At 40.0% G+C, this 72089-nt stretch overlaps 1 protein-coding gene and 1 long non-coding RNA gene across 2 annotated transcripts; both read left to right on the forward strand.

Annotated features, from left to right (window-relative positions):
- Window positions 1-6379: 6379 nt before the first annotated feature.
- On the forward strand, window positions 6380-42861 carry LOC134537449 (uncharacterized). Its single transcript, XM_063377941.1, has 6 exons — window positions 6380-6438; window positions 7847-7948; window positions 8050-8131; window positions 8373-10475; window positions 23532-23862; window positions 42759-42861. Exons 1-6 carry the CDS (start codon window positions 6382-6384, stop codon window positions 42859-42861), a joined length of 2778 nt encoding a protein of 925 aa, XP_063234011.1. The 5' UTR covers window positions 6380-6381.
- Window positions 42862-65879: 23018 nt separating this feature from the next.
- LOC134529561 (uncharacterized) lies at window positions 65880-69006 on the forward strand. Its single transcript, XR_010074628.1, has 2 exons — window positions 65880-66046; window positions 68646-69006. It is a non-coding gene; the product is annotated as an uncharacterized LOC134529561 (long non-coding RNA).
- Window positions 69007-72089: the final 3083 nt, after the last annotated feature.

Consider the following 72089-nt stretch of genomic DNA (forward strand, 5'->3'; position numbering starts at 1 on the left):
ACACGAAATGTACTTCCTTCGAACCAAGGACCCATTTACTACCTCGTTTATGCACGCCATACGTCGCGTCGCTGTTTCGAGGTACAGAGGAGGCCAGATACTCGCTAGCGAGAGGACCGACTTCGAAACCTTTTTTATTTCGAGGTTTCTTCCTAAGAGTTCGACCGACACGAACTTCGTCTTCGCTAGTAGATACGTTGGAATCGTCTGTTAATTGTGGACTTCGCTTTCGTTTGCCCGTGGACGTAGTTTGCGGCTCTTCTTTTACTTCGATTTTAGTCGGTTTCTCGTTTTCGACGTCCCCTCGCCTGGCTATGAAACTATCCAGACGGGCACTCAAGGGCTTCAATTTTTCCTCTCTTCGAACCTCGTCGCTTAATCTGTGTTGCTTGGCGAGCAAGTACTTTGTTCGTATGGCCTCGATGACATCGTGCAGTTGCTTAGCCAAATCGGTGTTAACATCCATACTGTTTATTTCGAAGCACCTTTAGACACCAGACGTGAATTAAGTTTTGACAGAAGCGACTTTAGGTCGTCACGCCTTTGTGCATTCGAAACTTCGATCATGTCACGAATTCGAGAATCCGAAGCTTCCACGCGCTGGTCTATGGCTACGAGGTACACTATTATTTCATCTTTTGCGCGTTTTATTTCTTGGCCAAGTAGCGAAATGTATTTACGTATTTCATCATCGTGTTTCACGGTGCATAGTTCGGTACGCGGAGCTCGACTGCTGCGTCCAAATTTAGAAATGCTATGATTCATGTTTGACGATAAACTGATCGAAACCCTGTCTGTACCTGCCCTTATATAGCGGCCAGTCCTTTACGATGACTAGGAATCCGTGTTCATCTTTCCAACATAAGGAGCACATGTCTTTAAATTCCTGAAACGTCATGTCGGTGTTTACGTGATCGTCGTAAGCGTGGCGTAAATTAAGTTCGTCCATGCGAAACAAAACTATGACATTCGCATTATCACGCAGCAAATGTTTGGGTATTCTACCGTACGTCTGACACAGGTATACGCAGTCTACCTTGGCGTGTCTGCCCATGGAAAAGTACTCTTGTATTATGCCTTGTTTCTCACAAGCCACATCATCGAACACAAACACGGAATTAGGCTTTGCTTCGTCGGTAGACACCACATCGGTATTATCGCTAAACGGAAAATACTCCAGACCATCCACCGAGCGTAGAACGGCGGCCAAGCGCTGGTACTTTGGCTGTTGCAACGACTTGGAATACAAGTAAACGTTCTCGAACCGAAGACCGTTTGGCTCCTCCAGTAAACTCAGTAAAACACACGTCTTGCCGCAGTTTGACGGTCCCGCTATGATGCAACGTACGGTGGACGGTAATAATACGCCATGTCGTGATTCACGACTGATAGTTTCATCGTCTTGCGTAATGCACACTGGCAAACAAATGTCTTGCTTGACTACCTCCATCGTACTGACGAAAATTCTATAAGAGCAATCGTATTTATTGATTTTAGGTCAGTTGCATGTAATGTCTCGAAGAGGTAAGAACAAAAAACACATCGGCGCGGGACTCGTAAACTCGCTGATAAACAACCTACCATTCGAGCTACACATTCCCGGCTACAGATTTTGCGGCCCCGGGACTAAACTAGCGAAAAGGTTAGCCCGCGGTGACGTGGGAATTAATTCTCTGGACGAAAAGTGCAAGCAGCACGATATCGCATATTCATTAAGCAAGGATCTGGAATCTAGGCACAGAGCAGATCAGATATTGGCACAGGAAGCCGAAGATATAAGCAAATCGCCGGACGCGGGACTAGGAGAGAAAATCGCGGCCTGGAGCGTATCTAAAATCATGAAGGCAAAGACGAAATTAGGAATGGGTGCTCGTCGCCGGACCAGGTCTCGCAAGCGCAAGACACAAAGATCTAATAAGAAAAAGGGCGGATTTCTACCGCTGCTGGTGCCTGCTATAGGTGCACTAGGCGGGATCGCAGCAGCCGCGGCAAATATTGCTAGAGCGGTCAACACTTCGAAGAACCAGAAAAATCAATTAAAGGAAGCACAGCGACACAATGCAAGCATGGAAGCCATTGCCATCGGTAAAAAAAACGGCGCAGGACTGTACTTACGGCCTCACAAGGCAGGCCGAGGCATGAAAAAGAAACGAGTAAAGAGAAAATCCTAAGTTCCCTGCCGAAACGACCGCTCACCAACGTAGATTTAATAAAGTACGCACGCAAACTTAAAATACCAAATTTCCGCGGTGTGTTTATGCGAGACACTTTGCCCAGCAAGCCAAAGACACGTGAGTGCGCCATAATTAATTTAGACACGTCATCGGGTCGCGGCACGCACTGGGTGGCCTATGTAAAGACGGAAAAAAAAGCTACTTACTACGACAGTTTCGGTAATTTACGGCCTCCGACAGAACTGCGACGGTACCTGGGTCGGACCACTACGATGTTTTACAATTACGAAACGGAACAGAGGCCTAATCAAACAAATTGCGGACACTTGTGCTTGAGATTTCTGGCCAAATATGAAGTATATAAAATAAACGTACAGTAGCGAAAATCAATCAGTCATGTCCGTAACACTCATAATGACAGGTCGTAGCTCGCAGCTACGAGCCACATTCTACCCGCCTCTGGATTTAGTCGGAGAATGGAGCATCGGACTCGTAGATTTTCAAACTTATAATGCCATACCGAACATTTACGAAGAAAACTGCAAAATGTGCTTCTTGAAAAGTGATGGAACAACAGCTCGGGAAGTTTCCATACCTACCGGCGCATACGAGTTGAGCGATATTACAAAGTACATCAAGCAAGCCCTGTCTCCAAACACAATTTTCGAATTGCGAGATAATCCAAACACGCTACAGTGCGAACTTTACTGCAGTGAAAATGTCGACTTTACGAAACCTGGCACCATAGGTACCATGCTCGGATTCGAACCGGAAATATACGCAGCCAAGACCTTGCACGTCTCCACGCGACCTGTAAATATCATGTCGACAAATGTAATACGCATAAACTGTAATTTGGCAAGTGGAACTTACCTCAACGGACAACTAAACAACATGGTACACGAGTTTTCACCAACGGTCCCGCCAGGATATAAACTGGCCGAAGTACCGCAAAGTATCATTTACGCCCCTGTGCTCGCCAAAACAGTACACGAAGTGGTAGTGGACATTGTCGATCAAAACGATAAACTAGTAAATTTTAGAAACGAAGAAATTACATTACGTCTGCACTTGAAGCGATGGGACTGATTTTCAAGACCTATAAATCAAAGAAGCGACACGAACCCAGAACCAGTCTGTTGCGAGGCCGCGGCGCGTTAACACCTCTTAACGTGAAGTATCTCCGCAGTTTAGGCTACAAAGTTCACAAGCATGGAAGATTATTTAAACGTGTCAGAAAAAGCTCAGTTTAGCGACGATGTAAATAAATTTGAATATCACTGCTACGCACCCTACCTCCAAGGGCCGTACATGCCCGGTAGGGAAATACGCATCCCGGTACAGAAACAAGACGTTTATACTCTACCCTGCCAGTCGTTTATTCGTATAAGAGGCACGCTGACAAAGGCGGACGGATCACATCCTACAACTGCATACTTCGGTCGAAACGGAATATTGCATTTATTCGAACGAGTTATTTTCGAATTGAATAATATTGCGATCGATGAATCGTGGGACTTGGGCATTACTGCCACGATGAAAAATTACCTGTCTCTAACACCGAACGACCTGAGCGCAACCAAAATCGCAGGTTTTGGAATGGAACCCGATTTCAAAATTCCCATCTACGAATCTGGAAAATTCGAAGTTAGCATACCGCTGTCGATGCTTCTCGGCTTCGCGGAGGATTACAAGAAAATATTAATTCAAGCCCGCCAAGAACTCGTGTTAATTCTAGCGACATCGCACCTGAATGCCGTCGTGGGAGCACCCGGGAACGACCCCCAGCCGGTTGCAGTTACCGTCACGAGCACCGAGTGGTTTGTTCCGCACATAACCGTCAGCACGAAGGAAAGAGTCAGACTTTTAAGTTACGTCAAAAAGGACAAGACGGTCGAAATTGCGTTCAGGAGCTGGAATCTCGTAACGTGCCCCTTACTGGCCCAGAATAGACGCAATCACTGGGTCGTCAAGACGTCGAGCAGTACGGAAAAACCTAGATATATAATATTAGCTTTGCAGACAGACAGACAAATGAACCTCAAGACCGACAGGTCGGTGTTTGACCACTGTTTTATGGAAAATGTAAAATTATTTTTAAACAGCGAAAGTTACCCGTACGTGGACATGAACATTGATTTTGAAAATGGCGGTATTTCCTTGCCGTATCACATGTACACGCAGTTCCAATCTTCGTACCACGGACGAGAATCGCACCCGATCCTGAGTCCAGACACCTATAAAACATTAGCTCCGCTAATCGTATTTGACGTGAGCAAACAAGACGAATCGATTCGCAGTTCTATGATTGATTGTCGATTGGAAATTTCCACGAAAGATGACGTACCGCCACTCACAACGGCGTTCTGTCTAATCCTACACGACAGAGTAATTAATTACGACGCGTTTTCGGGTCTCGTGAAAATATTGAACTAGATAAAAATACGTCTGCATGTATCATCCCATCATCAGTTGGTTTCAGAATGTACTGCAACCTGCAAGGTTTCCAGAGCCAAAACGGATTCGTGCTCAAGGAAATTGCCGTCACTCACGACGGCCGGACTCGAACCCGCAGCTTCCGACCCCAGTATCCGTGGAAACTACTAGACGAAAAAAGTAAACGGTCGAACGAATGGCTATGTAAATACTATCACGGACTAGAGTGGGACGAAGGAAAAATTCCGTACCACCAAGTGAAAAACACACTTCAAAATTTACTACTGCAAAACGAAATAATCTACGTCGCCGGACCTGAACAGAAGAAATGGCTACGAGAACTGCGTGACGACGGAGCAGCTGAAATCGTAGATATACAGACCGACTACGGCTGTCCTGCCCTGCGCAAACTCTGTGCAATGTACGAAGCCAAGCATCCAAACGACAAGTTTGAACGTGTCTGTGCCTGTACAAACTCGCAGCTAATGCAGAAATGGCACGTGCAGCAGTGCGAATAAATTTTTTGAAATATTGGCAAACCCGATTTTTTTTGCCAAATATTGGCACACCTGAATTGTAATTTTAGTATAAATAGCTCGAAAATTGAGCACTATCAATCAGTTTACGTTCGGACACGATGACGCCATTCCAGCCGGAAACCGAGTACCTGAGTGCGAAACCAGACTACAGCTGTATTGAATACAGTTTCCTGGACGAAGAAGAAAATTTACGCACATATACGGAAATATGTTACGGCGGAGTCTTGCATTTCCTAATGGCTCATTCGCCACGCAGTTATGAGCCATCCCAACAACAAATAAACTGTTGCGGAGCGGAAAAGTGCGTCGTGTCTAACCTCAGACCAACAACCGTTCTTCCATGCACCAAGGAAGAAATTCTCGGTACAACTCTACACGCATCCGACTGCACGTCAGAAGACTGTAGCGGTATCGACCCCGGCACCCCGGGCTGCAGTGAGCAGTCCAAACCCGTGTCTACGAGACGCAGCGACCTGTCCAAACTCGTCGCTACGAAGCGCAGCGACATGTCCAGACCTGAACTCAAGACTAGGACTCGTCGTCGGCCCTCTCCCAGACTCGAACAGGCAACTCGGCGCCGAAGCATCAAGAAACGTGGATTGAGCGTCGATACGCCGCAGATCTACAGTGATAATGCTACGGACTGTTACGAATTTGATTCTGTAAAAACCATTCGCACCGCCCTGTGTTCTGTACTCTCTGCCTTGTTAGATGTTTTGAAGTAATAAAAAAAATTAAAAACTATTGCTATGACTTTTTATTTCCCCTTCCGTTTATAAATTAATAATTTGGGATTGAAAAAGTAATCATAAAATTAAATACAAATGATATTTTTCAGTAAATTATTTAAATATGAAAGTGATGAAAATAACCTAATCTATAAAGTGTCATAATATATAAATTTTCAATAAGTTGGTAATTATTTCGTCTGGAGCATGGCGATTCACGTGGCAACTCTTCCAGCTGCCAGGAGCTGAATGATTCTGATTGGCTAGTGAGTATCCCCTCCACCAAACAGTCAACATTTCCTGCCCCCCCCCCCTCCTGATTCCCGCAACATTCGCTCCTCCCACTTTTCCCTCATCCCTCCCATTAATTCAAAATAGTGCTGACCATGCTGCAGTTTTCGCGGTTTCTGATTGGCTAGAGTCTGTGACCAAGGGGGGAATTTACCTATAAATTGGCGTGTGAGACGCCGGAGGCTTCACTTTTGGTCTTGCCGCCGTCGCCGTATGATCGCGTTCGAGTTCTCCAGCTTTACTTCCCGTCTCTACAACTCCAGCAGCTTGGTAAGTACAACTTCTCCGTAAATTTTAACTTTGTAAATTTTGACGTAAATTTTAACTTTGAAATTTTTTCGTAAATTTTAACTTTGAAATTTTTCCGAACGTTTTTAACTTTGAAATTTTTCCGAACGTTTTTAACTTTGAAATTTTTCCGAACGTTTTTAACTTTGAAATTTTTTCGTAAATTTTAACTTTGAAATTTTTCCGAACGTTTTCGACTTTGAAATTTTTTCGTAAATTTTCAACTTTGAAATTTTTCCGAACGTTTTTAACTTTGAAATTTTTTCGTAAATTTTAACTTTGAAATTTTTCCGAACGTTTTCGACTTTGAAATTTTTTCGTAAATTTTAACTTTGAAATTGTTTTGAACTGTAATTTTTTTTTATTTTAACAATATGGTTTCGCGTGTGTGTATGCCTTCGCTGCGTCCTTCACTCAGTCAGCAAGCCTAACAGCTGGCCACTGGGTGAAGGCCGCTGCTGAGCCAGCTAGTACGTGACGTGGTGATAACACCCGAGCGAGCGCGCACGGCTGACGAACCGCCCGCCGGCTCCCCGGCCAGCCGGTCGGCAGAGAGAGCGTAGGAAAATAAAAGTACGCAATAGGCATAGTAATCGTCTGTTTTCCAAAAATTTTTAAGAAATTTGTGAGTGTGTTTATTTATTTTTTTTCACGTCTAAGATTGGTACTGCCTAGATCATTTGTGCGAGTGGAACTGTTTAGAGCCTGCGTTAGGTTCAGTATTAATATTTTACAGTTGTGATTATTACAATTTTTTTTCTAGTCGAAATTATTAGTGCTATCAGTTGCAGTATATTTCATCTTGTAATAATTTGTTTTTCCCCTGGCATACATGTTAGTTATTATTCATGCATGATCGACTTAGCTCGAAACAAGATGGATGCCGTGCACACCCATGTCCTACCGACGGGCAGCGCGCGCAGAGCGTGTCCTCCCCCCTCCCTGCTTCAGCCCCCACCCGTGGAGCGCTCCCCTCCCTCCACCTGGATGGACTCTCCCCCCCCCCCCCCCCTCATCAGCGCCGCGTGAGGACCCTACCGACCCCCCCGCGCTCCCTGCCGGCCCCGTGCACGGAGCGATGTTTCCGCCGCGCCCTGCAGCTTACGTCTGACTAGTTACCGCGCACCGCCGCATGGAGCGCCCAAGTCGGCCTGCCTGCCCCCTCGCCAGGCCCAAAAAAAAAAAAATAAATAACTGATGCACGCGCACTTGCTATCATAACCAAATAGAAAAAAAATAAATTTGTTTCATAAAAAAAATAGAAATTTTTTTGTACTTAATAAAATACAGAATATCTAATCACAACTAAATACAAAAATATACCAAAAAAAAAAATACGAGTAACTTACTATTGTAGTATATTTCGTAAAAAATATTGTATGTGTTGCAGGTATTCAGTGCTTCTCCTTGCGTCGAGCTACTCCCCAGTGTGATCCGCTTGGAGAACGCCTGTCTGCCCTCTGGAGTCCTGCACCGTTCCTCTTCGATTCCGGTCAGTACATAAAACATAAAATTTTGACATCAGTGTCTTTGCGCTGTCTTGAAAAAAAAATTCCAAGTGCTAAGCCAGGTGGTCCCTTTTCTATGTTACAGGTTCCTGTGTGCTGTACGACGTTCCAGCCCTCCTCGTTGTGCGTGCGTGCAGTACACACAGAGTCGTTCCTGTGTTCTTCTGGTAAGTGGAATTTAATTTTTTTAATGCGTGTGAAGTTGTTTCTGCGTGCGTGTAGCTGTCTTTATGCAAGTGTATTTTGTTTGTGTGTAGGTGTGGTTGTATTTATGCACGTGTGTGTGTGGTTGTATTTATGCATGTGTATTTGTGTGTGTGGTTGTATTTATGCACGTTTATTTGTTTGTGTGTGTGTGTGTGATAATTATGATGTTCTTGTTGCTATAATTTTCCGCCCGTGTTACAGACTTCATCATGAAGAGGACCGCGTCTGGTGTTCCCGTGGCAGCCGGCCAGCCCTCAGCATCGGGAGCCCTCCAGCCCTCGACATCGGGAGCCTGCCAGCCCTCGACGTCGGGAGCCTGCCAGCTTGTGTCATCTCAGGTATGTGCACCGTCACCAGGGAATGGGTGTGCGTACTGTGGCAAATTGTTTTCCGCTAGCCGTAGTGCCAGACGGCATGAGCGCATCTGCGCAGCTAATCCTGGCTGTAATACAACAAGCCAATGTCATATCTGCGGTATGACAATAATCCGCAAGGACAGTTTGGCCCGCCATATGAGAACGTGTGAGGGCACCGTCGAGCACAGCACAGGCTCGAGGTGCATTCACTGCGGGCAGCAATTCAAATATAGCCATGATGCCAGACGCCACGAGAAGAGCCAGTGCTCATTCAACCCTGAGCGCATTGCATTTACATGCACTACATGCCAGGGCGAGTTTACCCGCAAAGACAATCTATTGACGCACATCAAGACGTGCAAGGGTCTGGCTCCCAAGAGACGGTGCGTAGACGTGACCTCCGGCCTGCAACAGCCCGGCCCCAGCACTCGTCCGCAATACGTGGCGAGTGTGCCCGACCAGGCACAGCGAGACTTGAAGGCGCAAGCGCCTGACCAGGCTCAGGTTGACTTGGAGGCAGGCGGTACCGGGTTCGTTGAGGCGGAGAGTGCGTTCCGCAGAAATTTAAAGACCTTAGTGGCAGTCAACAATGGTGCGACCAAAGACATTTGCACGTACCTGGGTGAAATGAAAAATAACTTGATCAATCGCATTTCCCAGGAAGTACGTGAAAACGGCCCAGTGAAGTTCAATGTATGGCTTGAATGCGATTATGCCAAGCCCGCTCCCTTCGATGAAGGTGTAGACAAGAGGGCTTTCAAGACGAAGAATGTACCCATCTACGAAGAGAGCGACATTGAAGAGGCAGTAACAGAATGCATTGAGAAAATATGTAGGGAGGAAGACGAATACGTCAGCAAAGGATCCGGGTGGACTCTGTCTGCAGTAAAGAAAATTCAGCTCCGCTTCAACAAGTTAGTACCACTGCGAGTCTCCTCCTACATTGATCTGCCTGCCGCCATCAAGAACCGTGAGGCGTGCATAAACCCTAAGAACCTGGAAGACAACGAGTGCTTCAAGTGGGCCATACTGGCGCGGTACGTGGAGGGGGTACATGCTGAACGTGTGGACAAGAGGTACCACGACCTGGAGGGAAAATTTGATTTTTCAGGATTGGAGTTCCCTACCCCCCTCCACCAAATCAAAGTGTTTGAGCGAAACAACAAAGAAGTGTCTGTCAACGTCTACAACATTGACGAGAACGACAAGATCGCGCCAGTGCGTGTGGGGAAGGAGGAAAAGCAACATCATTTCGACCTCCTGCTTCTGTCGAACGAAGATAGTAACTCTCATTTCTGCTATATTAAGAACTTCTCAAGACTCGTCAGGCCTCAGATCACCGCCCACACAGAAAAAATCCATGTCTGCAAGAGATGCTTCACGTACTACGATGACCAGCACCGAGTTTCAGGGCTGACAGGGCAGCAGTGTCTCGACGCGCACAGAAAGTTCTGCAACACCCATGCTCCCGTACACGTCGAGATGCCTAAAGCTGACCAGAATGGCAAGCCACCTGTCATGGAGTTTCAAAATTACCACCACATGACAAAGATGCCCATCGTCGTTTATGCAGATTTTGAAGCCCTGCTAGTACCCATCTCATCATGCCAGCTGGACCCCCAGCAATCAGGCACCTATGCATATCAAAAACATGAAGCATACAGTTATTGCATATATGTAAAGGTCAACAATAGCGTGATCCCAGCCACGCCCACCGCCTCGCTGCCACAAGAGCCGATGCTATACAGGGGGCCCGATGCTGAGGCAAAATTCGTGGAGGATATAGTCGATATTGGGAATCAGGTGAAGGAAATATACCAGACCAGCCTGCCCATGACGCCGCTGACGGCTCAAGAGAATGCCAGATTCGCCGCAGCCCAACAGTGCTGCTACTGTAATACAGTATTTACGACTGATAACTATAAAGTCAAGGACCACGACCACTTCAGTGGAAAGTACCTTGGTGCCGCATGCAACAGCTGCAATCTTCTGCGCAGGCGGCCCAAGAAGCTTGTTGTGTACTTCCACAACCTCAGCAGTAGTATGTAAATGGGGCTCCGGAAACAGGATTCAGGATGTGGAGCCGGAGCCGATGTCCGCCATCTTGGATTTGTGACGTCACGACGGCAAAAATTCCTCAAAATTCCTCAAAAATGACTCAAAATGACTCAAAATTTCCCGTTTTGAGGAAAAATTCCCCGTTTTCGAGGGAAAAATTCCCGTTTCGAGGGAAAATTTCCCGTTTTATTCCTTAAAAATCCCAGCGGCTGAAAATTCCTAAAACTGGCTTAAGCATCCTTAACTCAAGCCAACGTTAAGCCATTTATAGGATTATGACGTCACCGCTGCAGTTTCTGTTACGCCCGCCATCTTTAAATTTACTATCCAATTTTAATGAAATAGAAAATTTTTTTAAATTTATAAAAAATTCAATTAATAAAATTTTAATAAAAATTTTTAAAAAACATACGTTAACGACACGGAGCTCAAAGTCCTCGGTTCGAACCCGGTGAGGGCGAAAAAAAATAAAAATGGCGACCGATCCTTCCACCACGGAAGTCACCTACAGACTAACCTACCACCACCAATAACAAGGTCAACTAGTATGATGTCATGTCCGCCATCTTGTCTTCGTCTGCTGGTAGCCATCATCATCTTGTTATCGTCGGCGAGAGTGCGCTGACGCCATGTTAGTTTAATTCTTATCCGCTAGAGTGCAGTAATCATTTATTATTGCTGTGTCACCCGCCATCTTGTCATTTGGCCGCCATCTTGAAAATCCATAATTATTTAGCTAGAAATTCGGGAAAAATTCCAAAATTCATTAAATAAATCACTCATTAATTTACAGATTGATTCGATCAGTTCCAGTCCTTGGTTCGATACCCGATCGATGCAATAATGTTTAATTTGATGTAAAAAAATAATAATTTCATTATTCCATGTTCAACATTCTTAAAGAGACATTAAAACCTCTACTGTCATCATCATCCTATAAGCCATCAAGACCAACATATTGGTAATTCGTAATTGTAATGCTAGAAAAGCGGGAAAAAGTTCAAAATTCATTAAATAAATTGGCATTAAAGTAATGATTGATTAGATCGATTCCCGTCCTTGGTTCGACCCCTGACCGATACCAAACAACTTTAATTTTAAAAAATACCACAAAAGCGACAGGTTTGAGAGAATAAAAACACATCAAGTTCTTTTAAAAAATACTTTTATTACATAATATATATTCTACTACAGGATCACTTACGAAAGCCAGCAATCTTATAATCATTTAGTTCCGCAGCGGTGTGAAATGACTAATTCTTAGCTCCAATCGGTTTATACTAGACAGAGTCCAGCCAGAACCTTTACAGACATAGTCCACCTCTTCTTGACAGAGTTTCTGGATACCGTATTTAACAGTTTGCTTCACATCGTTAGAACTGTAAATTACTGCAGCCGATGTCTTGAATGCACACTTCTTCACTTTGTCATCGAACGGATATGGCTTTCCATATATACAGTCCAACCACAAGTTATATTTCAAAGGTCCGTTTGTTGCTACATCATCAGTAAGCTGATTGATTATCTTCTGTCTGATATCATCAAGAAAATTACAAATGTCCTTTGACTCACCGAACGTATTTAGATAATAGTAGTCTTTCAACGTTCCACGAAATGCAGACTGCGCCAAGTAGAAGCCATTATCGTTCACTTGTAATGCTCCGAACACAGTCTTAGGTTTAGTTCCATGTTCAGACGTCATAACAATCGGTTGCTGGGCATCGGTTTTCTTGCTTGTACGCTTTCGTGTCTCCAATCTAAAGCGAGGAGTCGAAATGTCGGCAGGTAGTTCAGCAGTAGGAGCACAGACTCCACCTTTACATTTTTTCGCATGATGTCGCAAACTGTCAATTCGAGTAAACCATTTAAGGCACTCATCACATCGAAACTTCATGCGAGATGGATTCTTCGTGCATTTGCTCCGCTCATGTCTTCGTGCATCATGGGAAAATGCGAACGACGTATCACAGTAGCTGCAAGGATACCGTGGTGATGAAGACGATCCTTTCAGACCCGATCCAGATACAGGCGTTGCAACAGTAGTACCATCTCCAGGCATACTCTTATGCACATCGACGCATCGTTGTTGTGACGAAACCTTTACTTTCTGCCGCACAGCAGGACCTTTGCATGCCTTCATGTGCGTTTTCATATTATCTTTTCTGGCAAACTGCTTATGACATTTCTCACAAACAAACATTTTACGATATAGGTTCTTGGCACATTCTCTATTCTCATGTCGTCGAGCATTGCTGTTGTTTGAGAAAATCTTGTTGCAGTAACAGCACCGATGTTCGTTAGTTGTTGTCGATTCGGCATCCATTGAAGTCTCCATTGATGGTGAACCAGCGTTCGCCGAGTTTCCCTGCACATCCAGCTCAGTAGTCATTAAGCTATCTTCTGCTGGTGGTATCACATCTGTTGAAATCTCCTCCAATGTTGACGCCGTCGTTGCCAACGGGATCTGCACCTTCTCCATCGTAGCTGTCGTCAAGGTTCCCGTAGACGATGGTACAACCTCCGAGTTCGACGTTAAAGACGGTAAAGATGCCATCGAGGTCTCAAGAACAGGTAATTACGCGACTTATACACCAGAAGAAATAATCTAGGTGATCCTTACACCGACGACGTCAGTAACAAACTAAGCATCCTGTCGTCTAGAGCTCGCTTATATATACATGCACCATATGGAACAATACGCTAGTCAAATCAAGAACCATTTACAATAATACTAGAGTCAAAACAACATTAAAAATAGAAGGACCAAAAACGAAAAGGCAGCACATTTGGAAGAACCGACAACGAAAAGGCAGAACATTTGGAAGCACCGACAACGTAAAGGCAGCACATTTGGAAGCACCGACAACGAAAAGGCAGCACATTTGGAAGCACCAACAACGAAAAGGCAGCACATTTGGAAGCACCGACAACGTAAAGGCAGCACATTTAGAAGCACCGACAAGGTAAAGGCAGCACATTTGGAAGCACCGACAACGAAAAGGCAGCACATTTGGAAGCACCGACAACGAAAAGGCAGCACATTTGGAAGCACCGACAACGAAAAGGCAGCACATTTGGAAGCACCGACAACGAAAAGGCAGCACATTTGGAAGCACCGACAACGAAAAGGCAGCACATTTGGAAGCACTGACAACGAAAAGGCAGCACATTTGGAAGCACCGACAACGTAAAGGCAGCACATTTGGAAGCACCGACAACGAAAAGGCAGCACATTTGGAAGCACCGACTACGAAAAGGCAGCACATTTGGAAGCACCGACAACGAAAAGGCAGCACATTTGGAAGCACCGACAACGTAAAGGCAGCACATTTGGAAGCACCGACAACGTAAAGGCAGCACATTTGGAAGCACCGACAACGTAAAGGCAGCACATTTGGAAGCACCGACAACATAAAGGCAGCACATTTGGAAGCACCGACAACGTAAAGGCAGCACATTTGGAAGCACCGACAACGAAAAGGCAGCACATTTGGAAGCACCGACAACGAAAAGGCAGCACATTTGGAAGCACCGACAACGTAAAGGCAGCACATTTAGAAGCACCGACAACGTAAAGGCAGCACATTTGGAAGCACCGACAACGTAAAGGCAGCACATTTGGAAGCACCGACAACGAAAAGGCAGCACATTTGGAAGCACCGACAACGAAAAGGCAGCACATTTGGAAGCACCGACAACGTAAAGACAGCACATTTGGGAGCACCGACAACGAATAGGCAGCACATTTGGAAGCACCGACTACGAAAAGGCAGCACATTTGGAAGCACCGACATCGAAAAGGCAGCACATTTGGAAGCACCGACAACGTGAAGGCAGCACATTTGGAAGCACCGACAACGAAAAGGCAGCACATTTGGAAGCACCGACAACGAAAAGGCAGCACATTTTGGATGCATCATCGAATAAGGAAGCACATTTGGAAGCTCCATCAACTAAAAAAGGCAAAAAGGAAGCACAAGTTACGAGATCTAAGTCTTAGTAAGAAATCATAATACAAGAAATAAAAACATTACATTCTTATAATTTAAATTATTTATTTTATTGCTTTACATTATACAAATGCAAGTAAAACAAGTCAATATTGTATGTAGCCTGCATTCCTCAGTTCCTTGAGTATGAAGGATATTTCTTTGATGCACGAATAGTTTCCTGCACAAAGCGAACCATGTAGAAGTCTTAGCCGGTCAACCAATATGTTTGGATCTTTCTATGATGTGTAAGCATTCTCTTCTACCACCATCTTCCTTGCACCTTTATAATAAATATTATGATCTCTGGTGTCTTCCGTTTTACCACCAACCTCAGGGTAACTTTCATGTTTGAGACGGTGATCATCACAAGCTTGATCAGATTTATTTAATATATCACGTCGTTTCCATCGTTTCGGTCTCAGGACACCGCCACATTCTTCGATCTTGGCAGCTTTAGGTGCTTCATCATAGTCTATGTCTTTGTCAACAGCCTCAGAGTCACTGTAACAATCACCGTAAAAGGAATCGTCTTCACCCAATTTACCGTAATAATTCGATGTTGATGATGTTGAAGTGTCTTCATCGTCTTCATGCTTCCTTTTTAGGAGTCCATCATTTTTACAAAGTAGGAAAGATCTACTTGAATTCGGCTGGAATATATTCTCACTTTTCACGTTAAGGATTCTTCCATTGTCTTCATTTTTCCGTAAATCATCAACCTTCTTCAATTTAAGTTCTTTGTCGAGATCGGAAGAGCCAAGAAAATTATTGTCGTAATGCAGATCACTCTTCCTTAGGCTAGTAGATTCATCGTTGTCCTCTAGCTTGTACGCAGGCTTGGCGCTACAAGTTCTGCCATGTCATTTTAGGCTCTCTCTCCGCGTAAACGACTTGCTACATCGAACACAACTTATCATATTGCGCAGTGGATTTTTAACACAGTCATTCTTCTCGTGTTGTCTTTTATTCTTTCTCAAGATAAACTCTTTACTGAAAAACTTACACCTATGTTCTTTCGATACAGCGTCAGATCCCAAATCGGAATTCATATTAGTTACTGAGACTAATGCCAGATACCAATTGAGTGTTTTAAATTAGATTCAATACTTAAATAGAATTTTTTTCATATTTCATCAGCGAGAATTAATATATCTCATGCAAAAGTACTTTATGCATGTAGTTCTGCTTTTCAATAACAGATGTCGCCACATGTTGCTTGCAGGTAAATAATATTTAGTTATTTTATGCGGGATGCGGGATGCTCACTAACGATCGCAAAAGAAGGATGGCTTCGTTAGACTCCAAGGAAAAGGAAGTTCGTCTTGCATGTTGGTGCTCCACAGATGTCTCATGGCGTAATATTAATTTGACTGAGTAATGATATTTGTTAATTCCACCTGATAAAAATATTGCAAGTTTTGATTTAGTAGCAGAAATTATCGAATTAAATGTAACTCCAAATAAAATGACATGTCTCATTAGAACAAAAAAAATCCATGCAGAGAGCGGTTTCTCAGAATAGTCAGAAACACTTGAAGAAACCACAGGAATGATTGCAAGAACACGGGAAAAACCATCAAAATATTGTCAAGAATAATCAGGAGCACACTGAGAAAACCACCATAATATTAACAATAATAATCGGAAGCACACGGAGAAAACCATCATAATATTGACCAGATTAATCGGAAGCACACAGAGAAAACCACCACATGTTTTCTTTGATATCATAAAATTACAAGAAAAAATATTTAAAAATAAAAATAAATTAATAAAAAATTAAAAAAAAATTAAAAAATGCATAAATTTCTGGCTTGTACAAGAACTCTATCTTTGCTCAACAATGATAAGTTTACAAGCTAGCAGAAACTGTTTATGCATTTTTTAATTTTTTTTAATTTTTTATTAATTTATTTTTATTTTTAAATATTTTTTCTTGTAATTTTATGATATCAAAGAAAACATGTGGTGGTTTTCTCTGTGTGCTTCCGATTAATCTGGTCAATATTATGATGGTTTTCTCCGTGTGCTTCCGATTATTATTGTTAATATTATGGTGGTTTTCTCAGTGTGCTCCTGATTATTCTTGACAATATTTTGATGGTTTTTCCCGTGTTCTTGCAATCATTCCTGTGGTTTCTTCAAGTGTTTCTGACTATTCTGAGAAACCGCTCTCTGCATGGATTTTTTTTGTTCTAATGAGACATGTCATTTTATTTGGAGTTACATTTAATTCGATAATTTCTGCTACTAAATCAAAACTTGCAATATTTTTATCAGGTGGAATTAACAAATATCATTACTCAGTCAAATTAATATTACGCCATGAGACATCTGTGGAGCACCAACATGCAAGACGAACTTCCTTTTCCTTGGAGTCTAACGAAGCCATCCTTCTTTTGCGATCGTTAGTGAGCATCCCGCATCCCGCATAAAATAACTAAATATTATTTACCTGCAAGCAACATGTGGCGACATCTGTTATTGAAAAGCAGAACTACATGCATAAAGTACTTTTGCATGAGATATATTAATTCTCGCTGATGAAATATGAAAAAAATTCTATTTAAGTATTGGATCAATTTAAAACACTCAATTGGTATCTGGCATTAGTCTCAGTAACTAATATGAATTCCGATTTGGGATCTGACGCTGTATCGAAAGAACATAGGTGTAAGTTTTTCAGTAAAGAGTTTATCTTGAGAAAGAATAAAAGACAACACGAGAAGAATGACTGTGTTAAAAATCCACTGCGCAATATGATAAGTTGTGTTCGATGTAGCAAGTCGTTTACGCGGAGAGAGAGCCTAAAAAGACATTGCAGAACTTGTAGCGCCAAGCCTGCGTACAAGCTAGAGGACAACGATGAATCTACTAGCCTAAGGAAGAGTGATCTGCATTACGACAATAATTTTCTTGGCTCTTCCGATCTCGACAAAGAACTTAAATTGAAGAAGGTTGATGATTTACGGAAAAATGAAGACAATGGAAGAATCCTTAACGTGAAAAGTGAGAATATATTCCAGCCAAATTAAAGTAGATCTTTCCTACTTTGTAAAAATGATGGACTCCTAAAAAGGAAGCATGAAGACGATGAAGACACTTCAACATCATCAACATCGAATTATTACGGTAAATTGGGTGAAGACGATTCCTTTTACGGTGATTGTTACAGTGACTCTGAGGCTGTTGACAAAGACATAGACTATGATGAAGCACCTAAAGCTGCCAAGATCGTAGAATGTGGCGGTGTCCTGAGACCGAAACGATGGAAACGACGTGATATATTAAATAAATCTGATCAAGCTTGTGATGATCACCGTCTCAAACATGAAAGTTACCCTGAGGTTGGTGGTAAAACGGAAGACACCAGAGATCATAATATTTATTATAAAGGTGCAAGGAAGATGGTGGTAGAAGAGAATGATTACACATCATGGAAAGATCCAAACATATTGGTTGACCGGCTAAGACTTCTACATGGTTCGCTTTGTGCAGGAAACTATTCGTGCATCAAAGAAATATCCTTCATACTCAAGGAACTGAGAAATGCAGGCTACAATACAATATTGACTTGTTTTACTTGCATTTGTATAATGTAAAGCAATAAAATAAATAATTTAAATTATAAGAATGTAATGTTTTTATTTCTTGTATTATTTTTTCTTACTAAGACTTAGATCTCGTAACTTGTACTTCCTTTTTGCCTTTTTTAGTTGATGGAGCTTCCAAATGTGCTTCCTTATTCGATGATGCATCCAAAATGTGCTGCCTTTTCGTTGGCGGTGCTTCCAAATGTGCTGCCTTTTCGTTGTTGGTGCTTCCAAATGTGCTGCCTTTTCGTTGTCGGTGCTTCCAAATGTGCTGCCTTTTCGTTGTCGGTGCTTCCAAATGTGCTGCCTTCACGTTGTCGGTGCTTCCAAATGTGCTGCCTTTTCGTTGTCGGTGCTTCCAAATGTGCTGCCTTTTCGTTGTCGGTGCTTCCAAATGTGCTGCCTTTTCGTAGTCGGTGCTTCCAAATGTGCTGCCTATTCGTTGTCGGTGCTTCCAAATGTGCTGCCTTTACGTTGTCGGTGCTTCCAAATGTGCTGACTTTTCGTTGTCGGTGCTTCCAAATGTGCTGCCTTTTCGTAGTCGGTGCTTCCAAATGTGCTGCTTTTACGTTGTCGGTGCTTCCAAATGTGCTGCCTTTACGTTGTCGGTTCTTCCAAATGTGCTGCCTTTACGTTGTCGGTGCTTCCAAATGTGCTGCCTTTTCGTTGTCGGTGCTTCCAAATGTGCTGCCTTTTCGTTGTCGGTGCTTCCAAATGTGCTTCCTTTAAGTTGTCGGTGCTTCCAAATGTGCTGCCTTTACGTTGTCGGTGCTTCCAAATGTGCTGCCTTTACGTTGTCGGTGCTTCCAAATGTGCTGCCTTTACGTTGTCGGTGCTTCCAAATGTGCTGCCTTTACGTTGTCGGTGCTTCCAAATGTGCTGCCTTTTCGATGACGGTGCTTCCAAATGTGCTGCCTTTTCGTAGTTGGTGCTTCCAAATGTGCTGCCTTTTCGTTGTCGGTGCTTCCAAATGTGCTGCCTTTACGTTGTCGGTGCTTCCAAATGTGCTGCCTTTTCGTTGTCGGTGCTTCCAAATGTGCTGCCTTTTCATTGTCGGTGCTTCCAAATGTGCTGCCTTTTCGTTGTCGGTGCTTCCAAATGTGCTGCCTTTACGTTGTCGGTGCTTCCAAATGTGCTGCCTTTTCGTTGTCGGTGCTTCCAAATGTGCTGCCTTTTCGTTGTCGGTGCTTCCAAATGTGCTGAATTTACGTTGTCGGTGCTTCTAAATGTGCTGCCTTTTCGTTGTCGGTGCTTCCAAATGTGCTGCCTTTTCGTTGTCGGTGCTTCCAAATGTGCTGCCTTTACGTTGTCGGTGCTTCCAAATGTGCTGCCTTTACGTTGTCGGTGCTTCCAAATGTGCTGCCTTTTCGTTGTCGGTGCTTCCAAATGTGCTGCCTTTTCGTTGTCGGTGCTTCCAAATGTGCTGCCTTTACGTTGTCGGTGCTTCCAAATGTGCTGCCTTTACGTTGTCGGTGCTTCCAAATGTGCTGCCTTTACGTTGTCGGTGCTTCCAAATGTGCTGCCTTTATGTTGTCGGTGCTTCCAAATGTGCTGCCTTTACGTTGTCGGTGCTTCCAAATGTGCTGTCTTTTCGATGACGGTGCTTCCAAATGTGCTGCTTTTTCGTAGTCGGTGCTTCCAAATGTGCTGCCTTTTCGTTGTCGGTGCTTCCAAATGTGCTGCCTTTACGTTGTCGGTGCTTCCATTGTGCTGCCTTTTCGTTGTCGGTGCTTCCAAATGTGCTGCCTTTTCGTTGTCGGTGCTTCCAAATGTGCTGCCTTTTCGTTGTCGGTGCTTCCAAATGTGCTGCCTTTACGTTGTCGGTGCTTCCAAATGTGCTGCCTTTTCGTTGTCGGTGCTTCCAAATGTGCTGCCTTTTCGTTGTCGGTGCTTCCAAATGTGCTGCCTTTACCTTGTCGGTGCTTCTAAATGTGCTGCCTTTACGTTGTCGGTGCTTCCAAATGTGCTGCCTTTTCGTTGTCGGTGCTTCCAAATGTGCTGCCTTTTCGTTGTCGGTGCTTCCAAATGTGCTGCCTTTACGTTGTCGGTGCTTCCAAATGTTCTGCCTTTTCGTTGTCGGTGCTTCCAAATGTGCTGCCTTTTCGTTTTTGGTCCTTCTATTTTTAATGTTGTTTTGACTCTAGTATTATTGTAAATGGTTCTTGATTTGACTAGCGTATTGTTCCATATGGTGCATGTATATATAAGCGAGCTCTAGACGACAGGATGCTTAGTTTGTTACTGACGTCGTCGGTGTAAGGATCACCTAGATTATTTCTTCTGGTGTATAAGTCGCGTAATTACCTGTTCTTGAGACCTCGATGGCATCTTTACCGTCTTTAACGTCGAACTCGGAGGTTGTACCATCGTCTACGGGAACCTTGACGACAGCTACGATGGAGAAGGTGCAGATCCCGTTGGCAACGACGGCGTCAACATTGGAGGAGATTTCAACAGATGTGATACCACCAGCAGAAGATAGCTTAATGACTACTGAGCTGGATGTGCAGGGAAACTCGGCGAACGCTGGTTCACCATCAATGGAGACTTCAATGGATGCCGAATCGACAACAACTAACGAACATCGGTGCTGTTACTGCAACAAGATTTTCTCAAACAACAGCAATGCTCGACGACATGAGAATAGAGAATGTGCCAAGAACCTATATCGTAAAATGTTTGTTTGTGAGAAATGTCATAAGCAGTTTGCCAGAAAAGATAATATGAAAACGCACATGAAGGCATGCAAAGGTCCTGCTGTGCGGCAGAAAGTAAAGGTTTCGTCACAACAACGATGCGTCGATGTGCATAAGAGTATGCCTGGAGATGGTACTACTGTTGCAACGCCTGTATCTGGATCGGGTCTGAAAGGATCGTCTTCATCACCACGGTATCCTTGCAGCTACTGTGATACGTCGTTCGCATTTTCCCATGATGCACGAAGACATGAGCGGAGCAAATGCACGAAGAATCCATCTCGCATGAAGTTTCGATGTGATGAGTGCCTTAAATGGTTTACTCGAATTGACAGTTTGCGACATCATGCGAAAAAATGTAAAGGTGGAGTCTGTGCTCCTACTGCTGAACTACCTGCCGACATTTCGACTCCTCGCTTTAGATTGGAGACACGAAAGCGTACAAGCAAGAAAACCGATGCCCAGCAACCGATTGTTATGACGTCTGAACATGGAACTAAACCTAAGACTGTGTTCGGAGCATTACAAGTGAACGATAATGGCTTCTACTTGGCGCAGTCTGCATTTCGTGGAACGTTGAAAGACTACTATTATCTAAATACGTTCGGTGAGTCAAAGGACATTTGTAATTTTCTTGATGATATCAGACAGAAGATAATCAATCAGCTTACTGATGATGTAGCAACAAACGGACCTTTGAAATATAACTTGTGGTTGGACTGTATATATGGAAAGCCATATCCGTTCGATGACAAAGTGAAGAAGTGTGCATTCAAGACATCGGCTGCAGTAATTTACAGTTCTAACGATGTGAAGCAAACTGTTAAATACGGTATCCAGAAACTCTGTCAAGAAGAGGTGGACTATGTCTGTAAAGGTTCTGGCTGGACTCTGTCTAGTATAAACCGATTGGAGCTAAGAATTAGTCATTTCACACCGCTGCGGAACTAAATGATTATAAGATTGCTGGCTTTCGTAAGTGATCCTGTAGTAGAATATATATTATGTAATAAAAGTATTTTTTAAAAGAACTTGATGTGTTTTTATTCTCTCAAACCTGTCGCTTTTGTGGTATTTTTTAAAATTAAAGTTGTTTGGTATCGGTCAGGGGTCGAACCAAGGACGGGAATCGATCTAATCAATCATTACTTTAATGCCAATTTATTTAATGAATTTTGAACTTTTTCCCGCTTTTCTAGCATTACAATTACGAATTACCAATATGTTGGTCTTGATGGCTTATAGGATGATGATGACAGTAGAGGTTTTAATGTCTCTTTAAGAATGTTGAACATGGAATAATGAAATTATTATTTTTTTACATCAAATTAAACATTATTGCATCGATCGGGTATCGAACCAAGGACTGGAACTGATCGAATCAATCTGTAAATTAATGAGTGATTTATTTAATGAATTTTGGAATTTTTCCCGAATTTCTAGCTAAATAATTATGGATTTTCAAGATGGCGGCCAAATGACAAGATGGCGGGTGACACAGCAATAATAAATGATTACTGCACTCTAGCGGATAAGAATTAAACTAACATGGCGTCAGCGCACTCTCGCCGACGATAACAAGATGATGATGGCTACCAGCAGACGAAGACAAGATGGCGGACATGACATCATACTAGTTGACCTTGTTATTGGTGGTGGTAGGTTAGTCTGTAGGTGACTTCCGTGGTGGAAGGATCGGTCGCCATTTTTATTTTTTTTCGCCCTCACCGGGTTCGAACCGAGGACTTTGAGCTCCGTGTCGTTAACGTATGTTTTTTAAAAATTTTTATTAAAATTTTATTAATTGAATTTTTTATAAATTTAAAAAAATTTTCTATTTCATTAAAATTGGATAGTAAATTTAAAGATGGCGGGCGTAACAGAAACTGCAGCGGTGACGTCATAATCCTATAAATGGCTTAACGTTGGCTTGAGTTAAGGATGCTTAAGCCAGTTTTAGGAATTTTCAGCCGCTGGGATTTTTAAGGAATAAAACGGGAAATTTTCCCTCGAAACGGGAATTTTTCCCTCGAAAACGGGGAATTTTTCCTCAAAACGGGAAATTTTGAGTCATTTTGAGTCATTTTTGATGAATTTTGAGGAATTTTTGCCGTCGTGACGTCACAAATCCAAGATGGCGGACATCGGCTCCGGCTCCACATCCTGAATCCTGTTTCCGGAGCCCCATTTACATACTACTCTCAGCTACGACGAGAAGTTTATCATCAAGAAACTGGGCTACGACAACAAGGAAATATTCATAATCCCCCACACGCAGGAAAAAATGATAACATTTTCGAAAAGCCTGGGCGACAAATTCTCCGTACAGTTTATCGACACATTCAGGTTCATGGCACGAAGTTTGGCGTCCCTCGCGTCGTACCTGCCAGCCGACAAATTCAAAGAGACTTCGAATATTTCACACCAGAAGAAATGTCCCTCGTCACGAGAAAGGGTATATTCCCCTATGATTATGTTTCCAGCTGGGAGAAACTGGACGAGCCACAACTGCCTGCAAAGGAAGATTTTTACAATATGTTAAATGACAGCCATATCAGTGATGCAGAATACAGTCATGCGCAGGCAGTGTGGAACAAGTTCGGCTGTGTGACCCTGGGCGAGTACAGCGACGTATATTTAAAGACGGACGTGCTGCTTCTTGCAGACGTTTTCGAGAACTTTCGTCAGCTCTGTCTCGACACGTACGGGCTTGACTGCAGTCACTACGTCAGCTCCCCAGGGTTCACGTTCGACGCCATGTTGAAACAGACGCAGGTACGGCTGGAACTGATGACCGATTATGATATGTATATGTTCATCGAAGCTGGGATCAGGGGTGGGGTGGCACATGTGGTGAAGCGTCACTGTAAGGCCAACAACGTCTGCCTTCCCCGCACCTACGATCCCAGCCAGTCATCGAAGCACATACTCTATCTGGACGCCAACAACCTCTACGGATGGGCCATGTCGCTGCCGCTGCCAGTCAGAAGCTTCAGGTGGGTGGGCGCTGATATCGACGTGATGACGATACCTGACGAGGGGCGGATGGGGTACATCCTAGAAGTTGATGTAGAGTATCCGTCTGCCCTCCACGAGGAACATAAGGACCTGCCGTTCCTACCCGTCAGCCAGTGCCCGCCCGGCTCGAGACAAACTAAATTAATGACAACTCTCGAGCATAAGGAAAATTACATCATTCATTATAGAAACCTGAAGCAAGCTCTCCAGCACGGACTGCAAATAAAGAAAATTCATAGAGTACTTCAATTTGAGCAGCGTGCGTGGATGAAGTCCTATATTGAAAAAAATACGATTATGAGACAACATGCTACAAATGATTTCGAGAAGGAATTCTTCAAGCTGGCAAATAACTCCTGCTTTGGCAAGCTCATGGAAAATAAATTCAAGCGGCAGCGTATGGAGCTCGTATGCAGCGAGGCGAGGCTCCGAAAGGTTATTGCCAAGCCAGCGTTCCAGGACCGAACCATTTTGGACGAAGACCTATCGTTAATAAAACTCCAACATGAGAAAATATATCTTGACTGCCCTATATATGCGGGGTTTGCGGTTCTGGACTTGTCCAAAACGCTCATGTATAATTTCCACTATGATGTGATGAAGACAAGATATAAGGATAACATTTCGCTGGCGTACATGGATACGGACAGTTTCATCTACGAAATCAAGACGCGCAATTTCTACCAGGACCTGGCCGACGACTCTGCGCTCATGAGCGTGTTTGACACGAGCGCGTATCCCATTGGTCACCCCTGCTACTCGCCCACCAATAAAAAAGTGGTGGGCAAATTCAAGGACGAGTGCAATGGGGTGACGATGGAGGAGTTTGTCGGCCTCCGAGCAAAGCTATATACATACAGATATGGGGAAACGATTACAAAGAGAGCAAAAGGAATACAAAAGTGCGTGGTAAAAAATAAAATTACATTTGAAGATTTCCTCGAGGTCCTGGAGGAACACGCAACAAAGCGCGCGCAAGTCCGGTCCATACGGTCGCACCAAATGACATTATACACAGAATGCTCGAATAAAATATCACTCTCATGGCACGATGATAAACGCATAATATGCGATGATGGTATAAACACATTACCATATGGATACAATGGTTAATGTTATTTTAACCATACCGCAGTATTTATGGAAAAATGAATTTTTTTCCTTCCACGAAAAAAGCAACTGAACAAATAACATGAAATGTTGAAACTGGTGTCTGTGCTCGTACGTTTCGCGCAGGATTCTCTGTCGGGGTCCCAGGCTTTTGCTGTGGTAGCCGAGAAGAAGACCCTGACGGGAATCTGTACCGTGATGTACGAGTATGGGACTAGTGTTTGCCACTTGGTAGCCACCCATGTCTCTGTTGATTTGGTGTACATAGCCTTCGTCGATGGATTTTTCATCGTTGGTTTCCTGAGTCCGCTCGTTGTAATTATGTTGCACCCACACTCTTTCGTGGTGCTTTTTTTGTTTGTTTTTTTACACCTAGATTTTTGGTCTTCTGGTGCTATTTTTCCTTGATTTCTTGCACTCCACACTGTTTCGTGGTGCGATTCGTTTTGTTCATGCACCTACACACTGTTTCATGGTGCTTATTTGGTTGGTTGGTTGGGATGGAAATGGTGGTTTCATGCACCTACGTTAATTTGTGGTGCAAGGTTTTATGTTGGTTGGTTTTAAGCATCCTCGTTGTTTGTGGTGCTACGTTTTTTGGTTGGTTGGTTGGGATGGAAGTGGTGGTGTTTTGCATCCTCGTTGTTTGCGATGCTCCGTTTTTTGGTTGGTTGGTTGGGTTGGAAGTGGTGGTTTTATGCACCTACGATGTTTTGTGGTGCTGCGTTTTTTGGTTGGTTGGTTGGGTTGGAAGTGGTGGTGTTTTGCATCTACGATGTTTTTGTGGTGCTGCGCTCTCTTGGTTGGTTGGTTGGGATGAAAGTGGTGGTTTTATGCACCTACGATGTTTTTGTAGTGCTGCATTTTCTTGGTTGGTTGGTTGGGATGGAAGTGGTGGTTTTATGCACCTACGATGTTTTTGTGGTGCTGCGCCCTCTTGGTTGGTTGGTTGGGATGGCAGTGGTGGTGTTTTGCATCCTCGTTGTTTTGTGGTGCTGTGTTCTCTTGGTTGGTTGGTTGGGATGGAAGTGGTGGTTTTATGCACCTATGTTGATTTGTGGTGCTGCATTTTCTTGGTTGGTTGGTTGGGATGGAAGTGGTGGTTTTATGCACCTACGTTAATTTGTGGTGCTGCATTTTCTTGGTTGGTTGGTTGGGATGGCAGTGGTGGTTTTATGCACCTACGTTGTTTTGCGGTGCTGCGCTCTCTTGGTTGGTTGGTTGGGATGGCAGTGGTGGTTTTATGCACCTACGTTGTTTTGCGGTGCTGCGCTCTCTTGGTTGGTTGGTTGGGATGGTGGTTGGTTGGTTTTAAGCATCCTCGTTGTTTGTGGTGCTATGTCTTTTGGTTGGTTGGTTGGGATGGTGGTTGGTTGGTTTTAAGCATCCTCGTTGGTTTGTGATGCAAGATTTTTTTTTTACACTGATGCGTTTTTTTACACCGATACGTTTTTTTACACTCATGCGTTTTACACTGATGTGTTTTACACTGAGGCGCTTTACACTGATGCGTTTTACACTCATGCGTTTTACACCGATGCGTTTTACACTCATGCGTTTTACACTCTTGCGTTTTTTTACACCAATGCTTTTTTTTACACCAATGTGTTTTTTATGCATCGATGGGCTCCTTACGCCGTTGGTGTCAAGCCGATGGGCTCCTAACATCGATGGTGTCATGTTGATGGGGTCACTACGATGGGCTCCTATCATCGATGGGGTCATGACGTTGGGCTCCTTACATCGATGGTGTCTTGTCGATGGTGTCATCGCTGGACTGTTACGCCGCTGGGTTCCGCAGTCGTTGTCATGCAAGATTTCGGCGTTGTGTGTCACCGCTGGACTGTTACGCCGCTGGGTTCCTCAGTCGTTGGCATGCAAGATTTCGGCGTTGTGTTTCAACGTTGGACTGTTACGTCGCTGGGTTCCACAGTCGTTGGCATGCAAGATTTCGGCGTTGTGTGTCAACGCTGGACTGTTACGTCGCTGGGTTCCACAGTCGTTGGCATGCAAGATTTCGGCGTTGTGTGTCACCGCTGGACTGTTACTACGCTGGGTTCCTCAGTCGTTGGCATGCAAGATTTCGGCGTTGATACATCGTTGTTACTGGACAATTTCAGCGTTGCTATGTGTTCATATGCTAGTTTAAGCACGTGCTTTGTGTCATTGTATCATGTGGTAGTTCTTTCTGGTAGGCTTGCATCGTTGTAATGGGCCACGGCTAAATAGAGACGTTGTTCATAAGTACTTGACTACATATGTGACGTATATTGCATATGGAGGCAAGGGGCTTGTGCGCGACCAGCCTGTTTAGCGGTGTCGGTCTCCAGCCCGTTCCGAACACAGAGAGCTGCGATGCAAGCTTTTTGTTTAAATGACTAATATTCTGTTTAAGTATTTAGCAGGTGAGCAGTTGCTGAGATGGAGAGAGATTCGGTGTGGGGCGGGGAGCTGGTGAGATGGAGAGAGACGACGGGGCGAGCGTAGGCTGCTGCTGGGAAAGAGAGGAAGAGACCTGCGAATCTACACACATGCATACATGTCAAATAAAATATAGATATAATTAAATGTATATGTTAACGAATATATATATATATCTGTAAAAATTTTTTTTGAGTTTTATTTCTATAATACTAATACCCCTGTTTTTTATTTGCTGATTTATTTTTTCTTGAGAAATTTTTTTTTATAATGTATGTTTGGAATGAAAATTGTTGGAAACAGTAATAGTGATTATTATATTTTAATTTTTTCCGAAAGAGAATAAGTAATAGACTGTACAAAAAGAAATACAATGAAATTAAGGTGAAAAGAAAACGGACAAATACATTGGTTTATATATATTTTATTTACATAATTCTATCACCCCTCACATCAGTCGATGACATTGGAAACATTATTTACAATTGCAATAAGGAATAGAAAAATTAAACATCACTGTAGTAATAAGGATGTTCATAGAGCCACAGCTTCAGTAACTGACTATTACAATGTGCACAGTGGAAACCATTATAAAATTTATCACACTTTTCAATTTGGTTTCCGTACATCTTTAACAGTGTTTTGAAGCCAGGACAGTTGCCTTGTTTACGTAGGTCAATTACATTGGCACTACACAAATCACTCACAATATGTTTCTGTTCATTACCAAGGACGTAAACAGCGTCGTCTTCCGGCTCGACGAGATCACGTAGCACAGATGTAAGTTGTTCATAGTCCACATCACCTTCATTCCACGAGAGTCCGTTCACTTCATAGGTTAGACGACGGTTCTCGCGTTGTGACTTTCTGTCTAGCTTAGTCCAGTCACACGGCGGTTTAAAGATGTATTCGCTAGTCTTGACTTCGTCACCGCCAATGACGGACGTCACGGACAGTTGCTTCACTACAGGTCCCTTTTGGGACGTAAGACACTGGACGTTGACAAGAAAGAGTGTCATATTGTCATTACTCACAGTTACACATACGGCGAGGCTGGAGTGACGTGACTAAGATGCTGGCTCTGCGAGGATGGCGCTGCGAGGCCGGAGAGCTGACACTACAAGGCTGTGAGGCTGGCCTTGACGGAGACCGGGACGTCTGGATGCTTGCAGCTGTGACCCCTGGCACTCAGGAGCTAGGCTGCTGCTGCCGCTGCCACGCATCTCGTCGCTTCTTGCACCATGACTTCATGTGCGGCGTGTCGGGCATGGACGACATATTCTTGTCGCACTCGGTGCATGGTAGACAGTCTTGGATGTCTGGGTCTAGCTGCAGGTACACCGGCAGGAACTTGTAGACGTATCTTATCTCGTACGGGGCGTAGACCAGGAGAAAATCCTTTGGTAGATAAGGTAACTCCGTCTCCTTATCCAGTGCCGCAAGCGTGCGCACTTTACCATATGCTAAGATGGCCGTCAAGATCTTTGCTCCGCTCCCACAACAAGCAAACATCGTCTTTCCTTCAGGCTGGGAGCTACGGCAAAAACTGAAGGCTTCCCGGGTAGTGCGGCCGGTATTTATACTCTAAAAGGTAGAATAGTGGTGAGGAGGAGGGTAGGGGTGGGAGTGGAAAAATACAAGAGTAGTGGTGGGGGGAGGTTATTACGATGAAAAATAATAAATTAAAAAAGGGGGGGGGTTTAAGTTCGTATATGTTTTGGTAAAAGTGGTGGGGGTCATTCTGCCTGCGTCCACCGCGGGGGAAGGATCGGTCGTCATTTTTTAATTTTTTTTGCCCTGATCGGGTTCGAACCGAGGACTTCGAGCTCCGTGTCGTAAAAGTAATTTTTTATTATTAATTTATTAAAATTTTATTAAGTGAATTTTTTTATAAATTTTAAAAAAAATTTCGTTAAAATCGGATAATAATTAAAAAAGTTAAAGATGGCGGTCGTAACAAAAATTGCAACGGTGACATCATCATTCAAAATGGCTGAAAACACATAACCGGAATTTTCTAGAACACACAATGACGTCATCCAAAATGGCGGATCCAAAATGGCCGCCGTGATCTACTTGTCCCGTTACGCTGTGTCCCGTTACGCTTATACAAGATGGCCGCCGTGATGTCAGAATCCAAGATGGCCGCCGTGACGTCACAATCCAAGATGGCGGACACCGGCACCGGCACCACAGCCTGAAGCCTGTCCTCGGAAATACTTTCCTATACTACTGTTATAATATGTGTATTAAAATCATTCAGGTAAACATTTCATTTTTAAGAATTCTACGTTAAATTTCATTCACGATTTTCGTATTATTAGTGTATTTCCAACACGAGAACATATTAATTTTTTTAGACTTTTTCGGTTTTATCAGAGTCGTTTCATAATAATATATAAAATTTTGGCCTGCAAATGGAATGATTCGATAGTCGACGTAACTGCTCCAGCTGCGAATTATAGTGGCAGACGCGGAAACTACGTGTGATTCTCGTCTAAAAATGTGGAAGAAAATAAAATATTCGTGCAAATAATTCACGCTCGGCATTATTTTAAAGAATCTTACATTAAATTTTATGCCCGAGTTTCGTATAATAAGTGTATTCAACATGAGAACTCATGAATTTGCACGTTACCGAGGTTAGATGTTACTCATCTCTGAGGAGTATTGAAAAAAATCGCTTACTGTTTCTTTCAAAAACTATTTTTATTCGCGTATAAAGTTTACTGTTTGTCAGTTGAAATTTATGTTGGAAAGAAGTTTTGAAATAACTTTATATTTTAAAAGTATACACAAAGGAGAAGTCAAGGTCTAGAGCACTGAATGAGAGGCAAGAAATAACAGCTATTGTAACTCATCAATTGAAATGAAGATACAGTATAAGGTCTGTTGGGAGGAGGAACTCGTGCCTGAAGAACATCCGGAGGTCATACAGCTGCCCGTCAGGAGAAGCTTTCTCGGCTGCATCTTCACGACCAGAGCGGTCTGTGTGTACCGCCAACCTCCGTTAGGAGAAGGCGTCGTAAAGGTGAGCGTTTGTTAAACAATTTTGAAAGATGTTAATACAATTTTGTAAAGAGTTTTCTTGTCATTTTAGATGCATTGATACAATTTTTGGTACTTTTATTCTTCATTAGATGACATGGAATTTAGTCAACCTAACTGCATAACAGAAATTCTACCATTTCGAACCAGTTATGATCGATTTCAATTACTTCAGAATTGAAACATTTTAAGTGATTTGGAAGAGACTATTTGCATTTGCAGTTATGTCGTCATGTGCCGTTATGACCAGCATCTCTCAGTGATTACTACTGATTTATAACTTTAAAATGGTCGAAATTTCGCCGTGGTCGTTTTTAGAGGTTCTCTGTTCCATTATCTCGTCAGCTGAAAACCCACGTTAAGGAATAAAACTCAGTGTCTGTGACACTAAGTGGCATCACGGTTCTTCTGCGCACGAGAGACCGTCAGGTATGTATCCTTGAGTTCGCTCTAAATAACGTATTTATGTCAATGGCAGGGGTGATCATGCATAATTGACTACATAGATGCTGCATGAAGCCACTTTTTTGTCCAGGTGGTCGTCTGCGCAGTATTTTCAGGACGCCAAAAAGTTGGTTGAAGATTGGTGTTTTGAGCGTTGAAACATTTTCAAAAGATTGTTTTTTTTTTTTAATGGAAGAGACAGTTTAATGTTGGAAATTTAAATTCATACATATTAACCATCATCTGTTATTGTCAAGAACATTTCGTAAGGTTTTGTATGCTGTAATAAGGTTACAGTGAGATAGAAAGTGACTACAACTACGTTACAACATGACATCACCTCAAAATTTCTAACTCCATAGTCAATGATCATTTTAAATTTTTGGAAGTTCTTAAAAAAATCTGTACTATTGCATAAGTATACATTTGCGTGATAGTAGTGTAATTTTTACTGTCTGGCCGCAAATATGGTGTTAATTATGTATTTATGTAGATGGATTATTAGAGCTATATCTCTATTCTACCTTTTATCGTAGTACGGTAGAACACTAAACCCAAACTGAATTTAAGTAAACGCGTTTATTTAGATATTGATAATGGAAAATAATACGGGGAAAGCTTCTCCTAAACAGTTCTTTTTAAGTTCATGCCAGTTATATGTTTAGATAAATTAAGCTACAACCTAATTAAGAAGCACAAGTTCGTAATACGTCCCGAGATATTGCCCATTGGCTGTAACTAAAGAACACACACTCTAAGATCAATAGGAAAAGTAAATATTATAAATGAAAGCGTAAAAACGCGACACAGGTGGGTTTTAACAATAATGAAAATTTGTACTGTCTTAATAATCGGTTTTATGAATGTTTATGTGAAAGAAAGAATTGCATAAATACTTTGATGTAGGGCCACAATACTTGAGTGGTCGCATCACTTACCTCTCACTCAAGACATTCAGGATTCAAAGGTCCAAGCGCTCAGAATGACTATTTGTTGCATTACTCCATGAGAAAGAGTGAAATAGTAAAATTTTTAGACCTTCAAAATTTCAAGGGCCTGAATATAAGAGTACGATATTTTCACATGTTGTCCATCAAGTTTGACAGTAAAAATTTGCCAAAATTTAGCTCCTCGTTATCTTTTTTTACTGCTACATTTATTTTTCCGTCTAATTTTACTGGAATATTTCATCTTCAGGAATAGTGAATTTTCGTTGCTGTTCCGTCGTTGAATCACTCTTTCGAACGATGGACCACTTTCTTTCGTTAACATTGTGTGTGAAATCCTTTCACGGAATGAGATTGCTTTAATTGTTTGCTTGAACCCTGAGCATGCACACTATTGAGTTCCGTCCAGAGAAACTTTGCAGTGTTTCATGGAGTGCCTTGTCCACAGGACTTCACCCCCTGCCTGGGCGATGTGACAGTAATTTGAGGTGGAGGACATACGCGCTGTGTTACCCCTCCTCCACCCCCCTGAAGCATCATACGAGAGGGGAGTGTGGCGTTTAAGTTCCCATTCCTGCTGCTTCAGATTGTCTTTTACTATTAATTTTTGCGCAAAGAATTTCGAAAAACTCAAAATTTGACTGTTTTTCTTCGATTCGTTCGATAATTTCAGTCATTGCACCAATATGTGAGAGGTATCAAACGATTCTGCACAACTTCAATCTGTTTCTCCTTTGCATGAGCCATTGTATCACGTAAGTGTGCTGCCAAAGGAGCAATAACGAATAATTCGACCATCAAAACACGAAGTGGCGTAACTGCAAAAATGCCGATGTTGAGATATACTGGCTACAGACATATCTTTACGTGGTCTATCATGTCACGAAGTGGCGTAACTTAATTCCCAATGGTTTTGAAGATATAATGCTTTTTCATTTCGTCGTAAGTGTTTTGGAGACTATTCAGCAAAACACGTACTGACTTAAGTTAACTTACGCCTGTTCGTGTTTTCCGAAAAAAAAAATTGTTGACTATTTCTCGTTTTACACGAAGTGGCGTAACTACATGTGGGGCGGTCGGAAAATGCAACCTAATTGTTTTGTTGCACAAAGATGGGAATAGAGGGAAAACACCGGAAGGAAGACTGATACCGCAATACCGCACTATCTATATACTGATCTGCACCACTATCTGCTCGTCTGTCCATCACAACACATGCTTTAGATGTAGAGCCCAGGTAAGCATTTTGTTAAAATATTACTTATTAGGCCTACAACCATAACTAACCCTTAACCACAGACGTGAAACTTTTGTGCGTATATACAGGCGTGAGGTCCCACGCTGCAAATAATGCTGACACTAACACAGACGTGAAGTCAGGTGTCAGATAACCACTTATCGCTCCGGCGGCAGAGAGAAGACTGAATGGTAGGAAGGTACTGAAGATCATGTGTCCACGAGGTTACTGGTTACTGATGGCAGAGGGCGTCAGAACGCTGTGTGGTCCCGGGGACCTCATGTCTGTGGTTAAGGGTTAATAAATTAGTCTGCATATAATTTGTACATCAAGAACACTTATGTTCACCTTTAAATGCATTGTTTGATAAACTGTTTATTAGTGAATTATTACTGCAGGTAAAATTAACTCTAGGCTATTTTGAAGTGGACGTTACAACATACATTGCAAGTTTAATTTTGTATATTTATAATGCATTACTTATTGTATCTTACAGATCGACGCTGGAGTTTGCATGCAAGTAAGAAGTGGACTAAAAGAAGATGGACGCTTTAGTGAAGTGGACTGACGGCACCCGGAACGTGGTGAAATTAACTGATTTAATTCCAGTTGATAAGGGCAATGCTTTTAAAAAAGGCTCCAAAGTTAAAATGCTTTACAATAAAACATTTTATTTTGGAACAATAATATTGTTAGAAAACAGTGATTCAGATAGCATGTCTGATGAAGACGAACAGGCATTGGCCGAATTTGTGCCTCTTTCCCGCCTTAAGAGCAATAACAGAGATACCGAAGCTGATCACAACCCCAACACTTCATTTGGAAATACAGATATAGCCTCTAATGTAGACTTAAATTGTTTTGGTAGTGAACCCGATGACAGCGACGCGGATCCAGATTTTACAGAACTGTGCGAATTAAAAAAATGTAAACTAGTAGGTGTTCAAACATGTTGTTGTGGATTGCTTGTTTGCAAATCCCACTGGTCAAAAAATGAATGTGACCATATTGTTTTAACTGATAGCAGCGATGAAAGATTCATTGCTAAATCTCCAAAGAAGAAAAAGAAGAAACCCCAACCTAAGTTTGCAGAAAAGAATAATATTGATAATACAGATCCCATGCATTCTACATGTACTTCCAACGGTTGTAACTTAGAGATTTTTGCAGCTTGTGTGAGATGTCTTGAGTTACTATGCTTTAGACATTTTGAGGAAAGTGATGAGTGCAAAAACCATACAGATAATTTAGAAAAATTGGAAACGCTCATCGAAGAGCCAAGAGAGCCAGAAGATTTTGTTACAGAAGGGTCTGCACGAGAATTTCCCTTAGAAAAACGGTACAAAATAAATAGACAGAAAGAAAGAAAACAAAGGAGAAACACTGGTCACGGCTATACACAAGAAAAGTCTTACAATTTAGTTGCTCCAAGAGAAATTAAAGACCGTTGCATTGGTAGATTCTGTGAGAAAACCAAGAAGTCTTGTAGTAAATTTACAGATGAAGACAGACAAAAGATTTTCAAGTCGTACTATGCTATGGGTAGTCTTCAATTACAACGAGAGTTCATTGCAAGACACATAGTGTCAGGGGCAACAAAACGCAAAACTACAGTTGGCGACAGTCGTAGAGCACAGTCAAAACAGTATTTTTTAACATTAAAAAATGAAAAAGAAGCAGTGTGCAAAAAGTTTTTTCTTAATACTCTTAGTATTAGTGAACGAACAGCAAGAACAGCTGTTGGAAAAGTAGCAGAGACAGGTGTTTTAGAACCAGAAAAGCGTGGAGGAAGACAGGAAACCCTAGCAGCTAGAGATGCAGATATTCGTAAGCGAATGACCGATCACATCAACAGATTTCCAAGAGTAGAAGCGCATTACTGCAGGGCTAATACAACCAGAGAATTTCTACATGATGATTTGAATATTAAAAAAATGTTTAACCTTTACCAAAGTGAAGATCCCGACGCCAACAAGGGCAGCATCGGGTTATACAGACTTATTTTTAGAAGTTTAAATTTAAGTTTTCATCATCGTAAAAAAGATATGTGTACTCTCTGTATGACTTACAAGACAGGCGATGGAGACACAAAGGACAGAATTAAACAGAGGTATGACCAACACATTGCGGAAAAAACAAAAGTTAGAGCAATAAAGGAAAGGTGTAAAGCAGCAGCAATTGAAAACAAAACTAATGTTTGTTTAGTATTTGACCTTCAGCAAGTAATCTTCTTGCCGAAAACCAACGAGAGCGCCGTATTTTATAAAAGACGCTTATCAGTGTACAACTTTACAATATACGACTTGGGAACCAAGGACTGTCATTGTTTTACTTGGAATGAGTCAATAAGTAAAAGAGGTTCATCTGAAATTGCTTCTTGCATATTCCTCATGCTTAAGGAGCATGATAAAAACAACGTAGGCAAAAAAGTGACTTTGTTTGCTGATGGCTGTTCTGGCCAGAACAAAAATAGTATTCTGCCTGCAATGTTCCTTTACTTTTTGTTCAATAGCTCTAACATTTCTGAAATTAGTTTGAGATTTTTTGAACCTTACCATGGTCAAAATGAAGGTGATGCTGCTCACAGTGCGATTGGCCATGCCATAAATCAAGCAGGCGATCTGTTTGTTCCTTCCCAGCTGGTACCAATAATTAAACTCGCCAGAAGGGCGCATCCTTACATAGTCCATCAAATGGAAACAAGGGACTTTTTGGACTTTAAAAGACTCTCCAAAGAACTGCGCATTCTCACCATTCGAGAGGATAACGAAAAAGGACAACCCATAAATTGGCCTAACATGGTAGAGTATGCTTTTAAGAAAGACCATCCTACAACAGTTTTTTTCAAGAACAGCCATCTTGATGAAACGTACAGGTCATTTACTTTAAAACGTGATGCTGACAAGAACCTGAAGATGCCCCTAGATCGTCTCAACGTTCTACCGCAGGCTATAACAAAAGAAAAGTTCAAGGATCTGATATCACTTTGCGAAGGACCTACTCCCGTTGTAAGGGCTGCAGAGTTTCAGAACTATTACAGGTCCTTACCTAATTAACTTTTCAAAGATTGTTGTCTAGAAGAGATGAAACTTGAATATCGTTATTAGTGTTTCTTCTTTGTTATTGATATTTTATCAATCAATATTATTTAGTTAAGATAAGTTTTTTTATCATTTTGTATGGTTTTTAAAGCTAAACAGTACTGTTTTTATTGAAATTGACATCAGGTTATTTTATTTTACTTTTTTTTAAAACAAATTTTTTATTTTATGAAACCAACAAAGTTGAGTATCACTAAGTGGATATTGTAGTTCTGATAATAATTATTTTGCCTAGTTTTTGTTGTTTAGAAATTTTTGTTTAAGAGTGTAGATTTTTCAATGTATACATGTTAGTTTCACTATAGTAAAAATTTTTATGTAAGCAGTTTTCAAACCTCTACTTTTTTAAAACCATAACATATTATGTGAAGCTACTCGATTAAAATTTTTTTTTAATAATACACTGTGTGAAGAAGGCCCAATAATTAATGCTGAGTGATTGAGTTATTTACTGCTAATATGATATACTTTCCTAATAACCTTTAGTGTTTGTACTAACAAACGATTTGTATTGTTATAAGTAATAAAACTTGAACATTTTTCATTATTTAAATGTTTTATTTCGCGGCGTAACTCTGCAATGAATGAAAACAACAAAACACGAAGTGGCGTAACTACAACATTTTTTATATTTTATTATAAATCTTAAAATATAAATTTGTAATAAATAAAGTAATTATAGGTAACCCAAGTCAGACATCTTAAATATATATAAAAAATTAAATGAAGGGTTTTCTAGTTTGGGATTGTGCGGTATAGCACTTCAAACATAGGTGCTTTTCTTATTTTTGCTCTCCTGAAAAGTTGGCATTTTACAGATACGCCACTTCGTGTTTTGATGGTCGAATTGTTGAGATCCGCCAGATATCTTATACATAATTGTTGGTCATTCATTTATTCCGTGTTGATTTGTGAGAATCACGGTCCATTTATAATTATTTTTTTAATTGTGTAGTTCTTGTGATGGTTTTCCCTAGAAGAATGCACATTGTTAATGAACAGGAGGTTAAGTTTTATTTATCTTATTTTAAAATTATTGCACTTGTAGCAATAAAAAATTTTCTTGGTACAAAAAAAAAAGATGTTTACGTATATGCATGGTTAAAATCTCAGACTTGTGTCTTCTGGGTTATAAATTAAAAATACTTATATAATCCTAATTTCTAGACATATTTAGTATGTCCTAGGACACTGGTGTGTGTTGGAGGTTTCAGGGATTCGAGGTGGCCATCTTGAATTACACTTCAAGCGGCCATCTTAAATTTGATCTTGACCTTTAACCACGGCGACCATCTTTGATTCCACCATTTTTTTTTCTAGAAGATTCCGCCATTTTTGTTTTCTTGAACATTCCACCGAATTGTGACATCATGTCCACCATCTTTAAAATCCTGAAATATTACCTTAGAAAATCGCGAAATTTTTTTAAAAATTTATAAAAAATATTAATAAAAATTTAATTTGAAATCTTGATGACTTCGTCATCGAGCTCCTCACGCCTGTGCGTTGCACTTTGCGTTACGATGACATAATCATCGAGCTTCCCACTCCTACCTATGCATTATAGTCTGCTGGAGGCGACCATCTTGTTTAATGGAGACCGCCATCTTGATTTCATGTAATGGATGTCGTGTTCGGGTGTATGTTTCTAAAGTATGTTAGTGTATGTAAGGTCGAGTTTATATTTCCTACCAGTGTTGTTATGACTCTAATAGACCAAGAAATTCACAAATTTTGTCAAAATAAATCACAAAATCCACAAAATCCACAGTCATGATGTTGTTGTAACTACCATTTATTCTTAAAGACAGACAATGTATGTAGGGGTATGTTTATATTTCCCAACAGTGTTGTTTTGAGATTTATAGACCAGAAAAAAACCCACAGTCATTTTGTTCAAGACCGCCATTTCTTATTAAAGACATAATCATTTATGATGTTTAATTGTATGGTCTGAGATATATGTCATCATATATCAAAAGAATCGTCTCATCGTTGCGGATGCGATGGTTATAGAAATGATAATTAAAAAAAAATAATATTTAGTTAATTTAACTTATTTACTCATTTCATCACCGTTCAGTATCAAAAAAAATTGCAGAGTCCTCACTCTCAAACAATATTTTTGCTGCCGTATCTTCTAAGCAGGAACAAGTTTGCGTACTCGTGTTTAAAAAGCTGCATGGAAGCAGATATTTTAATGTTTGCGTATATATTTCTATGTAAATAGGTATACTTTGCGGAATGCAGGTTTTAAGTTAAAATAAAAGAAACAATTTGTAGGTAAAATCATATTTTTTGAAACAAAACCAGGCTTTTCACGAAATAAAATCCTCAAAAAAGGAAAAAAAACTATACCACAAAAACGGAAACTATATACAAAAAAAGAAAAGAAATAAAAAAACGGAACCATACATCATAAAAAACAGAAACTTTAGGCCTGTACAAGTCTCAGCGTTGCGGGTGGCATGGTTATAGTAATAATAGGTACTTAATAATGTTTTCTTCCATCAAATTTAATTATTCAGTACTTCATAGTCGTCACAGGAACATGAAATTTTTCATAACCCTAACCCGCAAGTAAGTATCTCCTCTAAGTAGGAACATGTTTGTGTATTCGTATTTAAAAGTTCCATGGAAGCAGATATTTTAATGATTGATATTTACATTTGTCTATTATAAGCGGAAAATGTTCGCATATTCGTGTAAAAAAAGCTGAATGGATGCAGATATAAATAGAATATTAAAAAAAACATTTAAAACTATTTAATAACAAAAAACACACGCACTTTAACACCCTGTTCTCCCCCCGCTAACACAATACCATTCAGAGGGGAGTTACCGACCCCATTCACAACAGCCCGCTCCGTAGTACTCTCCATACTAGCCATCAAATACTCTGTCCATACAACTATACAAGCATTACACAGCTCCAAAGTCGATAGTTCAGGAATAAGTGCCTAATATTCCCCCAACACAGCAGCAATATACTCCCCAGCCAGAGTGGAGGGGTTCACAGGTGCATCTGCGATGTATTCCCTTGAATATTCGTCATCGTCCATCGCAAGAGCTTCTTTCCGGCCTCTAGCCTCGTGACAGCACGCATAGAGGTACGGGGATACGTGGCGCATTCTATGGGGAAGAAATTCAGCCGACCAAGTACCTAAGCAATTATTAAGTAGAAAAAGTGATACATCAGAAAGATGATCCCTTGTTTGTAAAGTGACTAGGATTCGATAAATGTGAAAAACATTTGGATAAAATATACTGATGTAATATAAATTTTAATATTTCTTAATGTTGGAAATTTTGATGTTAATAAATGCAGGTCTCAATATAAATAAATACATTTATCTATTCGTGTACTGTTTGAAACTTTTCACTAGTTACGAGAGGCCAGGATGCTCGTCGAAGTTGCTTAAAATTGTATTAGGAGGCTGGGGACGTGTGGCGACAGGTCTAGATGACTCAGCTATTTGGGCTGAGACGGGTCAGTGTGAGGGTGGAGAGGGTAGGTCTGCTGACGTAAAAGACCGTGCGTCAGTGACGTGTGCGCTTGGCACGCACGCACAGGACTGCATTAGAAAGAGTAGAGGGGTGGGGGCAGTTGAACCATTGCACCCTAAGGATGTATAATTCGTAGTTATCAACAGATATTGTATGATATGTCGTGCCAACTATGAAAAGATTGTTGAGGAGGAGTTCTATGCGAGCTGAGAGGAAACTAATGGCCAGGAAGAAGCTTTTGCGATAGACGAATACGAAAGGTCCAGGGAAGACATCACAGATGTACCTGTGAACACCTCCACACAGATTGGGGAGTATATTGCTGATGTGGTGGGGGAATATTAGGTACGTATTCCTGAACTATCGACTTTGGAGCTGTGTGATGCTTGTATAGTTGTGTGGACAGAATAATTGATGGCTAGTATGGAAAATACTACGGAGCAGGGTGTTGTGAAGGGGGTCGGTAACGCCCCTCTGAATGGTATTGTGTTAGCGAGGGGAGAAGATGTGTGAAGGTGTGTGTGTTTTTTTTATTAAATAGTTTTAAATATTTTTTTAATATTTTATTTACTTCGACTTCTTGCCACTATTTTAAAAATCATAATATTTTCATTTGATATGAAGTGCATCTCGTAGCGACACTAAAGGCTGAGGTGAGAGTTGTATGTAACTGCATAATATTATACACTATAGCGATCAGACATTAATTTGAAACGTAAAATGTTATGTGTTGGATGTGGTCTCTCTCGTGAAGATAGGGGAACATCTAATACTGTACTAATGTGAATCGTCATGTTTGTTTGTAGCATAATATTATCGTGCACTATTGAGGCTGCATGTGTTTTTTCTTTAATTAAAAATATACACAAACATTTAAAATAACTGCTTCCATGCAGCTTTTTTAACACGGATATGCGAACATGTTCCTGCTTAGAAGAGATTATTACTTGTGGCTTAGGACTCTGAAATATCTGGTTCGTGTGAATACTATGATGGAGTAAATTAATTAATATTTGTTGGAAGAAAATGTATTAAGTATTATTACTACAACCATCGCATCCGCAGCGCTGAGACTTTGTTGCATATAATTTCCGTTTTTTTGATGTATATTTTCCGTTTTTTGATGTATAGTTTTTGTTTTTTCTATTAAGTTTCCATTTTTTTGTGTATAGTTTCCATTTTTTGTGTATAAATTTTTTTTTATTGTATATTCTCCTTTTTTTGTGGTGTTGTTTTCACTTCTTGAGGATTTTTGTTGTACAAAGTCAAGTTTTATTTCAATAAAATATGATTTTGGCTACATACTGCCTATTATTTTAATATAAACATTTTTTCCTCAAGTTAATCATATTAAAAATAGTGAAAATAGCCTATTAAATATGCAAACATCAAAAAATATCTGCTTCCATGCAGCTTTTTAAACACGGGTACGCAAACACTTAGAATAGATTATTACTTGTGAGTGAGTACTCTAAAAATTTATGGTCCTGTGATGACTGAGATGGAGTAATAGGTAAATTAAAATAACTAAATATTTATTTTAAAATTATCATTACTATAACCATCGCATCCGCAACGATGAAATTATTCTTTTGATATATGAAAACATATATATCAGACTATGCATACAAACATTATTCATTATTTAGGATTATTTAATTAATGAAAATGGCTGTCTTAAAAAAATGAGTTTGGATTTTGTGAATTTTGCGGATTTTTTGTGAATTTTTTGTGGATTGTGTGTGGATTTTTTGGTATATAAGGCTCATAACATCACTGTTAGGAAATATAAACACACCCCTACATACATTGTATGTCTTTAAGAACAAATGGTGGTTACAACAACAAAATGACTGTGGATTTTGAGATTTATTTTAACAAAATTTATGGAATTTTGGTCTAAAAGTGGCAAAACAACACTGGTAGGAAATATAAACTACAACTTACATACTCTAACATACTTTATAAACCTATACGCGATGAAGACATCCCTAAGATGAAATCAAGATGGCGGTCTCCACTAAACAAGGTGGCTGCCTCCACCAGACTATAATGGTATAATTTTTTTTATTTTGAAAATAAATATATTTTCAAGATGGTATAGTAACGAAAATTGCAATGCACAGGAGTGAGGAGCTCGATGATGATGTCATTGAGGTTTTGAATTAAATTTTTATTAAAAATTTTTTCCGAATTTCTAAGTTAATATTTAAAGGTTTTCAAGATGGTGGACGTGACATCATAATTCAAAATGGTGGAATGTTCTAGAACATTAAATGGCGGATTTTTCTATAAAACAAAATGTCGGAATCAAAGATAACCACCAGGATCAAAGGTCAAGGTCAAATACAATAAGGCCGCCGGAAGAGATGTAAGCCAAGATGGACGCAGGAAGTGACGTAATCCAAGATGGACACAGGAAGTGACGTAAACCAAGATGGCTACCACAAATACCCTGAATCTTCCACCCCCACCCCTGCCCCAGGACATACCAAACCCACCTACTCCCAATGATACAAAGTTTTAGCAAGCAGCTATTCTCGAAATCATTTCACGAAAAATACATGCCCCTAATAATAATTATTAATAAATCCAACGCTGTTAAACGGACCCGCCTTCTCGGGGGCGTATCTGTGTTTGTGAGGAGGGATGGTAAGTGTAACGCTCACTGGTGCTTCTAGCGCGGCATCGCCTCTGAACTGGCGCGCAGTTTTTTCGTCGTTCATAGGACAACTATGACGCCTTTGGGTGCTTTCAAGAATCTTTACCGGATGTTTCATGTTTAAAATTTATTTTGAAAACATGGGTTTTGACTCTTTCACTCTCCTAAAAATACGGTTTAAAAACCAAATACGGAAACAGAACCACCCATCCTGCTTCAGCGCGTTCTTAAATGCTTTTCGTAAACAAACACCACTCGGATATGTTGAGCAGTTTTAAAAAGGCAAGGTTACTTGTGAAGCTCTCCTAACCGTATGCGTTGAGGACGATTTCTTTTTGTAGGTGGTTCTTCAGCAGTTTCTAGATTGTGTGTAACACGCGCCGCGTGTCCGCGCGAGAGAGACGCGCGGAACCAGCGACCGCTTCGAGGGCCGGCGGCTGCGGCCTCGGGCGGCCGAGTGGAAGTGGATTGCGAGCGAGCGCTCGGCGGGCGAGGCATGAATAAGTGACGATCGCGGGGGACAGCCGATCAATAGGGAGCGTTTCGCGGTACTCACGCACGCCGATATGGAAGCCATCAGGGGAAGGCCGATAGGTGGAGAGGAATAAATACTCAATGCAGGTTTAATGGATGAATACAAACATTCCCCCCACCTCTTTTTCCACCGAGAAATCTTCTTTTCACTGTCTCCCTCTCTCTAGTCCGATGTTGCTGCTAGGACTCCCAGCGTTTGGGTACTTCAAATAAATAAATAAATAAGAGTGCCGTCACCTAACGAAGTGGCGGGATGTCGAAGGCACGGGGTCAGCAGACGCCGCGCCAGCCACGTGCACACGAACTGTGCAACTAGGTCCGGAGACGCGGAACACAGCTCGCCAACAGCGTATCAGCGCGGCGGACACATTCACGAGGAACACTCAAGGCTACGGCTACACTGGATGCGTGTTCTGACGAAAAGAGGTTTTGACGTGTTCGTCAGAACAATAAAAAAATGTGAATGAAACTGAAGCGTTTACACTGCCTGGTCGTTAAAACCAAATTGAATGTTACGCATTTAGTTATCATTTTTTTGTGCTTGTTGTAGGTTACTTATCGGTCATAACAATGTATGTAGAAAACTTGTGTCACTGTATTTGAAAACAAGCGTCTGTGGGATATGCAAGAAAAAAATTACAACAGAGTTTTGAACATTTGATACTCTCGTTTATCGTCTCTTGCATCCAGCAATCCATTAACATATTGGGATTTTTCACTATTCATTAATAAATACTTCAATATCGAACTTTCAAGGATAGAGGCATCGTCTATGGGCTCCGTCTTAGTTGGTGGATAGAAGCGAACTGATACCAGGACACGCATCCAATGTGACCGTAGCTTAAGGCGTTCTGAAGCGAAGTGGATTGGCGGCTCCTTTCGATGTGAGCACGCGGTCGTCTATTGGCCGCGTCGGGCTTGCGGGTTCGGCCCCGTCGTCTAATTGGCCACTCCTCGCCGGGGAAAGGGGTCGTATCGGTACGGTTCAACAAGAAACCAATCACCACTCAGCGCCATACTTACCATATGCCCAGGCTATCTAACACGATTAGAATGTATATTTCTCTTTGCTGATGGGAATTTGAAACTAGTTAAATGACCTGAAAAGCAAAGTTTTCTTTAGCTAATCAAAACGGAACACACTTTTTTTTGCCACCTCGTGGTAGAGCAAACTAAGCCCAGCGTGTAACTTGTTTACAAAGAAACACTCAACTCGAAATTGGAATCTGGCGCAGTCTCTAAAAAATAATAGTTATCTGAGATTACGAATAACACTTCGTTTATTTCAGGTTGATTCTTAATTTAAAAATCCATAAACTAAGTGTAGTTTATAACAGTGTAGTCATTCCTACTATAAAATTAGTCTAATTAAAGACAATTTTAAAGTTATGAGCCGTAATATTTTGTTAATATTTTAATTGTATGGTATTAGAATCGTTACGATTTACCGCGGGTTCGTAAAGGAAAGCCCAATTAATAGAAATGAGGCCGGGCCCCATCAGAGTCCCAACTCTCACTGCAAGCATCAACTCTTGTTACCTTCCACAAGGTAAACACTTGCTCAGATGGGGCCTAATCTGCATATTAAATTCAAAACCAAAATACAAAAGGACAAAACCTATGCTGAAAATGTAAGGTGGCAGAACATTGACCAAAAACATAAAATTAGTTCCAACGTTTATTGTTAATCTTTAACATATCTCATAAATACCTTCCAGTATAAAAATAGTTGTATCAGTGATGACTAAATAGTCCAAACAAATATTATAATTTACACACAATAAATGCTATATCTAACTTATAGTTTTCTTTGGTATAAGCTCTAGGCAAGAAAAGCCAACATTTATAAGCTACATTTGAATGCTTAATATCTTTACCAATATTACAAAAATTATTAACCAACTCATAAGGCAAGGTCTTTGGAGCGCTAACTCAAGTTACTGAAAACAATATGGCCGCCAAACAAGAAAAAACACAGGAGGTGCAGAAAATGGAACAAGTGCCAAATCCACATTATGAGCACCTAAATAAAAAAAAAACTGCTAATACTTAAAGTTTAAACAGGTGCATCATATTCACAAAAAAACAACACAAGTCCAACAGATACTACACACACCATCAAAGTTATTATCTACTGGCCATTTCATAACAGATAATTACAACCCTACCAATACTTAGCTCTCCAAAACACCTATCCTGCTGTCGATCCCTCTCTCTCTCTCATGCCTCATGATGTAGATGGTTATGGTCCTGCTGCTCCATGCCTAACTGGTCAAAACCCCGAGCTTATATACCCATTTTCTCTCCCCTTCCCTCATATTGCCCCTCCAATTCTCTGGTTTAATTTAATAATAGAGATGATTCTAGAATGTTCTAGAAGGATCTTCACACCAGTTCACATAATCGATATATATAACCAATTTCCGGGATTTATTCTTCTTCTTCTTGAATCCGGAGTTGGTAACACTGAATTCGATGTTGTGTTGGAATGAAGTCTCCACTTTTGTCAATGGTTTTTGTGTGAAAGTGCACTGTAATTGCCGCACACAGCCGTAGCCTATCTATTAGTCATGATGTCACAAGATGTCAGTTTATTCCTACATGCTAACATGAAAAGTAAGCTTCTTCATGTCCTTAAATGTTTGTGTGTAGAATCTTAAATTAACGTCTCGTGACCATACACGGTCTCAGATTTTAATACACTACACAATTTTTTTTATTGCCACTACTTATGTCTCTTACAAACAAATTTCTAAAATGTAAAATAATTAATTACACTTAAATAAATGTCTATTCCCCAGTCACTCGTTCCACACACCTCGCTGGGCCGCACCTCTGGCGCAACTCTCGCCCCAGCGCCCCTCGTGGATCTCCGCCGCGGGACTCCGTCGCCGCACTCCGCTGCTGACTACACACTTGCCTTCGCCGAGGATCCGCTCGACGCCTCTATCGGAACTTCACTCGGGACTCCGTCGCGTCCGCGACACTATCGCCCGGAACTGAAATCTTCGCCCTGGAACCTTTGTCCAAGGACTTCGCCACTCTGCCGCACCCGCGGCACTATCGCCCCGGAAACTCCGCCGCGGGAGAGCTCCCGCCTGAACATTCACTCTAACGCCGGCGTCCCGGCCACATATATAGGCCCAGACACCTTCCAGAATTTTCGAGCGTGGCTGGGGCCAGTCGGGTCATTCCGTGCCGACCCAACGGCAGAAATCTCTCGAAACACGTGTCGGCGGCTCGCGTAACTCCGCAGCTGTCAGGTTTCGGATGTAAAACTAACAGCGCCGCGCGGGGTGCTGAGGGCTGGAGGGAGGGGAAGCGGCGACCCAGGTGCGCACGGCACATCTCTTGTTACGGTGTGCACCTGCGCGTGACGCGGTCTTGCTCACGTTCTTAACATTATGTTAAAAACCCAAAACTTAATATTTTAGAATTTTTTCTTCATTAAATTATGTTTTCATAGTGTAAATATTTTGTCACTTATTAACTGTGAAAAAAGTGCAAGAGTTAAATTTGACAACGAACAAATAAATAAATACTCCGAGTGGGTTCAAAAAGGTGTTCAAATCCACGCACACAGTCATGCGTCCGAACAGCCAATTGCTATCTACTCTGTTATTCCACTTCCATCATCGATAACGTCAATCGTGACCAGAGTAAGATCTTTGGCGATGAAAACTCCTCGCTGTACAGAATCCGCGTGAAATGTATTGCGGTTGACTAAAGTCGTAGGCGGCATTCCTTTGATCCACCTAGGGCATGACGCTTCAGAGGGGTTTCGGGAATCACGCCCCAGAGCTGGCCGGGAGTTTAAATGGCCAAGTTGTGCCCTAGAGGTAATCGAACATTTAGATTTTACTTATGAACGCCATCACGTCCCAAACATCGAAAACACCGATCATGCAAAGCGTACACCAGTTTTAAACAACAACAAAAAATCCGGGAAGTGCTAATAAGACTTGTGCAACAAAAGTCCCGGTTAGAATTTACTTCTATTGCTTATTAGCAAGGAAGAATTCAATATATATTTTTTGTTTGAATGGAAAAAAATTTCTGTATTGAACATGCATTTACAACTAACGTCGTTTTAAGTTGACTTCGAATAAATATTACTTAATGCATTCGTTACCATGGTGCGACTTCCGGATAATTTTTACCTAGTTTTTCGTTTTATGGTTCCAAACATTGATATCATTGTAAAAATCCAAATTTTATATATCGGTGGAAAAAATAAGGGGCTAATGGACCAAAAAATTGCATAGCTTCCATAGTAGGCAAAGTATCAAATCTGTAAAAGTACCTGCAAACACAAATATTATCTAAACTTTATACCTTATTTTTTTTATTACCATAAAGAATTAAATCAAATATTAATACCTCCCTTATTATCCACAGTGACTTTGCCCCCCCCCCCCCCGCCCCCACACACAAATTCCCCACGGAACAATGGTAGGGGCGGGCAACTTGCAGGTCAGAGAAAACGCCGCTGTTACGACCAAGGTCGACCCATAATGCACTTTGATGAATCGCCACCACATCCGCCGGCCGCACGGCGAGTTTCGGCCAGTAAATCTCTCCCCGGGCCTTTCCGCCCGCGTTAATTATCCCGCCAATGTTGCCAACTTAACCGTGCCCACTATTCCGGCGCTGGAAGGACGCTGCGCCAAGTGCCTGAGCTCTCCGTCGTGTTCCCGCCACTTCCCGAACCACCAACTGCCCATTTTTAGGGCTAAAGTGAAACTTGGTAAAGCAGTGTTGAATAAAACGATAAACACTCTCATATGAAATTACATATATACTTGTGGGAAGTGGAAGCTGTTCGTTTTCATTTATTTTAAAACGGAAAAATTACTGTATAAATTCGATTATCTAAAGATATTCGAAACTTAGCTCGAAGCTACATTTCCGTCTAAAAATTGATCGATCTTTAAATTTCAAAGTGGCAACGCAGAAATCATTTGATACTTGCGTTGAAACATATATTTTTTGCAAAATAATATGAAGGCTCATTAAATTGCAATAAGGTATGGCTGCGCTTGCGAGTGTTTTCTTGTAATTGGCGGCCGTTTGCAAGAGAGACCATTGCCTTGTTTGGCCGAACCATTCAGAACGCGTTTGCTTCGGAACTGGACGTCTATGAATGGTGTGCTGACAATATACACGAACTGAAATAAACCCAGCCAACCACAAAACACAGACAATGCTACAAAGTTTTAACACAACTGGTGTATTAATCATTTCACAAAAAATACATGGTACATGCATGCGCTACCATCAAAACCATGGCTGATGTTAAGACTTTTTAATCAACTACCAGGTTTTGTTAAACCACTTAGACAAGAAAGTATTCCTAAATCACTTGAGATCATATTATCGGAAGTAACCCGTTTGCTATCGATGTATCCAGTGTCGTGGAAAGGATATAAATATTTTTTTTTCGAAGGAAATGTTTTTCCTGTTTAGTAAGCTGTTACTATGATACATTTAAACTAAGCTACGGTCAACATGCAGAATTAAGTATATATCGCTATATTTTATTTAATAAAAATTTAAACTATTTTATTCAAAATTTTATATCAGTTATGAACTCTTTTATAATGTGATGTACAGATATAAATTCAAAAAATTTCAAAAAATGGTCTATCAGCGTCTGCACGATACATATACCAATGACGTTTATTATATTCCAGCTATGTCCACAACATATTTTACAAACACGTTCTATCTTTAAAATGATTAAATTAATATGTTTCTTATCGGTTGTTGGCTACGGCAGCACATGAATGATAGGACAACAGGCAGTGTTGTTAAAAGTACTCGGAAAAAGTAATTGGGCTCAATTTCAATTACTGTGGTGACAATGTAACTAATTAAAAGTAAAAATTACTTTACATAGAAGTAATCAGTAAAATTACAATTACAATTACTTTCCGCTACCATTTTAAATTGACCTACGATTCAATTTTTTTACATTTTGTTACATTAATAAACATACATACATACATATATGTTTTGTTAAAAATATTATTTCATGTAATGATTAAATTTATTATCTTTAATTAAATGAATAATATTTGAGGACAAACTTGCTTCAATAACATTAAAAGACTTCATACAAGAAGCTACCTGTAATAAAAGTAACACTCTTTAAATTTTGAAATTGACCTTACAAAACAATTGCATTTTAAAAATTCTCATTAGATAGATTCCCTCTCTTGATGGCAAAAACATCTTTACCAACACTAAAAAGACGCTCAACGGGAGCACTTGACGGCAGCGATGTGTTAAATAGTAAAAATGCAGATTTTAGGATAGGGTAATGTTGGAGACACTGAAAGTCACTATGGCTGTTCATTTTTGATCATAGATGTTGTGCATACGATCGTAGCACTACAAGCGTAAAATTATAAACTTTACTAATACAAAAGTGTATGATCTTCTTGTTCTTAATTATACGTTCCGAGAATAAAAATAACGGCAAGTAAATATAAAGTATCGATAACCTTAATGTATCGATTACAATTAATGTTATGTATTCCGATTACAAGTACGAATTACATTTTTAAAATGTAATTCGTTACAAGTATAAATTACTTGAAAAGTAATCGTTACAAATAATCCGAATACTTGTAATTCGTTACTTAACAACACTGACAACAGGTAGGTCAGTACACAGCCAACACATTTCTCGATAACATGCGTTATTATTGCCATAATATCGTTTACAATCAATTGCATTCATTGATAGCCATCGAACAACATATCTCGCCAATAGCGCCTTATACATTGACTACTGTAGGTCGCTGGCTCACCATTCGAAGCTTAAGGGAAAAAAGTGATTCATGATACCTCTATTAGCCTTTGGCATTGGCTTTACTGGCATCCTCAAACAACACATTAAAGCTGAACTCACAGTAGTCCGTCTCAACCTTTGAATATATATATATATATATATATATATATATATATATATATATATATATTCAAAGGTCTCAACCGTCCGTCCCCTGTCCGTCCGTCAATCACGTGACACGCAGCCAATCAGATGGCCCGAAAAATCCCATTCGTCCATCCGTCAAAATCTTGCCAAAATTTAACTTTCGACGGACGGATTGATGAAATTATAGTCTCAAAAATATCTTAGAGGCATTGCCTTTATTTTGAAATATTTTTTAGTTTGTTTATTTGTTTAGCTGCTTCCGTATTATGTTTTTAACTTACCTATACACACATTTTAAGCTTCATATTCGAAACAAAAAATTGTCTGGGACATAAAAGTATTGAATAATGCACAGTAACTCAAAAATATATTAAACATTTTTTTCTAGAGTTTGTTTAATCTTTTATAAGTGCTTAGAGTACATCATCGTCGTCACAAGATAAATTTTCTCAAAAATTTAAGCCGTAATATTTAGTTGGCAGCATCCAAGTGGAAAAATATTATGACGGACGTGCAGATCATTGTTGATGGACGGACGGAGACGGACATGCGGATCACTGTGAGTCTAGCTTATTACAGAAAGAATCGACAAGTTAACCACTCGCTGTGTGGGTAAACCCCTGTCTCCAAAGTCCGTACTACCGGAAATTTTAGTTTAAATAAAAACGAAGTCTTTCTCTTAGCATTACGTGGCACCGTACTGAAATTGAAATTATCCTCTACACAAAGATGTCTTCGCAATCAAAATATAGGAATGTCAATTACTTGAACACACCGCCGTCACGCGCGGTTCTAGGTTGGGAAGACATTCGTTTTAACACTCGGTGTCCGACGTCAGTACAATGCTGGTTCACTGTAATTTTTTTTTGTGTAAATTGAACAGAAATATTCATTCATAATTGGACATATCGCACAATTACATGAAAACAACTGCGTCACTACAAAATAATGTTTGCAGCAATACTGGATTCGGATTCTTACCCGAGCATTTATTCGTTGTGTTGTCCCAGTAGCCCGAATAGTTAAAGTTATTTGTAAATCGTTCTCTGAATAGCTTACCATTATTAACAGCAATAATTAATAAGCATGATAAAATAAAATAAATTAAAATTGTTGAATATTCGTTTTTGTTTTCCATGCATTAAAATAATTATGCTTGAATAAAACATCAATTAAATTTTAACAAATTATGCGCCAATTTTCGTAAGAAACACTTAGCGTTATTTTGAAAGAAAAAAAATTATAAATCCAAAAATAACCATAGTCGAGAATTATTCATGTTTACAACAATACAAATTATTTCTTTGCAACTGTTTTCCCCAGGTATCTTTTGTAAAAATAGAGATTTTTTTTTTTCTGTGTGTTCCCCAACCGGACTCGCTCAGCGACTGCCTCGAGGCTCCCGCGGTACTCGCTCAGCTGGGGCCGGCTCGCCCACGGACTCGTCCCTAGCGCAGGGCGATTGCCAGGAGGGGTAAGGGGGGCGCCTGCTCGCTGGAACTTGCGCGCCGCCACAGCTGTCCTCTAGGCACTGCCCAGGTGGAGGCAGACTCGCTACGGCGCGGGAGCGAGCAGGTCGGCAGGCGCGACTCGTAGGAACAGCCCACAAGCTGCCCGGCACTCGCCTACTGGGGGCGTCACCGAGCAACATCTCTGTCACTCCAACTTTTCCACGAGCTCACTTCTCGGCGACTCGCTGATTCTGTTAGCTTGTAATGACGTCATGTACTTCGACTTCGGCGCGGCGTAGTTGTCACCCCTCCTACCCATTCCCCCTCCTTTCCCCTTTAAATACGTCACGATTCCTTCTCCGGCCAATTGGTAATTGATCCCCCACCCTTCTGGGGCGCTGCTTTCGAGGATTTTAGGTGCTAGGTCTCGTGGCCTTTTCAGCTGTAGCCACCGACAGTGTCGGGTCACTTTGCATTTGAGCAGCATGTATTTCCTTTTGTAACTTTTTAAGTCAGTTTGGGGTACGGTGCTGGCGAGCTCTCGACATGGTAAGCTTCTTCGCGGAACTTGGGTTTGTGTGCTTGGGCACCAACAGGTTGTGGCCCTGTTCCTAACGTCAGGTGATCGTTATGTAGCTTAATGATATTTCTTCTAAATTATTTGTTTCGGCTTGCCACTTGGAAATTACGTTTGGCATTCTGCAGTAGGGTAACCATGTCGAGTAGTCTCGTGGTACGTACGGTTGTGGTTAGATAAATTTTTCAATTATTTTCTCTTTTGTTGTTGTAGTAACTGTATCATGCTGTGCCAGTTCTATATTAGTCTGGTCTACGTTAAAAAGTTAGGCCGTTTGTGGCATAATGTGTTGTATCTATTTGACTCTTTCTCTTTTTGACATTCACAGCTGGCTAGCTTTGCTTTGTGAGAGTCCGATTGCGGGATTTTATACTGTAAACTATAATAGTTTAATGTTATGCTTATAAATTTGTGCAAATTATGGTTGTTACAGTTACAGGGATCAGTATTATACAGTATTATCAGTATTATATCAGAATTATTCAACTATGTATTTTGTGAAAGAAACTATTTTGTACCTGTTTATAATGTACCTATTTGCAGGATAGTAAAAATGACGTCAAGATAAAATTTAACTTTGCTTATACCTACAATAACACACCTTTAGTAGCCATTCCTAATCCAGCTTAGGACATTGCCATTTGTTTTCAGGTACATATTTTGTGAGGGTACTTTTTTATAGTTTATCCATGCGTGGGTTGGAGGTTATTTGCTGATCTGCAACAAGTACCCTTCAAGCTGGCCACGAAGGCTGTGAATCCAAACTGACTCTTATGTAAATAAATTACAAGTAAATTCACTGGTTATTGAAGAAGGATGAACATTCAAACATTTTTGGTGTCAGCCTTGTCTGGAAAAAAGATAAATACACTATCTATATTGTGTGAATAAAAAAATAAGCGTCTTTTAGTATTTTATATGGCAAGATATTGTAAATGACAGAACTGAAGATGTCTCAGCAACAAGACGAACGCACTTCCATCTACCAAATATAGTCCAATGTCGATGAGGCAGTAAACATATGCCCAAAAATTCTTAAATTATTGCAAACTAGAAACAGCTCTCGCTGTATTACACACCAGAAATATTCTACGGGTAGTATCTTGAAGATAAACGACTTAATCAAGTTATAATATTTAAATACTTCAAGACTGACCAAATAAACATGCTCATACATTTGTTCTGTCGGTCGCTCTTCGGTGTTCCGACAACTCTTGACGTCACCACCGTGCACGACCACGACAGGCGACTGCAAGGGCTACTGCCACCTGCAGACAGTGCCCTATACTTGGCGGGACCTTTGGCCTTTTCTTCTTAGGGCCCCGAATAAGCAGAGGAGGGGCCTTATCGGGGCACTGGCAGGTATGGAATAGCAGGCCACCGGAAAATTTGAAAAATAAACTATATCTAACCACTTTTTAAATCCAACATTGTACTAAAAATTTGGCAAAATTATTTGGCGAATTAAATTAAAAAAAACAGATATTTTTTCGTAATAAATTATATTTGGGTTAGTTTTATAGATGCGACTGATTTAAATCAGTGAAGTAGCGTCAGTACAAGTGAGAATACAAGTTTTGAAAGTTTGTATCGTAAAAAATCGTGAAAAATATGAAAACACAATTGAAATTTAAAAGAACATTGAATTACATGCTATTTAATACTACTTTTTTTTTCATTAGCAGAAAACTAGACACAAAAAGAAAATACAATTGAAAGGACCACCGTGGGGCCCTGCTAAAGGTGAGGCACCCTGATAGTGGTGAAGCCCAGTGCGGCTGCCGGCACGCCCAGCCCTGGAGCCGCCCTGGCTTGCAGCACGTGGCTTTCATGTCCCAGAAGTGCGCTGTTCCATTTACACGCGAGTGTTCCAGAACCTTCTACTCGTTGCCAGTTTTCTTTACACATGTACTGATTTGCAGCTTTGACTGCTTGTTTCATACAATAGAACTCACCGACTCCTTGTATGTTTTCTGCTTTTAAGTTTCCCGTGTATTGAGTGTCAAAAATCTTATAAATTTAAGTATGTACAAAAACATTTCTCATGATAAAATAGTGCGCATAAAAGTTAGGAAAGATTCACTTTAGTTAGACTGTGAAAATAAAAATGAGCCTCAATTTGACAACACTTTAAGGTCTATATATATATATATATAAATAAATAATTTGGCACATTCATGCACTGAAATGCGAAGCATTATTTTTTTTCATTATAAGCACAACCAATTATTTTGTAGTCGCAACGAAACCACTCATTAGGTACAAGAATTTCCTGTTACTAATAATCCACTTCGTAGATACTAAATCAATTGGTTTTAAATCAAAATATTTTGTATGGGCTATATGGGCAACAATATTTTTTAAAAGAAAATGAAAAGTATTTTTTTTTTTTAGAACGTAGAAAAGGCGTGAATTTCTGTGAATTAGAAATCCAACCGCAGTTAATTTTATTGGACGTTTTTATTAGCGAGGGAAAGAATATAGTTGGGAAATGTAAGATTTTTCATAGGATTGGGAGGGGGGAGGTAGGTAATATTTATAGCCATCTAGGTGCTAACTCTGATAGCGACCCCAGGTTTTAATCTTCGAGGATTTAAATCTGTGGTTATGATCAGCGTGAAAAAAACTTACAGAAATAACATTGATATTGAAATTATAAACATTTGATTAGAACTACTGTATAGTTTTGTCCTTCCTATTTCATGAAATATTCATGTTAAAATCTTGCGGCCGTGTCCCGACACAGCCTACTCCAATTTACTGTGTAGTCGTGTTTATATTCTCCGTATTAAAGTAAATTATCACATTAAAGTTAAATGTTCAGTGGATTTTCATATTATTAATGCGTGAGTTTACCTTGATGGTAGCACGAAAATTAATAGATATAATTGGATACCAAAATAAGTATGTGATACAAGTATATCATTATGGCCGGCGACGTTTACAGTCTAGATATTTTTAACTGTGGGGTTCGGATCGTCCTACGTTAAGGGCTCCGCATAGTCAGGGGTGTGTTTGGGTTAGTGAGGCTGGATGATAGGTGCGACGCTCGCTGGTGTTACTATCACGATATCGCCTCTAAGAACAAGGCTCTGTACTGAAGCACAGTCTTCTCGTCGTGTACTGGGCTACTGAGATTCGAGCGGCGAACATAACATTAGATGGAGGAGAAATAGAGCTAAAGATGCAAGGCAAGTCCCTTGAGTGCGTTAAAGAATATGTACCGGGTGTTTTATGCCTAATAATTAGTTTGAAAACCACACATTTTGAAATCCACCCTCAGCATATTCTGCTGAATGTTTTTCGTAAAGCGACACCACTCGGATATCTGTAGAAGGTTTTTAAAACGCTTGTATTTTGTTCTAAAGCTCTGCACACCGCAATGTGTGTTCAGGCAGACTGGGCTCGTCAGGGGGATTAGGCCTTTCCGTCTTGCAATTCCATATATTTTGATACCACTTGCAATATCGCTTACGTGCTTTTTTTGACATGGCATAGGACTTAGCTTTGGCTACTTGTTGCAGTTAACATTTGTGATATAAAGGTATTACCAAGACATTTGCAGTCCCCGCGTTATATAATAAGTTTTAATTTTTTTTTTCCTGCGGCTCTTACATACTAGAGCCTGACAGTAAATACGTGGTTGCAACAAGATATTGAAGATTTGGGAGATATGATTCATGCCATGATATGGCAAAACATTTTATTAATAGTTCAAAATTTTAACTACGGCAAAACTATGGAAAAATTGAAGATGGTAGGGCCTAATCCCCTCTCAGTATTAAAGTTTCGCTGGTGCGCCCGACTGCAGCGGCAGGAACACGTCTCGCGGTCCCTGACGCTAATATTTCGCGGCACGCACCTCCGCTAATCTCGCCCCCCACCATCGCCATGGCGGAGGGGGGCAGGGAGGGCCGCGCAGGGAGCCAACGTGACGGCGCAAACATCCCCGCGCAGGCAGCGCTGCGTCAGCCGGACGGAAATATGATCCGCCGCCGAGGGGAGATCTTGTCACCGGAGGGATCGGGCACGCCTCGCGAGTTCCAGTATCAGCCAGGCTGCAGGCCAAACCTTAAAAAACACGTGTTCGTGGCCGACACGCGCGTTACACAGATAACAGAGATAGGGAATTTTTAGAGTAGCTACTCTAATATTTGAAATACGCTTAGTCATGCGTTTAAATATATATTTTCTTCATTGTCTGTCCACATCATCAATGGAATTTAAGAATGAACTAATAGGTTTATGATAGCTAAAAATTATACAAAATCCTATTGGAAATGTCTGTACATTTTGTCGCAATTATAATGCGAAAAACGAGTAGCGGAAGAAAGCAAAATGTAATTCAAAAGTATGAAAACGTATTGGAAGAAAGTGTATGAAATCTTGCGCTGCTGCTGCCACCTGTAACCGGAATTAACGCAGCGCTATCAATCATTATTCGTTACATACTGTTACGAGTGCGGAAAACATGTTTGTAAGGATAGACCAATTAATTTTTACAGTTTTATTTGATACTAATATTTACATTACTAATTAGATCACCACACATAATGTCTGTTCACAAATAACTAAGTATCTGTCCAGTCCACAGTCCACAGTTCATACTCCTCACTGGAGATAGGCTCAACAGTGGTTCGCCCCTTACCACGCTCCTGTCCACACACAGTCCGACAATCAAAACACGAAGTGGCGTATCTGTAAAATGCCAACTTTTCAGGAGAGCAAAAATAAGAAAAGCACCTATGTTTGAAGTGCTATACCGCACAATCCCAAACTAGAAAACCCTTCATTTAATTTTTTATATATATTTAAGATGTCTGACTTGGGTTACCTATAATTACTTTATTTATTACAAATTTATATTTTAAGATTTATAATAAAATATAAAAAATGTTGTAGTTACGCCACTTCGTGTTTTGTTGTTTTCATTCATTGCAGAGTTACGCCGCGAAATAAAACATTTAAATAATGAAAAATGTTCAAGTTTTATTACTTATAACAATACAAATCGTTTGTTAGTACAAACACTAAAGGTTATTAGGAAAGTATATCATATTAGCAGTAAATAACTCAATCACTCAGCATTAATTATTGGGCCTTCTTCACACAGTGTATTATTAAAAAAAATTTTTAATCGAGTAGCTTCACATAATATGTTATGGTTTTAAAAAAGTAGAGGTTTGAAAACTGCTTACATAAAAATTTTTACTATAGTGAAACTAACATGTATACATTGAAAAATCTACACTCTTAAACAAAAATTTCTAAACAACAAAAACTAGGCAAAATAATTATTATCAGAACTACAATATCCACTTAGTGATACTCAACTTTGTTGGTTTCATAAAATAAAAAATTTGTTTTAAAAAAAAGTAAAATAAAATAACCTGATGTCAATTTCAATAAAAACAGTACTGTTTAGCTTTAAAAACCATACAAAATGATAAAAAAACTTATCTTAACTAAATAATATTGATTGATAAAATATCAATAACAAAGAAGAAACACTAATAACGATATTCAAGTTTCATCTCTTCTAGACAACAATCTTTGAAAAGTTAATTAGGTAAGGACCTGTAATAGTTCTGAAACTCTGCAGCCCTTACAACGGGAGTAGGTCCTTCGCAAAGTGATATCAGATCCTTGAACTTTTCTTTTGTTATAGCCTGCGGTAGAACGTTGAGACGATCTAGGGGCATCTTCAGGTTCTTGTCAGCATCACGTTTTAAAGTAAATGACCTGTACGTTTCATCAAGATGGCTGTTCTTGAAAAAAACTGTTGTAGGATGGTCTTTCTTAAAAGCATACTCTACCATGTTAGGCCAATTTATGGGTTGTCCTTTTTCGTTATCCTCTCGAATGGTGAGAATGCGCAGTTCTTTGGAGAGTCTTTTAAAGTCCAAAAAGTCCCTTGTTTCCATTTGATGGACTATGTAAGGATGCGCCCTTCTGGCGAGTTTAATTATTGGTACCAGCTGGGAAGGAACAAACAGATCGCCTGCTTGATTTATGGCATGGCCAATCGCACTGTGAGCAGCATCACCTTCATTTTGACCATGGTAAGGTTCAAAAAATCTCAAACTAATTTCAGAAATGTTAGAGCTATTGAACAAAAAGTAAAGGAACATTGCAGGCAGAATACTATTTTTGTTCTGGCCAGAACAGCCATCAGCAAACAAAGTCACTTTTTTGCCTACGTTGTTTTTATCATGCTCCTTAAGCATGAGGAATATGCAAGAAGCAATTTCAGATGAACCTCTTTTACTTATTGACTCATTCCAAGTAAAACAATGACAGTCCTTGGTTCCCAAGTCGTATATTGTAAAGTTGTACACTGATAAGCGTCTTTTATAAAATACGGCGCTCTCGTTGGTTTTCGGCAAGAAGATTACTTGCTGAAGGTCAAATACTAAACAAACATTAGTTTTGTTTTCAATTGCTGCTGCTTTACACCTTTCCTTTATTGCTCTAACTTTTGTTTTTTCCGCAATGTGTTGGTCATACCTCTGTTTAATTCTGTCCTTTGTGTCTCCATCGCCTGTCTTGTAAGTCATACAGAGAGTACACATATCTTTTTTACGATGATGAAAACTTAAATTTAAACTTCTAAAAATAAGTCTGTATAACCCGATGCTGCCCTTGTTGGCGTTGGGATCTTCACTTTGGTAAAGGTTAAACATTTTTTTAATATTCAAATCATCATGTAGAAATTCTCTGGTTGTATTAGCCCTGCAGTAATGCGCTTCTACTCTTGGAAATCTGTTGATGTGATCGGTCATTCGCTTACGAATATCTGCATCTCTAGCTGCTAGGGTTTCCTGTCTTCCTCCACGCTTTTCTGGTTCTAAAACACCTGTCTCTGCTACTTTTCCAACAGCTGTTCTTGCTGTTCGTTCACTAATACTAAGAGTATTAAGAAAAAACTTTTTGCACACTGCTTCTTTTTCATTTTTTAATGTTAAAAAATACTGTTTTGACTGTGCTCTACGACTGTCGCCAACTGTAGTTTTGCGTTTTGTTGCCCCTGACACTATGTGTCTTGCAATGAACTCTCGTTGTAATTGAAGACTACCCATAGCATAGTACGACTTGAAAATCTTTTGTCTGTCTTCATCTGTAAATTTACTACAAGACTTCTTGGTTTTCTCACAGAATCTACCAATGCAACGGTCTTTAATTTCTCTTGGAGCAACTAAATTGTAAGACTTTTCTTGTGTATAGCCGTGACCAGTGTTTCTCCTTTGTTTTCTTTCTTTCTGTCTATTTATTTTGTACCGTTTTTCTAAGGGAAATTCTCGTGCAGACCCTTCTGTAACAAAATCTTCTGGCTCTCTTGGCTCTTCGATGAGCGTTTCCAATTTTTCTAAATTATCTGTATGGTTTTTGCACTCATCACTTTCCTCAAAATGTCTAAAGCATAGTAACTCAAGACATCTCACACAAGCTGCAAAAATCTCTAAGTTACAACCGTTGGAAGTACATGTAGAATGCATGGGATCTGTATTATCAATATTATTCTTTTCTGCAAACTTAGGTTGGGGTTTCTTCTTTTTCTTCTTTGGAGATTTAGCAATGAATCTTTCATCGCTGCTATCAGTTAAAACAATATGGTCACATTCATTTTTTGACCAGTGGGATTTGCAAACAAGCAATCCACAACAACATGTTTGAACACCTACTAGTTTACATTTTTTTAATTCGCACAGTTCTGTAAAATCTGGATCCGCGTCGCTGTCATCGGGTTCACTACCAAAACAATTTAAGTCTACATTAGAGGCTATATCTGTATTTCCAAATGAAGTGTTGGGGTTGTGATCAGCTTCGGTATCTCTGTTATTGCTCTTAAGGCGGGAAAGAGGCACAAATTCGGCCAATGCCTGTTCGTCTTCATCAGACATGCTATCTGAATCACTGTTTTCTAACAATATTATTGTTCCAAAATAAAATGTTTTATTGTAAAGCATTTTAACTTTGGAGCCTTTTTTAAAAGCATTGCCCTTATCAACTGGAATTAAATCAGTTAATTTCACCACGTTCCGGGTGCCGTCAGTCCACTTCACTAAAGCGTCCATCTTCTTTTAGTCCACTTCTTACTTGCATGCAAACTCCAGCGTCGATCTGTAAGATACAATAAGTAATGTATTATAAATATACAAAATTAAACTTGCAATGTATGTTGTAACGTCCACTTCAAAATAGCCTAGAGTTAATTTTACCTGCAGTAATAATTCACTAATAAACAGTTTATCAAACAATGCATTTAAAGGTGAACATAAGTGTTCTTGATGTACAAATTATATGCAGACTAATTTATTAACCCTTAACCACAGACATGAGGTCCCCGGGACCACACAGCGTTCTGACGCCCTCTGCCATCAGTAACCAGTAACCTCGTGGACACATGATCTTCAGTACCTTCCTACCATTCAGTCTTCTCTCTGCCGCCGGAGCGATAAGTGGTTATCTGACACCTGACTTCACGTCTGTGTTAGTGTCAGCATTATTTGCAGCGTGGGACCTCACGCCTGTATATACGCACAAAAGTTTCACGTCTGTGGTTAAGGGTTAGTTATGGTTGTAGGCCTAATAAGTAATATTTTAACAAAATGCTTACCTGGGCTCTACATCTAAAGCATGTGTTGTGATGGACAGACGAGCAGATAGTGGTGCAGATCAGTATATAGATAGTGCGGTATTGCGGTATCAGTCTTCCTTCCGGTGTTTTCCCTCTATTCCCATCTTTGTGCAACAAAACAATTAGGTTGCATTTTCCGACCGCCCCACATGTAGTTACGCCACTTCGTGTAAAACGAGAAATAGTCAACAATTTTTTTTTTCGGAAAACACGAACAGGCGTAAGTTAACTTAAGTCAGTACGTGTTTTGCTGAATAGTCTCCAAAACACTTACGACGAAATGAAAAAGCATTATATCTTCAAAACCATTGGGAATTAAGTTACGCCACTTCGTGACATGATAGACCACGTAAAGATATGTCTGTAGCCAGTATATCTCAACATCGGCATTTTTGCAGTTACGCCACTTCGTGTTTTGATGGTCGAGTCTCGCGCCACTCGGTCACACTCGCTCGGTCCCGTCGCTCCGCGCCTGAGCCACTCGTCGAACTCGCACTTCCCTCATCTTGCACCTTGGAGCTCCCGTGGAGGCCGGCGTCGCTGCTTTTTTATCCGTTGGCCATCTTACTGGAACGGCCTGGAGTGGTTGTGACATGTCGCATCATCCCAAGCCGAACCGGTGCTCGAAGCATCCAGAATAGCAGCGCGTAATTCACGCTACTCCACGCGGTGGCCTCTGTAAGCCCGAGAAAATACCAGGTCGCTAAGGGATAGATGACAGCGCCCAGGAAGGAAGGCCGGGGGCAGGGGGTAGTGAGGCCGAACTGCCTTAATCCCAGAAGGTATGCGAGTGCGACATCAGTGGCCGTGCGTGGCCACCAAGCAGCTCAGGTACCTGGCGCGCGTCAGCCCTGTCTCCGGCATTCGTAACAATACGTTACACACGTCAACTCCGTTACCTAATCACTTCCATTACCTGTGATTCTGATACAACTCTACCGACTGTGTTACGCTTAAAAAATAAATACATTGCATTATGATTCACGCCCATGTCCTTGAACAATGTTATAACACCACTTTTCTTTACATTACACTAACCAAGATAGTTCAAAACATTTTTATGCGCATACTCTATTGCTGGTTTACACTGGTTTTTATTGAAAAACCTTAACGACAATCAGAGTGAACCGGCAATGGCGCATGTATTTAAGTATCGTTTAAAATAAATCTTCCCATTGTAATAATAATTTTAAGAACTTAACGAAGATTATAGGTTACCCTTTTAACCTTTTCAATTAAACTCATCAATATTATCGGGGCTTTTATAGTAAGCTCAGTTACAATTAGAAAAGAAACCAATTTATTTAAATGATTTGCACATTAAGGAAAACGTTTACGCCAATGTAACATATTATTATAGCTATGATATTCATGCGAGGCAGCTAGAGACGATGCCTGCCAGCCCAGCGCGCTACCTGTGGGATTTCTAGGGAAGACACCGCCTCCTCCGTGCGCAACACGGGTAGCGTCCGCCCCTCCCAATTCCTCTTTCTATAATTATATGGACCCGCCATTAGCGGGCTTCTTTCTGGCCCGCGGAGCCCGGGGCACCTTGCTGTGCCTCTGGAGGGTTCTGCAGGTTCTGAGAACACTGTCATGTGAAGTGGCATAACTATGACGCCATTGTTCTTGCAACTCCGAGTGTTATGTTGGGGTACTTCGGAGAGCTACAATATCTTTTCGTAAAAAGGATAGGGGGGAAGGGTCAAGTATAAAAGACGGAGGCCGACCTGCGGTGGCGAAACCGGCGAATCCTCGTAGCGCTACAAGAATGAAGCGAAGAGGGCGAGTGACCCCTTGGCGAGCGATAGTGGGCAAAGAGCGACGGGCTTCGTGTGCGAAGATCGGAGCATCGGGGACGGTGTCGCGGCGTGGACATGTTTAAAATTTTGAATTTTAAGAAATTGTGCAATAATTATTTAATAAATAAAATCATATTTAATTAATTGGGCTTTCCTTTCTGGACCTGTGTTTTCCCAATTGTAATAATTTTAAACGTTTAATAAATTTTATCATTGAACCATATTTACAGAGGCGTGAGATCTCTGTATAAGTAACATAACATCACAATTATTTACTTAGTAATACAGTTTTTAATTTTTAAAATAAATTTTGAGTATCAATAACGCATAGTATGTTTTAGAGAAAACAAAAAAAAAAATTCTCATTAAAAGTGGCGCGTGGAGTAGGTTACTGTCGAGTTAAACCTACAGTGACTAGTGTAGATAGTAGAGAAGTTAGTTTAGTTTACGTTTTTGGACAGGCACTGGTCAGAGCTTAGTGTAGCGCGATGATGAAACAATAGACTTTTTAAAGTGTGTGCCTGTGATTAAGATGACGTAGACTACAACAAATCGACTGTCCTTGTAACTCTGTCCTTGTAACCCGAGTTATTCTCTCGTGAGAAAATTCCCTTGCCGGGAGTCGTTATTGTTGTCTTGAATCATCTGGTGTAAGATACCAACATGCAAGTCAATGCTATATCGACGTGGCCCTGGATCAGCCACTGGGTACCACGCTGAATATCGCTCATGGTCACACTTACAGCGGGCAGCTTAGTTATCCTAGTCTGAGTCGCGACAGTGTATTGACTCTCAGTACAGTAAAACTTCGATCAACCGCCACTAGTCTAAACGCCAGTTTCTGTTATCTGTCATCGTAAAAAAAGCTTGATTGAGTATCAACAAAGAGACATCTTCAAAATTGTGAAAGGATTGCTTTTACACCATACCGTATAGATACTTTCTGAGAACGGTTATTGCAACGAATAAGATTACTTTAAGATTTCTTTTTTACATCCGCCACTTCTGGTTACACGTATTTCATATCAAATAGCAATAACGAACAAATAAGATAAAAAATGCAAACACACAGAAACAAGCAAAAATCAGCCGATGTTAAAAGTTAAAAACACGGACAGCGCAGAAAAATCCGTAGAACGAATTTAAAAAATAATAATAAACCAACAAGTTGCAAGAACAATAACTGTTTCGTCATTGTTAGCATACTGTGTACGTCTGTGATCTAATATTTTGCTAACTAATTCCGTCCACGGAATATTTATGTGTTGTCTATGGTTTTAACTTTAGACATCGGCTGATTTTGGCTTGTTTTCTAATTTGTTGCATATTGAATTTTTTTTTGTGTCTATTATGGAAGTTTCTCAAGTTACACAATGTAACCAGCAATTACGTATATACAAATTTTTTTAATCTACCGCATGCAGCTGGAAGTTACTGCACTGCATGAAGGCGGATGTGACTAATCGGTTGTTGGCCACAAACCCCTTACTGACCAGTCGTAATTGTGTTAACATTCAGTACTAGTGTCAGTAGTAACAAAGTTGCCTATGTTGATAGTTTTGTAAAATAAAATACTTAAATAATTTTTTTTTTCAGTTTCGTCACAGGCCCATAGTGAAATCCCGTTACTGTACACATGTATTTAGAGCAGGTGCATGGAGCTTACGCAGAATACAATTGTGTTGAGGGGGGGAGGGGGGATGAAACCTATTTGCCTGTTGTTTGATTTTTAAATTCTTTCCCTTTGTTGGTGGGAAATGATAGATTTTTTAAATATTATTTTTAGTCTTTGGGGTGGGGGGTGGGGAATTTATATATATATATTTATTTATTTATTTCCCCCTCCCATATGCTTGACTATGTTCAAGAGATTCTGGTCTGGACGGTGACGGTCAGGCCATAGCCCGACTCGCCGCAATAGCAGAGTGACGAGACTTCTGTCACACACCTCGCGCTCAGCAAAGAGTGACTAGCACTCGTCAGGCGACACCTGTTTCAACACGTGCACCTTGCTGCCTCGTCGTGTTGCAACCAACAAGTTCCCAGCTGAACTGCACCCAAGCCGCTCTGAACAATCTTCAATTCTTGCCGAGTGACCTTCTTTCAGCTGAGAAGCGATGAAAATATGAAACTATTCTAAAAGTCCCATCTCTGAGGGGCCCACTGGCGTTTGCAAAGTCGTGACCGTGAAATGGGAATTATGAACGCTATCCCGCGACCCACTCCCCTTCCCTCGCAGAGGCATCCTACAGATTTCCGCCCATGAATTGTGGCATGATTAAGTTTAATTTCAGCAAGTTGTCAGCAAGAATGAATGTCAGAAGTTTCCAAAATATTCAGACATGCTGTCATTCACTGCACGTATGGTTTTTGCTAAGGCAAAATTCGGCGTGGAAGAACAATGGCTGACGGACACGTTGGTGCGTGACCGTCACGCGCGTTAGAAGTGAAACTTCGCAAGGTAGAGGCGTAAGAACGCATAAGAGTATGTTCAAGTGTGCGAGTAAACAAGTAGGCAAGTATGCAATTACGCAAGAATACAAGTATGCAAGTGCTCGAATATGCAGGTGTCCTCTAATGGGAACATGTCATCGAGCGTCTTACTACTGGGCTCCACACTTTCGTTACGCTCTTTTGTAGATTTACATTTGTCTTAATCTCTACTTTATCCGTTGTTCTCTCTCTTTCCCCTTCAATCAGCCATGTTTGAACCTCGCGGCATCGAGAAATATCCGTTACTTCCATGACACTGTGATAAAGTCTTCGCTCAAATTAGTCTTTCTGTTTTCAAATTTTTCATTTCAAAAATTATTATTTTTAAATTGTAATTTACTTCTTGCATGTCTACGTAAGTGAAAATATTTGTGCATACATAGAGAGGCCAGTCAAACCTGGAAATGTGAATGATGGACAGTTATTGGGTCTCACCTCAAAAAAAAAAAAAACTATCGACTCAGAATGTGTTACTACCACCCTAAGCCTCCACTCATAATACCTACACTATTAAGATATTTTAAAATAAGTTTATTTTAAAAATTACGTTAGTTGAAATGATTTATGATTAAAATACACTGCATTTAACAAGGTGAAATATAATTTTACTCACCCAGAATTAATAATGGAGATTGGAGGGAAAATTAAAGAAACTGAGCAGAAGTCTAGTAAAACGAATCTGGTCAGTTTATTGCTCAGAAAAATTTTAAGACGAGAGAAGATCAAGATTACAATGGGCACAACTGCTTTAAGGCTGACTTGGTGCTTGTAAATGGAGATGAGTCATACTGGGAGTTGGGGATTTATCAACATCCTTCGCCGCACTACGTGAGCAGAACTCATTAGTGATTAAACCCGGCGGAGACCTTTAGAAGCCTCTCTACACACGAACCTTGAACGAAATGAGCATGATTATTTGAAAAACCTGTAATTTTATAGACGCAAGGAAATGTGCACATACATTCAGTTGAAGATGAATATTACCTCAGGGCATTAAAAAAAACCTGTTTCGACCACTTTTAGCAATTGTTTCAACAGACACCACACTATTTGCACTTACTGCACCAGACATTGGACTGAAACGTGCTTTTGTTAGCTCAACTGCAGACCGAACAAACACACGTCGAGCTTCAGTAGTATAAAAAGAGCGCTAACTCTCCTCGAATTCCATCCGTCTCTCAAGCAAGCAGGTAGAAATGGCAGCGAAGATATTGGTCGTCGTAGTTCTAGTGGCCTGCGTGTTGCAGGTAAGCTTTATATCATTGTACTTCTACATATACAAAATGCAATATAATGCCGGCAATAAATATAATAATTATTTTAAAATCTTAATTAGTTATCAATTATTGGAGTACATAGTCAACAACGAAATATATATTGAGACATTCGAAATGTGCTTGACATAAATGTTTACAACTTTTAATAAAAAGGTTATATTTTTTAACTCTAGTACTGAAAGAGGGTGTTAGGAAGGTGATATGATAAGTGCGAAGCTTCCTGGCGATTCTAGCGCAAGGCTCTGATCGGCGCGCTTACTTATCGTTATCCATAGGGTAACTATGAGTCTGAGAGGGGACCCTTGCATTTGATGGCGTAGAAATTATGATAAATGAGTAATACACGCACCTATGGTGCTTTCGAGACTCTAAACCGGAATTATTCCGAAAGCCTTCGTTTCATCCATTTTAATTTTAAAGAAAGGTTCAAAATAGAAATCTGGAAATCGAATTGCCAATATGATACGATCATATATTTAAACGCTTTTCTAAAGCAGTTTTCTTTAACCACATAGGTTCTTCTGAAGCTCGGAACACTGTATAGCATTTGTGTGAGGCGATGCTTTTCATTCAAAGGAGTTGACTTGAACGAAATAAATTTTGACACTCTGATTTCAGATGCTTTGTTTTGTTTATGCGTGCATATTTTATTTGAAAATGAATGCCCAAGTATCTTACATAATGTTAAAAATGGCAAAATGTAGGCTATTAAAAAAATCTTTTACGATCCATACTATATATATTGGAAACTGCAGTAAGCTGTCATTGTGCAGACGTAACATTTATGCAGCTAGAAAGCAACATTTTTATTGGTTATAGCCTAATTTATAAACGAATTCAGTATTTTTTCTGAGCACTCTACAGGAAGAAGTATTGTTTTACGAACCTTCACACGCCGTAGATTTGTATCGAGAGTTAAATGTTTCGTAATACCCATTAAGTAATATCCTAATAAGAGCAAATTTTTTTGCCACTAATTAAAGGTTTTGTAGAGGCTACAATTTATTTTTGCTGCAGAAACCATAGTTTTGTTTTACAGTGTGAGGATAAATTTTGAGCTTTAGTGGTCACGAATAAATTTCGTATAGGGTTATACAACTTGAAGTTAAAATCCAAATTGTTTGTTCCGAATTATTTTTATACAATTTATCAAGTCGAAAGTAGCATATTTACTATGATTCAAACACCCTTATATATAAATGCATTCACTATCAATACAGCAGAACTCTAAACGTTTATAACATTGTAACTTAAAGCATCCCTTAGTTCCAATAATTATTACGATCAATTAAATAAGTACTTGCTGTAAATTGGTGTTGTATAGATGAATAATTGAAATAGCTTTAACTAAAATAATGAAAAATATTACCATACAATCATTGAGGAATGCAAATTTATTGAACTCGAAAGAAATTTAAATCATGTATATAAGAAATTTTGGCATTAAGAGGTTACAAATAATATTTTCAGAGCTTTAATGTGATAACGTAATAAATTAAGTTATAAGCAATCGAGAAAATAAACCGATAATGTATCAGGGCAGTTACAAATATCCTAGTAGTTAATCAAGTTTACGAAAATTAATTTAGCCCCATATCCAAGAATTGGAACACTGTTCTGTCGACCCATTAAATGTTACACAAGACTTTTACAGCAAGTTGCGCGCTAAACATTTGAAAAACCTAAAACGTCGAGGATAAATCCCAATCTACTAACTTTTTATCTTGGGACAGTCAAGAATTCGGGTCACCATTTCTGACTAAACTCAGCCTACCTTGTGAGAATACCGCGCAGTCAAGCTAGGTCAGTAAAACATTCGTTATAATGGATTGATAGAGATCATAGAGTGAACGATGAACAGAATGAGTGAGTTGGCAATTCTATGCACCACGCCAGGATATTCGTTATTGCGTAGGCAAATATTGATTTTTCCTAGATTGACAATAGTAATATACAATTCTAGTACGAGATGTTCGTCAAGAAGACATTTAAAATGCAAGTAAGATGAAATATATAGTTCATCAGATTTTATATTCATAATTGTTTGAGTTGTATAGTAGTGTGGCGATATGTCTGCGTTCACATCAAAATATGATCGGGGCATTTTTGGTATTAATCTTTCATACTGATTGGTGAAGCGAGTGTATCACATGTTTATGGGCACAATATATTTTGGCAACAATAATTTCGCTACCATGCAGTCCACCTATAGACTCTGAATAGTCAATCTGTGGTAGAGACATTAGTATTTCGCCAATGAAATTTTTCTTTATTTCATATTTAAAAAAAAAACCTTTGTTCATGTTTGAGACCTTTTTTTAATTGAGAAATTATACGTGAGAGAAGTTCTTTCCAAACTTGGATGGTACAGTGGGAATGTGGCTGTTTTCCTATCAAACGTAAGCGATTCAGTTGGAAATATCCGTGCCGTGTAAAAATTTGGTTCTACCAACAAAAAAAACGATAGGAAATAAACTACTGCAGTATTTTTTTACGGAATGTTTCGGTGGTCACTTTTTTACCCCTTCGAAATACAACCATCTCTATGAACTGATCATTTGTTTTACAGGCGATGTTGGAGCTGTCATCAGCCACCACCTCCAACAGCACCAGCAGTGCCAACAGCACTGCCGAAAACATTACCACCGCAGTCAACAGCACTGCGGCCAACATTACGTCTCAGATAAAAAACGACATCAACAAAACTGAAAGTGCCATTTCTAGTGTCTTTGCTCCCGCGGCCAACATGGCCAACGCTTTGGGTTCGCTTTTTGGTTGATTATTTATTTTGGGTACAAGCAATATGATGAAGAATGAATTTATTTCCACCAACCAAAGTTTAACTGACATCCTACCTTTCGTTATATCCTTGAATGCTGTTCCATAACAATGTAGTCGCTCTTGAAATTGAATAAATTGAAGCTATTTAATTTTTTCTCACAATTTCATTGTCTATTATACGATCCCTACAGGTGTGGTGAAACATCTTTAAGATTGATGCTGCAGTAATATCAAGGGACGTGACGTTTACAGGTGTTCATGTTGTGTGTAGATCATGGAGGTAAGATGTTAGGGGCTGGGTTCGACAATTTTAGCCAAGTTAATAATTAATGTCAAAATGAGAACGATCACCCGATATTCGCATCTGAATAGCAACACATTTGTGGTTATAATGAAGTTCAATGCTTATTCCTTGCTGATGTTTTGTTAGTATCTTTGTTTAAAAATACTCTCTTAACGGTGACAAATTTACGATTCTCCCCTAGCGAGTTTCTTTCAAGCTATTAAACACACTTATAGCATTAACCTTTATTTAGCTACGGTTTTTTTGTTTGGTACTTCAACTTTAGAACAGTTATACTCCATGTGTTTAGAAGTGTTAACGGAGTGTCAACACTAGACCATTAGAAGCTGATGTGGAATGACTTACGCACAGTCCTCTCTGGCGTGTCTGAATACTCTTGAAATCAATTACGGAAATCAAAACACTGTTTAAAACCGGTGATTAAATAACATGCCCACATTCTGAAATACACCTAGTTATGTTGTCAGCACATAAAGAATAGTAGAACCTCAAGTTAAAGTCATATAAAATTTTCAGTGTTATAAATTGATGGCTAGTTAAAATTTTTTATTTGCATTACGTGCAATAAAATAAGACTAATCGTGATAACATTTCTTACATAACCAAATAAATACAATATCGCTATGCTTGACTCATACCTGCAAGCCAATTGAGACATCTGGTGGAAGAATACTGAAAGTAGATTCGAAGCAGAATACATGAATTTGTTCATTTAAGCGTGGTCCAAATACAAGTCACTCTACACAAAGAAAAAATTTCTATAATTTTAGAAACGATTCCGTTTGAAACCAGTTGCCAAAAATAGTTTGTAATACTTGAAGAAAGATATTTTAACTTTATACAACACATGGCTACGGTTAAATCTGCATATATAAAATTGGTTGTTCGAAATAATACCAATTACTTATTTCTTACGAAAATTGGCACAAAATTTTATATTTTAATTGATGTTTCATTTATGAATTTTTTTTAAATCAAGGAAAAAAAATTAGAACATTTAGTCATTTGACTTTATTTTTATTCTTTTATAATTATTATTAATGTGCGCAGTTAATACTGAAATGCAATGCAGGGAACGATTTACACAACTTTAACTATTGGAGGTTTTTGGAAAAAACAAAACATAAATACCCGGGAAAGAATTCGAATCCAGTATTACTGCAAACACTGTTTTGTAGTGACAAAACTGTTTTTATGTCAATGTAAATATTTACAAATATCTGGAAGTTTACATGAATAATTCTCTTCCATTTACAAAAAAATTACAGTGCAGTGTCTTACCACTGCGACATTTTTATATCTATACTAGCTGCCCGACCCGGCTTCGCACGGTTGTATTAATTGGGGGGGGGGGGGGGGGGGGAATGAGACCAAATTTCATATTTATAGTTATAATAAATAAAATAAAATGAAAATTAATTAAATTTGACAAAAACTTTATACAATGCTTTGTAATGTACCGAAGAAGAAACGAATAGCACCGATGGTTTCCCGACTCTCGAGCACGCAACGTTGTCATGGAGACGAAGTACCCACTGTTTCCCGGGCTTAAACACCAATCAACATTGATAATCAGTTTATTATTAATTATAAATTATTAAGACCATTGATCGAAATAAAAACTATCCTATCTCTCAAGTTGGAAAAAATTACACATAAATGCCAATTTTCATTGATATCGGTTGACTTGGTGAAGAGTGCACTGGAAACAAACACGTGGTAATTATGCTGTTAAAATGTAGCTTATATGACACGTTCGTAGATTTACCATAGCAGCGCCATCTATTGATTACTTACTCAACCCAGTCGAAAGGTATCGACATCTGTTACAATCATTTGGAGTTAACAGATAATTGTGACTGTCAAATAATAACAGACAAATAAATAGCAATAAATTAAAATTGCGACTATAATTTGAGATTTAAACTATCCTATCTCTCAAGTTGGATCGAACTGCACATGGTGTGCGAATTTTTTTATATTCGGTTAAGTGGTTTAGGAGTCCATTGAGGACAAACATTGTGACACGAGATTTATATATATTAAGATATAAATTTTATAAATGATGACGACTGAATAAGACCTTACATTTTCGTCGACTCATTATATGTTATAGGCAAAAGGGATGATGACATGATGATGGAGAATCGATGGGATGAAATGGGTAGTGAAAGCCTCAGAAAACCCACTGCTTCACACAAAACAATTTCGGGAATCAAACCCGGTGGAAGGCGAGTGGTCTGTTCACTCAATCACCATGAAACCGCCCCTTTCTTTCCAAATTATATTAGATTCTTGAAATGAATATAATAAAATTAAAAATAAAAGTCACCCGAGTATCTATATAAATAAAAATGAAAAAGCTCGTTTGTTCAAAATTTTAAATCTTCGAAAGTTATTCCCCGATTTCTTTGAAATTTTGACACAACGTTGCATACGAATTCACGCGTGTTTTTATTCCCAATGTCACACCCGCGACAGGTAAAATATAGATAAAAATATAGAAGGTAAAATATATATAAATAAGTGTTTGCGTGTTCGTCTTAAGTATGGTAAAGACAAAAAATATAGATTGAAATAAATAGATGTAGATGTATATATAGAGGTATAGAGGGATAAACAGAGAGAGAGATACAGAGAGATACAGGCAGATAGAGTGAGGGATGTATATAAATGCATAGAGATATGTGGAGATATATAGACAGGGTGATAGGTTGATATACAGATATAAAAATAGATACACAGAGATATATAGAGATAGATATAGTGTTTAGAATATATATAAGTATTTAATATAGAGAGAAATATAGTGATATTTATAGAGGAACATATGTATATAGAGAGATAAAGAGAGAGAGAGAGAAAATTTAAAGAGTCATAGCATGGCATGGTGGGCATTAGTTGTAAATCATTCGCATCCTGAAAGGA

The sequence above is a fragment of the Bacillus rossius genome, chromosome 1 (genome assembly GCF_032445375.1).
Source record: "Bacillus rossius redtenbacheri isolate Brsri chromosome 1, Brsri_v3, whole genome shotgun sequence".
In the NCBI taxonomy this organism is placed as follows: domain Eukaryota; kingdom Metazoa; phylum Arthropoda; class Insecta; order Phasmatodea; family Bacillidae; genus Bacillus; species Bacillus rossius.

What these genes read in the sequence shown, in the direction of transcription:
- LOC134537449 (XM_063377941.1), top strand. Translation starts at nt 6,382, where the DNA reads ATGATCGCGTTCGAGTTCTCCAGCTTTACTTCCCGTCTCTACAACTCC. An exon ending in TCTACAACTCCAGCAGCTTG is followed by an intron (nt 6,439 to 7,846) that starts GTAAGTACAACT and finishes TATGTGTTGCAG; the next exon opens with GTATTCAGTGCTTCTCCTTG. An exon ending in CAAGGACCACGACCACTTCA is followed by an intron (nt 10,476 to 23,531) that starts GTGGAAAGTACC and finishes TGCTTCTTGCAG; the next exon opens with ACGTTTTCGAGAACTTTCGT.